Genomic DNA, 60,948 nt, shown 5'->3' with positions numbered 1-60,948 from the left:
CAGGACACACAGTCCCTCCCAGGACACCCGTCCGATCCCAGGATACATCCCATTCCTGCCCCAGGACACGCAGCCCATTCCGGGACACCCGTCCCATCCCGGGACACGTGTCCCGTCCCAGCACACATGTCCCATCCCGGGACACACGTCCCATCCTCATCCCGGGACACCCGGGCCCAGGCGGCGCCGGGCGCGGGGGGTGGGGCGGGGCCGTGGCCGGGCCCGGGGAGGGCGGAGCTCCGCGGGCCGCGCCTCCGGGCGAGCCGGGTCAGGCCGGGCCGGCGCCGCCGTCAGTGCGGGCAGCGGCGGCGGCGGCAGCGCCAGCGCCATGGCGGAGGCGCAGGAGGGACCCGGACGGCGCGGGAAGAGGGCCGGGGCCGGGGCGGAGGAGCCGGCGGAGGCGGAGGCAGAGCGGGCCGGGCGGCGGCGGCGGAGGTGGGCGGCAGAGCGGGCCGGGGCCGCGATCGGGGCCGGGGCTCGGCGGGACTCGGTGGGACTCGGTGAGCGCTGGCCGCGGTGCTGGCCCGGCCCGGCCCGGCCCGGCCCGGCCCGGCCCGGCGGCGGGGTCCAGCCAGCCCCGAGACCCGGCCCTCGGCCCTCAGCCCGCGCCCCTCACCCCTCTCCTCGGGCAGCTTCCAGCCGGCGGCGGAGGCCCAGGGAACCACCGTCCTGCACGACACCGTCAGCACCCTCCCGCAGCCCCTACCGGGTGAGGCACCGCGGGGAGCGGGGGTGGGGGGCGCCCGGTGCACCCCTGGGCCCCACAGAGCTGGGGCCGAGCCACAGGGGCAGCGCTCCCTGCTGACCCCGGCCCCCTTCTCCCCACCTGCCCCAGCGAGGAACTTCGACATCAAGACGACGGAGCCCATCAGCTTCTTCTTGTCCAGCCTGGAGGAGCTGCTGGCCTGGAAGCCCGACAGCAACGACGACTTCAACGTCTCGGCCGTGCCGCTGGCCAAGCGCCAGCCCCCACTCCGCACCGAGAGGCCCCGGACGCTGGTGTGCCATGACATGCGCGGCGGGTACCTGGAGGACAGGTACATGCTGGGCAGAGGGGAGGAGTGGCAGCGGGGCTCAGCACCTCAGACCCCAAACCTCTCCTGCCTCTGCTTGGTTTCCTGCCGGCTTGGCCGCAGGCAGGCGGGGATGGAGGGTTTGGCTCGCGGTGACCTTGCTCGGGCCAGCCCTAGCCGTGGTCGGCGGGGGTGGCTCGGTGCCGCAGCTCTGCCCAGCTCCCAGGGCATGAGTCAGGTTCCTGCCCAGCCTCGCAGCCATCTGCCGGCGTCCTTCCCTCATTGCCCAACCCTCTTCCCTCTCTGCCGTTGCAGGTTCATCCAGGGCTCAGCCACACGCAACCCCTACGTCTTCTACCACTGGCGGTACATCGACATCTTCGTCTACTTCACCCACCACACCGTCACCATCCCGCCCGTGTGCTGGACCAACGCGGCGCACAGGAACGGCGTCCCCGTGCTGGGTGAGGGCAGGCCCAGCTGCAGGGCTGGCAGTGGCAGAACCAGGCCGGGGGGAGCCCCAGGTGCGTGGTGGGTTTGCCGGGGCGTGTGGCCGACGCTGCTCTCGCCGCCTCCCCAGGCACGTTCATCACGGAGTGGACAGACGGGGAGAAGCTGTGCGAGGCGTTCCTGGCCGGCGGGGAGGAGGCGTACCGCGCCGTGAGCGAGCAGCTGGCCCGCATCGCCCAGCACTACCGCTTCGACGGCTGGCTGGTCAACATGGAGAACCCACTGAGCGTGAGCCGCGGCCACACCCTGCCCACCTCCCTGCCTCCCCCCCCGCCCCCTCGCTGCTCCCGCCCGGGGACCCTTGCCCGCCCCCATGCTGACCTGTCCCTGCTCTCTCCTGCCAGGCGGCAGCGGTGGGGAACCTACTCCCCTTCCTGCGGCACCTGACAGCGCAGGTGCACAGCGCCGTGCCGGGCGGGCTGGTGATCTGGTACGACAGCGTCCTGCAGAACGGCATGCTGAAATGGCAGAATGAGCTGAACGAGATGAATAAGTGAGACCAGGCCCTGCCCCACCACCTTGCCCAGGCAAAACCAGCCCTGGGTGGGAGGGCACGAGCCCAGCCCAAACCCAGCACTCGGGGGTGGTCAGGGCATGGCCTGCACAGCCCTCGGTGGGGTGGTCTGCGGGGGCAGCCGCAGCGTCCACCCTGCCACCCTGACCCTCGTCCCCAGGGCATTCTTTGACGCCTGTGATGGGCTGTTCACCAACTACAACTGGAAGGAGGAGAACCTGGAGCGCACGCGTGCGCTGGCCGGGCCACGCCACACCGACGTCTACGTTGGCATTGACGTCTTTGCCCGCGGGGATGTGATCGGTGGTGGCTTCGACACTGACAAGGTGGGTGTGCTGGGGCCAGGCCAGAGCAGGACCCTGGGCCTCTCCTTGGCGCAGGGCTCTGAGCTCCCGCCGATGGCTGTGCCGTGCTGTGCTGGGCTGCCAACCCGTGGTGAGGAGCGGGGGAATGTGGCGCCGCTGGGCTCCCAGCCGTGCATGGAGAGGGAGGTGGGGGATCCCAGTGCTGCAGTCCCTGGAGAGGGAGATGCCGCACCACGGGGTGTTGTCCTGCCCCACCACGGGGCCAGTGGGATCTGGGGGAGTGAGGACAAGGCAGGTGACAAGGTGACGCCCCTGGCCCGGCCCGTGCTGCTCACCGCTTGTCTCCGCAGTCCCTGCGCCTGATCCGCCAGCACGGCCTCTCCGCAGCCATCTTTGCCCCCGGCTGGGTCTACGAGCACCTGGGGGAGGAAAACTTCCTGAACAACGAGAACAAGTGAGGGCGGCTCAGCAGGGCAGGGGCTGTGGGGGGAGATGGGGCTGGGAGCGCCCCAGGCAGCGGAGCAGGGCTGCCGGGACACCTGCGCCAGGACCAGGCTGTCCCTGCTCTGCCCCAGCTGAGGTGGTGCCTGTGGCTGTGCCGGGGCAGCAGCAGTAGCAGGGGTCTCTGCTCTGACACCTGCCCTTTCCTCCAGGTTCTGGGGCTTGCTGGCCGAGTACCTGCCCACGCACAGCATCTGCACGCTGCCCCTCGCCACCTCCTTCAGCCTGGGCATGGGCACCAGCAGGTTCCTGGATGGGAAGGTGGGTGTGGGGTAACTGCTCGGCTCCAGCCGGGCAGGGGTGGGCTGGGCAGGGGGGTCTCTGCTCCCGGCTGCCCACCCGGCCCAACTCACCCTGTCCTGCAGGAGGAAGAGGCCGGGCCCTGGTATGACCTGAGCGTGCAGGAGATCCAGCCCTTCTACCCGGAGCACGAGGGCAGGCTGAGCACCGGCTGCTGCCTGCAGGACGCTTGGTGCGGGGGCAGCTCCCTGAGGGTGCAGGGGACCATCCCCCCTGGCGAGGAGCGTGTGGCCACCTGGTGAGTCGGGGGGGCGAAGCCCTCTTGCTACCTGGTCAGCGCTGGGCTGGAGCCGTGCCGGCATGGCATGGCCCACATGGCCCGGGCAGAGCTGTGCTGCCCCGGGGCCTCGTGGTGAGCGTGCCGCGGGGGTCTCTGCCCGCACTGCCCAGCAGACCTAACCCGATGCATCTTCTCTTTCTCTCCTCTCTCTCTCTCTCTCTCTCTGTCTCTCTCTGGGTGGATTTGGGGTCATCAGCCTTTTCTCTTTGCAGATGCCGGCACCCCCCAAGCTCTTCCTGACCCTGCTGTACAAGCTGGAGGGGCCACACCCCGATGAGTTCACGGTGTCACTGGAGCTCACCACCTGGGACTCGGGTACCTGCCACGAGGGCAACGTCACCTCGCTGCCTGGTGAGGACCCTGTCCCCCCTGCCATGCTCTCTGCAGTGAGCACCCACTGCGGGGCACGGGACCAGCACAGCCCCTTGCCCCCCCCGCCCTGACCCCACTCCCTCCGGCAGAACCCAATGGCCGGCACCACCCCCGGTTCCTCCCAACACCGCCACCCAGCCTCGCCAAGCTGCTCGCCGCCTGCAACCGTGACTCCAACGGCTGGACCAGGGGGTGAGTGCCCTGCTGGCACCCTGTGCCCGTGGGCAGGCATGGGCACCCCAGGGCTCCCCCCAGCACCGTGCCCGCTCTGCCCCATCACTCTCAGGTGCTACGAGCTGGACCTGCAGGACTGCAGCCTGCGAGACCTCTCCCTCCTCGTGTCCCGCCACCAGCCCAGCCCGCAGGAGACGCCGTTCACCTGCCTCCTCGGGGAGGTCCGGGTGAGTGCCTGCCGCTGCCGGCTGGGAGCTGCCTGCCCCGGTGCCGCCCCATGCCGCCTCGTGCTGGGAGGGTGGGTGGATGCCTGCTGCTCTCGGCCGCAGCCTCGACGGTCCGGTGGTTGCCTCCGCAGGTGCTGGATGCGGCCAACGTGGCGGCCTCCCCGCCACAGGTGCAGAGCCTGGCGGCCTCGCAGCTCTGGTGGCAGGAGGGCCCCGAGGCGGAGCAGCTCTCACTCAGCCTCACCCTCCGCTGGGCCTTCCCGCCCGGCCGGGCCACCTGCTTCCGTGTCCTCAGCCAGGGCGCTCGCTGCCGCCGGGGCCAGACGACGCCGCAGCTCCTGGGGCTGGCGTGCGCCTGCCTGTACCGCGCCGTGGGCCTGGTGGTGCCGCGGCCGGCGGCCGGGCAGTCCTGCCGGCTGGAGCTGCTGGTGGAGCCGGTGCTGCGTGACGAACTGCCCGTGGACCCCGACCGCTGGGGACGGCTGGTGCTGGTCTACTCCGAGCCGGCCAGCAGCACCACCCGAGATGGGCAGTAAAGGCGAGCGCAGTGCAGCCCAGCGTCTGTGTCCCCTCCGTGCCAGCGGGCGGGCTGCGGGTGGGGGGCTTAGGGGGTGGAGACTGCATTTTGTCACCCTGGTTCGGTGGGTCTCTCTTCTCCCATCCCTGTGGCTGGGCTCAGCCCTCACCTTGGGGGCCCACCGGGTGCTGGCCGGGGCCCTGCGAGGGGCTGCCCAGGGACCCCCCAGCTCCAGCAGCCCTCGCTGCCTGCGAGCTGTGTGCACCCAGGCGCCCCGAGAGCCCCCCAGCTCTGCATCTGCTCGCCTCGGGGACCAGCCTGGCGCGGGTGCGGAGCTGCCAGCACCGGCTCCGCTGCGGTGCTCGGGACCGAGGAGCAGCCCAGCGTGGGCGGCCGCTGCGCCCATCCACCACGGACCCATCCCAGCGCTGCCCACTCCCCAGGGCGGGCAGGCTGCGGCTGCGCCCCTGCTGCCTCCCCTGGATATCTGATACAGAGAAGGAGGGAAAATTTATAGCAGCAATTATTTTCTCACAGTCTGGTGAGCAAGCAATTAGCAGGCAGGGAGGCAGGCAAGCGCACCACGCAGCGGGGTCGCCCAGCCCCAGCTCCCTCCGAGCGCCGGCCCCGGTCCCACAAACAATGCTGGCTCCTGGTCAGGAAAATTAATATGTCAGCACTTAAGCTGCTGCTCCTCCGGTGAGGGACTCGCTCTGAAATGAATTATCTGACGGTTTGAAAAATGAAGGGCTCGGCGCAGCCAGGGGAGGGCTCGTGCCGTGCTGATGCCCCGCTCACTGCCTTGCTATGGTGAGGCCGTGGGCCCCAGCGGGTCCCACCCTTGCCTGCCACAGGCTGCAGCCCCCTGCCCCGAGGTGTGCCAGGACGGCCAGACCCACTGTGCCAGCCACAGCCCCGCGCCCCCACCCCAGTCAAATCCTGAGTCGCCCTGGTTGAAGAAAGAAATCTTTATTAATAATTTCAATAATAATAATAATAATCCTTGTAATAATAATAATAATAATAATAATAATAATAATAATAATAATAATACTGTTTATTAGAATGGTCACACCTTTGAAGCATACAGGACGGGCCGGTGCCAGCCTGCGCGCCGGTGGCCGGCGCAGGGGGTTGCTGTAAGGAAGAAGCCAGTACAGCGATGGAAGGAGCTTTGTACAGGGGTGGGGGCGCGGGGCCGGGGCGGCCGGGGCTATGTACACCGGGAATAGAAAAGGGGGAGCTCATCGCTGGAGCATCGGGGGCGTCTGCAGACTATAAAGTGAGGTTTGAGGAGTGGAGCCACGCGGGGCAGGGGGCCGAGCGCGAGGCCGGCCTGCGGGACGGGGATGCACCCCGGGGTGGGCTCCGCAGCGAAGGGCACCGGACCTGGCTCGCCGTCTGCTGCAGAGCGACCCCGGGGCTCAGGCTGGTTCCCATGGGCGATGCCAGCCCCCGGTCCTGGGCGATGCAATGGCCGAGACCACGCGCCGAGGGCTGGCGGGGTCCCGCTGTCTCGGGCAGGAGCAGGTGGCCGTGAGCGTGTCCCGCGCCGCGGAGCAGGCGGGAGCGGGGCAGTCCCCATCCCGGCTGGGCGCAGGGGGCCGTGAGCGGCGTCGGTCAGGGCTGCTCCCTGCGGGGTGGGAGCCCCGGGTGTGCCAGGGGAGGGAGGGAAGGGGAGAGGGAGGGGAAAGGGATGGCAAGCGAGTTGCAAGCTCCTCTTAACAAAAATTCCCTTTAAAAGGCAGAGGCTCGTTCCCCTGCAACGCCCAGTGCCTCAGCACAGTGGCTGCGCCGTCGCTCCAGCTCCACGCAGCAGCCGAGGCCTTGCACACTCGACGCACTGGCGGCCGGTAAGCGCCGGGGCTTGGGAAACACGAAGCCGGGTTCCCACCCTGGCGCCCAGTCCCCAGAGCCAGGGAAGGGGCGACGTGCCCAGCGCTCCGCTGGCACCCCCAGCGCCGCCACGCCGGGGCTCAAAGGAAGACGTGGTGCCCAGGCCCTGTGCCTGGGTGAGGCCCCTCCAGCCGCCCCGCGCTCGGCGTCGTGCCGGCTCTCCCTCCCTGCCACGGGCTGGGGGTCCAGGGTAGAGAGGGGACCCCTCTGGCGCGTCCGGCCGGTCCGTGCTTGCCGCGGCTCTCCTCCGGGACTCGCTCGCTCGGTGCGTGTGTGGACAGTATGGGACTTTCACTTGGCTGTTACCGCTTTGCTTTTTTTTTGTTTGTTTGTTGCTTTGCTTTTAGTTTTTTTATTTTTGATTGTGTGTGTGTGTGTGTGTGCGCGTGTGTGTGTGTGTATTTTTTTTTTTTTCCCTTCCTGGTCCCAAAAGGAAACGGCTGCGGTTTCACTACAACAGAAACAGAGAGGCAGGTCTGTCGCTGGGGCAGCGTGCGGGGCAGCCTGGCCCAGCTGCCGGACGCGGGGGGACACGGGCACCAGCCCGACCCCCCCAAGCCCCCCACCGCACCCCGGCTCCTCCGCGGTCGGCCCGCAGAAGCGCTACTGCCCGGGGGGGCGGGGAGCCGTCCCCGGGGGTGGGGGGGCTGTCCCCGGGGGTGGGGGCTGTCCCCGGCGTCCCGCACCCACCCCAGCTCGGCTGAGCTCCCGCCGGCTCCTCTCTCTCCTACGGGGGGGCAGAGGGGCTGCCGTCGGCGCCGTGCCCCCCGCTCCTGCGGGCAGAGCATCCCTCCTGCCTGGCGGGGGGGGACGGGACGGGACGGGACGGGGGAGGGGGACGAACCCTCTGCACCCCCAGCGAGGGCAGCGCCCGCCGGGGGCTCGGGCCGAGGTGGAGCTGCCCGGGGACCCCCGCGTCCCCCTGCTCCGGGACCCCCGCGGTGCCCGGGCTGCGCCGGGGCGGGCGGACGGTGCAGGAGCGGCGGGCGGGCGGCGGGCCGGAGCGGAGCCAGGTAACCCTATGGGCGGGTGGGGGCTGCCGCGGCTCGGGGGAGCCCGGCCTGAGCCCCAGCCCCAGCCCCAGCCCCAGCCCGGGCAGGGCCCGCGGTTCCTCCAGAGGCTCGGGCTCGGCTCTGTCTGCCTGGTTTGGTTTGGTGCTAGTGAGCAGCCAGAGTTAGTGGTGGGAGGGGCTGGGTCTGTCTTGCTAGTAGGGAGTGAAGCGGCTGTACCCTCCTCGGTATAGACTAGCCTGCAACATCAAAGATGAAAAAAAAGCCAATCAGTATTCGAGAGAGAGGCAAAGCCCAGTTCTTCCTTTTTTTTTTTTTTTCTTCCTTTTTTTTTTTTTTTTCCTTTTTTAATTATTATTTTTTCTCTTTAAAATGACACCAAATCGCCTCTGTCCTTGGGACGTGAGGGGCGGGCAAGGCCGAGGGTGCCCAGCGCTGCCTGGGGCTCTGGGACGGCCACGGGCGCTGCCTCGGGGCCGTGCGTGGGCCAGGGGCCGCAGCGTGCCCCCGGTGCCCCCAGCACCGCACGGCTGTGGCCAGGCCTCCTCCCGCCCGCAGTGACCACGGAGGAACCCGTCCCCATCCCCACTGCAGCGCTGGGCTGGTGCCCGCCTTGCCCATCCCTGCGGGACGGAGGGGCCATGGACCCCCGCTAGCGGCTGCCCGCGGGGTGCCGAGGGGCGCTTGGCAGCCCGGCCCCAGCCAGGGCTGGGGGAGGGTTTAAAAAAAGGGAAGAAAAAGAGGGGTTGGCTTTGAGATCCCCCCACGAGTGGGATTTTTCATCTTTGATGCTGGTTGTGAAGCTAGCCAAGAGCCACGGTGCGGGGGGCAGCCAGGCCCCCAGGGGAACGGAGTGCAGGGGCAGGACTGCGTGGGGCTGCCGCCGGCCGGGTGTAGGGGGGCACACGGGGTGGAGGCACGGGGGTGGGGGGGGGTCTCCTCTCTTGCCTGCCCGTGGACAGAGCCAGGCAGGGGCTCCGCTGCTCCTGCCACCACTGCCAGCTCCCGGCTCCCCCTCCCACAGCCGCCGCACCAGGGCCGCCCCGTGCCCCTTGCCTGCCCTGGCACCCCGCAGGCTCCCCGGGCTGCCGTGCTGGGCCCCCCTCCCCGGGGGGGGAAGCAAAGAAAGGCCGTGGGGACTGCTCTTACCATGGTGCCAATGCTGTACGTGGCGGCGGGGCCGATGGTGTGGTGGTACGGGTCTGCCGCTGCGTACACTCTGCCGTAACTAGGAGCAAAGACAGCGGTGGGCATTAGCGACCGAGGTCGGGGTCCCGCCTCCCCTCAGCAGCCCCCCTGCCACATCTGGGAGACCCCTGGGACCTCCCTGCTTCTCCCTGCCTGGGCGCCAGCTCTTTTCCAAACAAGCCCAAGGGGAGCGCAGGGGCCCTGGTTTGCAGGACACCCTCATCGCACCTGGATCTGTCCTCGTCCCGCGGGGCACAAAAGCCGGGGTGTGTCGGACCAGGGGGTGAAACAGGGCTTCCCCCCCGCCAGGAGCAACGCCCGTGGCGCAGCGGTGCTTACCTGTCGCTGTATGCTGCTGCTGCTGCCGCGGGCTGGGCGTATCTGTAGGCAGCATAGCCCCCCTGCAGCGGAGGAGAGACTGGCGTCAGGGTGGGGGCAGCACCCGCCGGCAGAAGCTTGGGGGGCCGGGGCAGCTGGGCACCCCCTGGGCACTGCCACGGAGCAGTGGTGGGACCCCATGGGGACCCAGTGCCCGTGCCACCAGGCGCACACCAGCCTCATTACCATTCTCCAGGGGCTTTCACAAACATTAACCTTAAAAAATTAAATTTCCAGAGGAGAGAATGTCACCTCCCTGATCACTTTAATGAGGTGTCACGTTAGATAAATCCTTCAGCCGCCCGCCTGAAATATTGCCAGTGGCTTCTTAAACATGGAGGTTAAACGCCGGTGTAAGGCAGCGCACCGGCACTCGCCGAGTCATGGTGCTGGCCCTGCGAGGGGCCTGGCTGGGGGCACAGGACCCTGCGTGGTGCCACCCCGCTCGCTCCGGAGGAGCCGCACTCCTGCCTGCACCCTGCCTGGGCTCCAGCCGCCTTCCCCAGGGGAAGGGGCTGGCAGGGGGCACAGCCCAATGGGAGCCGACTGCTGCTGCTCACCCCCCTACCCCGGCACAGGGTCCCCAGCGTGGCCCAGACCCGGGCACAGCGGCACTTACGTAGATCTCGGCGCCGTAGAACCCGTCCTGGTAGACGACCCTGCAAACGAGGTGGAGGCGTCAGAGCCTGGCTGGTGTCACCGGCCGAGAGGGATCAGGGTGAAGCCGGCGAACTGCAGGAGCAGCTTCCAGCAGTGCCATCCCGGCAGCCTGAGGGCACATCCCGGGCTGGGACTCCTGGGAGGGACGTGGGGATGGACAGAGGGCACGGCCAAGGGCAGCGGGTGCCATGGGGACAGAGGAGCGCAGGGCTTGATCACTGCTGGGGGCAACCGAGCGGCCAGAGATTGCCACGGCCATGCCCGACACCAGAGCGGCCGCGTGTGCCGGGAGAGAGAGTATTTCCATTAAACCAACCAACACAGCTGGAATAACGGTCCGTGCTTTGGTAAGCCTGTGGGTCAAGCTGAGGGGCAGCAGCCTGGGGGGTTTCACAGAGCCTGAGGCCAGGCTGGTGCTGGGGGAGCTGCAGCCCGTTCCCAAACCGCGAGAGCCCGGCGATGCCGACGCTGATGGCAGCAGAATTGGAGCGACGCGGCAGCAAACAGACCCCCCGCCCTGAGGCAGGCAGTGCCCCCCGCCGCCCGTTGCCCGCACACTCACGCGCCGTAGGTGGGGATGGGCGGTGGCGGCGGCGCAGCCCGGAAGGTGTTGTAGACGGCACGTCCTCGTCCCCGTAGGTGTGCCCCTCGGTAGGCCACAGCCGTCCCCGTGGCCGGGTACGGGAACCCTGTTACTGCAGGAGGGAGGGGACACAGGTGGGCTTTCTGCAGCAGCTCGCCACCGCGCACGCTGGGACCCCCGCAGCCCCCGCAGGGACGCTGGAGCGAGGGGACGGGGCAGGGGGAGCTGTGCACGTAGGGCTGCAGGAGGGGGAGAGGGGCTGGGGGCTGCTCGCTGCTCAGAGCAGCGGTGGGGTTGGACACGGTGTGGAGCCAATGTTTGGGGGAACCCGTGCGATGTTACCTGCGTAGAACTCGGGGCCGTAGACTGCTCCCACCACCGGGTTCAGCTTCCAGCCTGCAGGCAGGGAGAGCCGGTGAAGATGGGGGCACCATCCCCGCAGCACTCCCCCCACAGCTCCCATCCCCGGGTGGCTGCAGGGCATGGGGTGCCCAGGGGGGCTGCAGCCCCATACTGGGCAGGGAACAGGCGCTCTCCCGTCTGCCCAGGGGTGCAGAGGGTGTTTGCTGCAGGAGCTCAGCAGCAGCCTGGCAGCGAGGGAAGCCCCTGCCCGCTGCAGCTCTGGCCCTTACCGTTGGTGTAGGGGTTGGCAGCCTTCTTGTTCGTCATGACCCGGGCCGTGGCGTTGTTCACCTGCGGAGAGAGGGGACAGGAGCTCAGTGCCTGCGGGCAGCGGGGCTGGCGAGGCCGCGGTCCAGGGCCCGCTCGGCTGCGCTCGGCGTGCGTCGCTGCTGCTTCAGGTGCCGGGGCGAAGGATGCCAGCCGCACGGCGAGACGCGGGGGCAGCCTCTGCCCGCAGCTGCCCCGCCGCGATGCACTCCCGCCCCTGCCCCCGGCCAGCCAGGGCCTCCCAGCTCCAGCGACAAGCATCGCTCAGGCTGGTGGCCGGTGCCCTGACCGCTGCGGTGCCATGCTCCAGCCGAGCCCTGACGTGCTGACACCAGGCTCGGCTGCCTCCTGTCCCCACCCCACGCCCGAGCCGTGCTTGCGGCAGGAGCCTGGGTCACGCCTGCAAGTGCCCGTGAGCTCCTGCCTGGCTCTGTCGCACCATGTTCTCCGACAGCCATCGCTGTGCCCCGCCAGACCGCCCTTCCCTGCGCCCAGCACTGCCGGGGGTGTTTGCATCCCGCTCCCTCCACTGTATGCTGCCCCCCTTCCCACTGCTTGCTGGCGATCAGCGAGGTGCTGCCCACGAACGGGCAGAGCCTGATCCCTCCGCCTGGCTCGAAGAAATAAAAGCCTCGGAAGGGTGGGCAGCGCGGCAGCTGCCTGCACAGCGGGTGTGGGAGCCCTGCGCAGCACCCTTCCCTCCCGGGCGCAGGGGAGGTGGGGATGGCACGCGGGGCTTAGAGCCCCTCTCCTCCCTGCAGAGCTTGGGGCGGCTGCGCGGCGGGCACGGGGGCCTGTGGGCAGCTGGGGTCTGCCAGACCCCTCTGTAATCGGCAAAATGCAGCCAGAGCCCGGGCCAGCGCCCCAGCTCTCCCCGCAGGGGAGGTTCGTTTGAGCCGGACACTCCTTGTGCCAAGTGACGACCTTCCCGGCAGCGGGCACACATGCTCCCGTGCCGCATTCACGGACGCATGCACACGCAGGGCAAGCCTCCCCTGGGGCATGCAGGACCGCGGTGGGAGCTGCCCCAAAGCGTCCCCTGCCCCGGCTCTCCCCTGCCCGCAGCCCCCAGCAGGAGAGGGCCCCCAGGCAGGGCGGAGGGGACGCACGCACACACAGGCATGGCACTAGCAGACTTATCTGAGCACCTCAATCTTCCGGCCCTCTACGATGGTGCCATTCAGCTTCTCCCGTGCCCGGTCGGCATCTGTGCTAGTTTCAAAAGTTACAAACCCAAAACCCTGTGAGCAGAGGACAAAAGGAGAAAGAAAGAGACAGAGAGAGACAGAGAGAGGGTGCGGGGACAGAGAGAGAGAGGGGGTGAATCAGGAGAGCTGGCGCAGGAGATGAGGCTGCCGCAGTGCAGAGATGGAGAGCCCGAGCTGGGGCCCCCCGCTGGGTCTGAGGGTCCCGGCTGAGACCCCAGCATCGTCCGCGAGCTGGGAAAAGAGTCTGGGAGAGGGGCACAGAAAGCAGGGAAGATACAACAGAGACATCCACACACAGAGGGACATGAACTGCCTGTGCGGGGGGGGGGGGGGGGCAGAGCGAGCCCTCCCCTCCCTCCAGTGCTCGGGGTGCAGGGACCCGCATGGCCCCCCCAGCCGGTGCAGAGCAGCAGGATGGGGTTGCCCCAAGATGGGGTGGCCCCCACATGGGGCACCCCGTGCCTGGGTCCCGCAGGGCAGGAGAGGAGGGGAGAGCGGGCAGAGGATCTGCTGGGCACCCCGGCTCTGCCTGGCCCCCTCCCCGGGGCTCACCGTAACGGTGCCGGCCATGGGCAGCACCCACCTTGGAGCCCCGCTCGTTGAAAATGATCTCCACGTCCAGGATCTTCCCGAATTGCTGCAAACAGAGAAAGCAGAGGGGTGAGCGCCCACAGAGCCCCTGGCCCCACACCCGCACCCGGGGCTGCTGGCACGGGGCTCTGTGCCCGGCTGGGCCAGGGACGGGCAGGGGGCTGCTTTGGGGGGCCAGACCAGGGGACCCTTGGTGCCACACAGGGGAGAGCCCCCGTCCCTCTCATGGCACTAGCTCTTCCAGGACTTGAGGAGTTATCATCCTAAAAACTCATTAGCCTGCACTGCTCTGAACCCTAATGAGGGCTGGGAAGGGGACAAGGCGCGGGGGAGAAGGGCTCTGTGTCACTCGCCCACCAGGCATGGCCTCGGTCCAGCAGCCTGGCTGCTGACTAGGGTGCAACTCCGGCAAACCACGGCTCCCGGCCAGCAGCAGCACAGCGGCGCCCAGGCACACCCCAGGCTGGGCAGGACAGGCCCTCGGGACGGGCCACTGCCAGGGTCCCTGTGGTGCCACGGGGCAGCACCCGAGCGGAGAGCAGGGGACGTGGGTGGCTGGACGGGGCTGGACTCACCCCAAACATTTGCCGCAGGTCGGGGTCCCGGAATCGGAAGGGGATGTTGGAGACGTGTAACCTCTTGGGCTGCTGCTTATCTGTGTTGTCTGAGGAGTGTTGCTGCTGGCTGTCTGTCTGTGCCGCCTCGTCTGTCTGCTGCGGAAAGCATTGCCGGCTGTCAGCCCCCGGTCTTGCCAGCCCCGTGTTCCCCCTTGGGGGTCTGGGCTCAGGGGCTGTCCCACTCCCCTGTGTCTTGCCCTGCCACCCCCAGGGACACTCTGGACCCTGATGTCCCCAAGCTCCAGGCAGCACCCCATGCTTCTCCCTCCAGCCTGGCAAGTCGGGGGGATGCCAGAGGGGATCTCTGCCTGGGGGGAGTCAGGGGATGCCAGTGGGGTCAGGGCATCACCGTTGTGGTGGTGCCAGGGACCTGGGGGGCTGAGCGCTGGGAGCACACCCTGGAGAGGGGGAGGCCTGGGAGAGGGCAGGGGGTGACCCAATGCCGAGAGCCAGCCAGCATCGGGTGGCCTCGCACTGGCCTCTCTCTTCGCCATCAGCCCAGTGGCCCGGTGCCCAGGGGCCGTGACAGCAGCACACGGGTGTGCTCGGGGCGGGGGGCGGCAGACCCGGCACACGGGGCTCTGCAGCCAGGCTGGGAAGTGCTCAGCTCAGCACTTTCCCCAGCGCCGCATTACAACCCCATAATTGAAGCTATCTGGTGGGAAGGCAGCCAAGCAGGTAGATTACAAGTGATTAGAAATGACGGGGGTGCTGCGAGGGAGGGAGCTGGCGGCCGTGGCACCCAGCTCAGCGCCCCAAGGGACGGCAGCCAGGCAAGCGCTGCTGCCCCGGCACCCCTTCCGGCAGCTCCGGTACTGCCGTCGGACCCCCTCCCGCTCCCCCGGGCGCTGCTCCCTTACCGGTACTGTCTGCGTCCCTGCTATGGACTGTGTGCTGGCGTCGGTGCCTGGCTGCTCGGCGTGGCTCTGTGCTGGTGTGTAGAGGGTCATGGCGTGCTCCGGTACTGTGCTTTGCCCCGAGTAGTCCTGCGTGGGGTGGGGGTGCGGCGGCGCATACTCTGCGGGGATGCCGTTCTGGGGGGGTGGGGGGTACTGGGCCGGGGGGTAGGGCTGAGCCATCGCGTCCGGTGGAGCCGTGGCGTCCTGGTTACCCTGCCGAGACAGCGGCACCACCCCCCTTACCCACTGACGTCCCTGGGGTGCCTGGGCTGCAACCTGCCCTGGGGAGGGGTCCTGGTGTCCACAGCCAGCCCCAGCCCCCCCAGCCCCACTGCACCCCAGCCTTTGGTGTCATCCCCCCAGCCTTCGGTGTCGTCCCCCTAATCCCTGGGCTGTCTCTGTGCTGTGGCGGCTCTTGGGTCACGCTGCCCACAGCTGAGCCCCCATCCTTTCTTGCTCTGGGGCCCCCTCTCTGCCTGGCGCGCTGGGGCTTGGGCAGCAGGAGGATGGAGATCCCCACTGCGCATCGCCCGCTCCTCGGAGACGGGAACCAGGGCAGCCCAACACGGGGCAAAGCACAGCCAGGCCGGCAACGTTGCTCCACGGGGGCTGCCCAGCATCAGCGCCCGCCAGCAGCAAACTTGGTATCCTGGGGATGGAGGTGGCAGCAAGGGGGAGTGGGGCTGAGGAGGCAGCGAGGGGTGGCCGGGAAGGGATGGCAATGGCCCCTTGGCCAACACCAGCTGGGGATCGATTAACTGCTCAATATTTGATCATGTCCCTAATGCAGCCTGCCCGTCCGCCCCGGTCAAACGGGCTAAGCTGCACTGGTGCCACGGGCTGAGGACTGCCCATTGTCTGGTGGGGGGCGGCGTGGGACTGCCAGCCTGCACCTCTCCTGCACACCCACCCCCCGCCAATCCTCACAGCCCTGCATGCACCCGCGGGCTCTCCCTCATTGCACACGCGTGTGCTGCACAAGGTGCCCACAGCAGCAGCCCCTCGGATGCTTTACAACCCGCCGCAGCAGCCTCTCGCCCATGAAATACATCCGTGGCTCAGCCTGTGGAGACAAGCTCCTTAATTGTGTGTGTGGCCGATTTATGGCGCGGAGGGATGGCGGGGGGGGGGGGGGGGGGCCGCGCTGCCAGCCGCCATCCCCCAGCCAGCAGGGCCGTCGTGCCTGCGAGGGAGGCAGCGGAGCCCTCGCCGGGGGCACGGCGGGGACCACATGCAAACCCAGCGTGAATAATCCGGCTACAGATCTGCAAGTCATTGGCAGGTTCGCCAGCGCCTTCCCGTGCTGACTCAGCTGCTCGGGGACGCGCCAGCCAGATGCACCTGCCAGCGCGGCCCAGGGCTGCCGGTGCTGCAGGACGGCGGAGCCCCAACCCTGGCGCTGCCCCCGAGCCGGGCAGCTGGGGCGACGCTCCTGCCTGCACTGCGGGGGCAAAGCCCACCTGGCGGGCAGGAGGGTTTCCATCCTGCGCCCAGCCCAGCCCCGGCGCCTGAGCCTGTGCCAGGGAGCGGGCAGACGCCGAGCAGCCTCCGTGGTCACGCTTGCAGTGCCCGAACCTCCCTGCCCCCATCCCCGGTGCCCAGTGCCCGACCCTCCCTGCCCATGTGCACGGAGCCAGCAGCAGCCGCTGCCGCCGCCTGCAGCACTCCCACACGCTCCGCGCTGTATGCTCGTTCTTGCTGCCACCATAGCCAGGATCAGCCACCGTCACAGCGGGGATGGGCAGCGCTGCCCAGGCTGGAAGAGGCCGCAGGAGGGGGACTCAGAAGGGTGCCAGGGTGGGGACCAGCCCCACCTGCCCAGGTCTGGGGTCCCGCTGGCTCCTTGCCAGCCCGTCCCGACAGCCACGTTCATATCTGTTATTAATTAGGGCTGTCGCAGTGCTTGTCAGCCCAAGTATTATTTCGTTCAGGGACCATTAGGTTCCCCTGTTTTGCTGCTCGCCGTCGCTGGGGCTGCTGGTGCTGCAGAGGTGCAGATCTACGGCTCCCAGCACCTCTCTCCCACCAGCGCTGCCCGTACATCCCCGTGCAGGGACGGGGCTTCTCGGGTCGATGGTGGGGGGCTGCCGGGGGCGAGGGCCCCACGGGGAGGGGGATGGTGACGGTTTTGGCTCTGTGATGCCTGTCGATGTCACGGGGAAACGGCTGCTGCTCAGCGCCGCACCCCGCGCTGCCTGTGTCCTCCCCTGCCAGCAGCTCCGGGCTACCTGCAGAGTGGGAAAAGCCCCATCCCCAGGCAGCGAGGGGTCCCCTCTGCTCCTCCCGGGAGGGTTAGTGGGGCCCTGGCCCCATGGCAGCCCCTGAGCCTGCACCAGGAACAGCCCCTTCCCTGAGTCCCTCCCTGCATCGAGTGCCTGGAGGGTCGTGGGGACCCACCCCTGCACCCCATGGGGGGCAGCCAGGCAGCACCGACTGCAGCCCCATCTCCCAGCTCAGGGTGCCCAGCCCTGCGGGGAGCCCAAGGTGCAGTGCCGCGGGTGCCCGGGACAGGGGGCTCCGACAGGCGTCCCTTGCTCACGCATTGCGTATCCCTCCTGGGGGCGTGGGCGATGCTCCCCCACAGCGCTGCGTGGGGCGGCTTCTGCCGTTGCATCAACAGAAATGCTGGTTATTAACGGCCCGTGGTCCTCACTTCGTGAACGAGACGGGTGATCAGTGCGGTACCTGAGACTGAGCACAGAGCAATGCTCGTGGTATTTAACATGGCACGGTGGGGCCAAAGCTGCCCCCCACCACCCGTGCAGCCTGTCTGCCAGGGCAGGATGCTGGCAAGGCTGTGGCACGGCCCTGCGCCGAAACACCATGGCCCTGGGGACGGCAGCAGAGGGGCTGGGACGGGGAGCTGAGGCCTTTGCCATCAAGGTGAGAAGCGGCTCTGGGAAGTGTGGCACACGCTGTGGCGTGCCGCAGGCTGGTGGGGGTCCTGCTGCCTCCTGGCTCCTTGGCAGAGCACCGCAGTGAGGAGTCCAGGGCCAGGGGAGCCCCCGGGGCCAGGGGACCCCCCCCAAGAGTGGCTCCATCCAGCTGGCAGGACCCCGAGGTCCCCTCCGTGGTGTCCTCTCTGTGGCGTCTCCTGCCCTGCCCACGGCTCAGCCTCAGGCCACCAGTCCTGTGCAGCGGCTGCCGCAGAAGGCAGGGGGTGGATATCATCTTTAGCTGATTAAATGTCCCTCATTAACGAGTTTCTTTAATTAATGAAGTTTTTTTTTTGTTTGCTCCACTTGCTTTCTCCCCACCGCACTCTGCCTCCTCAGCACAATCCAGGCCGTTTCCTTTCAAGTCATTTAGCGCGTGGGGCCGGTTCCTGCCGACGCCGCACTTTGGTGATTGTGCCTGTCAGCTCGGGGCTGACGACGCCATTTTTAACATTTGCTCCTTTTTAAGAAAATAATGCACCAGGAGCCCCCGAACGCAGAGGACGCATCTGAGCAATTAGCTGGGCACAGATCGCCTGCGCTAACGATGGGGCACCTGCTGGCCCCGCGCGCCCCGCAGCGTGCCGCCACACCTCACCCGCCACGGGCGTCCTGCCGGCACGGCACGAAGGCGCAGCCTGTGAGCTCCCTTGGGTCATCGGCCGCTCACGAGCAGCCGTCACCTGCTGCCACCCCCTCTGGCTGCGGACGGGCAGCGCGGTGGCCTCATGGTGGCCCAGCAAGGCCAGCCAGCGAGCCATTCCCGCGCCCAGCCAGAGCCTCTGCTGGGGCTGCTCCCCTCGCCCGCAGCCGCCACAAACGTGCCCAGAGTTTCCTCCAAAAGCCTCGTGGCCATCCCACCGCCTCGGCCCTGCCAGCCCAGCCCTGCTCTCCGCTCCAGCCCGGGGCAACCTGCCCGGCCAGCTCTGCCTGTGGATGTCCCCGTCCTGCACTTGGGCCGGTGCTGCTGTGCAGGGGTGACATGGCACTGCCTGGTCACGGTACACGTGCCGGCTGCTGGAAGCAGCATGCAGAGCCCTGGCACGGGTGGGGAGGGGGCACAGTCCCGTCACCACGCACCTCCCCACCGCCAGCAAGAAGGGAGTCCCGAGAGCAGCACGCACCGAGGAACCTGCAGCCGCTGGTGCCCAGGAAGCAAGGGCATCACAGACCCACAGGAAGCCCAGCTCCGGTCCCCGACGCCTGCAGCTGTCCCGCTCCTTCCACTGGGAACCTACCAGGGTGTGCAGCGCGGGGCTGGGGTCCTAACCCCACCACAGCACCCAAGGAGGCCACCAAGATGTTCCTGCAAGGGGCAAAGCCTCAGCAGGCAGCACATCCTGCAGGGAGTGCAGGCAGCAAGCACTTTGCCCTGACCCACACTGGCTCCTGCTGGCTCGCTCGCTGTCAGGGCGTCCCCTCGCCGCACGGCGAGACAGCCCGAGGTCCGAGCCAGCCCGGGGAAGGGCGCTGAGCAATGCCCCGAGGGTGCCCGAGCCCGCCTGCGCCAGGGCAGCTGCTCACAGCTGCAACAGGTCTGCGGCGCATCGCCACGGCAGGACATGCCGTGCCTGCTGGGAGGACACGGAGCTGGGGACGGACCAGGGCAGGGGACAGGGAGGCTGAGGGGAGCATCTGTCCTTGCACCCGCTGCCTTGGAGCAGAGCGGTGCAGCAGCACCGTGCCGTGCCGGGTGGCGGAGACGGGCTCAGCAAATGCCCTGTTAGCTGCAGGAGGGTCCTTGCGTGGCCCCATGTGCCCCCCCAGGCACCCAGGGGCCACGCTGCCGTGCCGTCACCGCGGGCTGCCACGAGGCCATGCCCAGCACGGCTCATCTGCGTGACAGCCACAACGTCCCCGCTTCGATCCAGCCGCTCGCTCATGCTAATGACTGTCAACATGAAACAGAGGCCGTGAAGGGGAAGAAAATTACTCCCTGAAAAGGAATTGACTGATCCCCGTCATTTCTCAAGGAATCACTGACCTGTGAATATTTCATTACCCAAAATGCTGCGCCATCCATACAAAGCAGTGTGCCCGGCCCCGAGCAGGCACCAGCCACAGAGCCCTTGGCTGCAGCGGGGCACCGGGGTCAGGGCGCTCACCACCAGGATGCCCCTGACCCCAGAAGGGACAAGTCCTGCCCGCCATGGGGGCTGGTGGGAGATGGCAGCGGGTCACTTCTCCTCTCCTCCCCAGAATGGGGGACATTGCAGCCCCATAGAGCACTGGCGGGGGCACTACAGGGGAATCTCCTCCCTGGGAAGGAGCCGTGAAAGGAGGTGAGGAGCTGCGGAGGCCGGAGGTAGCAGCCGCCACGCTTAATGTCTTCATTAAGGAGGAGGCAGGGGAGGGGTGGGAGCCTGCTAATGGCATCTGCCAGCGATGCTCAAGTGGGAAGCTCTGCGGAGAGCAGTGGGGCTGGGGAGAACAGGCAGGACCCAAGGGACAGGGGCGACGGCGCGAGAGGAGGAAGACGAGGAGGAGGAGCGGGGAGAAGGCAGAGTAGCCTGCTGGCATGGGAAAACGGCCATGTTTCTGGGCTGCCACACGCTGTCCTGGCACCTTCTGCTCCCCTGTGACAGGAGCAGAGCCTGGCTGCCACGGCACGGCCAGCGCCGAAGGCTGCCGCCCCTCTGCCCGCGGAGGAAGGACCCGGTGACCATGCAATCCCCAGCAGGAGGGGGACAAGACGCCAGCCCGGATGCAGACCAGCCCACGCGTCCCCGTCACCTCCTGCGTGGGGCAGGGGGGGCGCAGGGTCCGGCCCCAGCTCCCAGCTCCGCCAGCCCGAAACTTCGGAGCCGAGGCTGTATGAAATATTCATGAAGTAAATGGTGCAATTTCATCTGCATTCAGCCAACTTCATGTATATTTCAGAGTATTATGAAATGATAATGTTGTGTAACCGAGGCGAGGCGGGGGTTCTTGGGGGGGCTCCCGGCCGCCCCCCGCCTCTGCGCGGCTGACACCTCCCAAGCTCGCACGTACCTGGGCCGCTGCACTGGGGAGGCACCGGGCTGCATCGCTGCCAGAGACACGCCAGGATCAGGCCCGCAGTGAGCGGGAGGACCGCGGCTCCAGGACGCACAGCACTCTCCTCCCTCCCGAGCAGAGCCCGGCATCACCGGCCGTGCCAGGGCTCACTCACAGCAGCTCCCGGCATCGCCAGCGGTGCCAGAGCTCACTTGCAGCAGCTCCTGGCATCGCCGGCGGTGCTGGGGCTCACCCGCAGGTCCCAGCCCCGAGCAGACACTGCTGGAGGGCAGCAGCCAGGCCAGCCCCCCCCGGCACAGCCCTTCTTACTGGAGCCACACAGACCGACCGTACACAGCGTTGGCCGGGATTCCCAACAGCGCTTGGTCCCCGATGGCCACCAAAGGGTTTGGGACAGGCGGGCAGGCGAGGCACGAGCTTGGCTGCGGAGCCTGGGGACGGGGATGGGCTGGAGAGGACCCGAGTCCTCGGCAGCGTCCACCCGAGCTACCTGCTCCACCTCCAGAGCGTCGGATGTGGGTGCCCATGTACCGCACGGCTCTGCGCACCGGGGTGACCAAGCCACACCGGAGGCTGGCCCGTCTGCTGCTGCCAAAGGTCCTGGGGGGCAGCCACTGCCTTGCCAGCTGCTGCCGAGAGGCTGCTCCTGCCCGGGGACCAGCGCTCCCCGCCGCCGGCTGCCCCCGTCGCCCCTGCCCTTGCGCGGTGCTGCCGAAGCTACCGGCAGCCGCCTCCAGCCTGGTCGGGTCCAGACAGCTCAGGACACAGCGAGGATGAACGTCCACGTCCACCGGCCTCACGCCTCCCCTGCGAGCACCACGCCGGCTCCCGCCGCTGCCCCCGCACCCTGCCCCACAGCTCCCAGCTCCCCGAGGAGCATCGACAGTGCTGCCCGGACCCTGGCCCTGCTCCCGCAAAGGCCTTCGCACTCAGGAGCCCACCCGTGGCCCCCCATCACTGTCACCCCACCGCCACGCCGGGGCTCTGGCACAGCCGCACGTGGTGCTCGCTCGTCCGCAGCCTCGCCAGCGCACGCATGCTCGCACCGGCCGGCATGGGCGCAACCGCGGACCCGCGTGTGTGTCCGGACAAGCTCTCTCACACAGCCCTCTCTAATAGGCAGTCAGGAGCATAATTTTGCCTCTAATTACATATTCAGCACTTCTGAGAAAATGAGATTTTGGTAATTCAATTGGACTGAGAAGCAGGGCTATAATAAAATGAAATTTGTAACAATCGTGCAGTTAAATTAGTTAAATGGAGAGGAAGGAGCTGTGGAAAATTGACCCCTCGATCTCCTAAAGACTAATCAGACATTTGAACCGAGTTGTGCTAACAAAGCCTCTGGGGTGTTGCGGCAGCAGAGCGAGGGGGAAACCAGAGACGCCGCAAGGGAAGAGCTGGAAAACATCCGGGACGGCGTGGTGCCATGGAAGGGACCCCTCCTGCTCCGGTCCTATAGTGGGGTGGGGTGAGTTTGGTGGGGTACGATGCTGATGCCATGTCCTCTGCGGCACTGGCCATCACCAGGACCCGGTGGCCAAGGCCCAACGCTGTCCCGGTGTTGGGCCTTGGCCACCGGGTTGTGGCGACGGCCAGTGCCGTGGAGACCGCTGTCCCCACCGGCTCCTGGACACACGCTGCATCCTTGCCAGGCACCAGGACACAAGGGTGCATAGAGGATGGCCCTTCTCCTCCACTGGGGACCACAGGGACCTGGGCAGCCGTGCCCTGCTGTGGGGACAGCCACCGCAAGGACACCCGTACAGGGACAGGCACGGCATGCTACAGCACACGGCATCGGGAGAGGGACATCCCGTGAGCTGGAGGGGCTCTGCAGCAGGTACAGGGTAATTAGCCTCAATATTTATCTTGTTGTTCGTCTTTTTTGTTTTTTTTTTCTTCTTGTGAAAGAAAAGGAGAAAAAGACGAGTTTCTCATTTGCAAGTTAATTAGTCTAATTAGCTCTAATTAAGAGCTCCCCACACAATGCAGATCACAAATAAGCTGCCACTGTCGCCTGCTCCCGCTCTCCTCTCCCCATCTTTGATTTTGTACAAGAGCTGTTTGAAGGCTGCGGCCAGCGCCGTGGTGGGGAGAAGCCGAGTGGGCACAGCCGGGGGGGGGATGTAGGATCCCCCCAGGTTGGGGGCTGCTCCCCTCCGTAGCCGGTGCCAGGGCTCCTGCGGACACGCTCAGAGACAGCCCCGCTGCTGCCCCCCTGGGCGACCCTGTCCTGGAGCCAGAGCTCAGCTCACCTCAGGCGCTCCAACCCTCCACACCCAAGCAGGACCCGCATCCCTGTTTCCCTCCCCGGGCAGCTCCTGCCCGCACGAGGGGCTTTGCCCGCACGCCCCGACCAGCCAGGGGACAAGCTGGCCGCACCCCTGGTACGCACAGGTCCCGCCGGGCAGCCGGAGGGGGGATTACAGCCGGCACGGCCCCCGCTTGCAGCCCAGAATCCAAGGCTCGAGCTCTGGCCTGGCCAGCACAGCGCGTCCCCAGCCAGCCTGGGTGAAAGGATGGGCACAGGAATCTGCTGGCAAACACCGGCCTCAGCCAGGCCCGAGAGTCGCTGAAGGGGTGCTGACAGCCCCGAAGAGCTGCAGGAGGCTGCGGGGACACAGCGTAGCCCCTGGCACGGAGCAGAGGGGGAGGCGAGCGGCCAGGGCAGGGCACACGGGCAGCTGGTCACCGTGCTCTGCCGTTCGGCTTCGCCAACGCGCCACCTCGGCACCGCCGGTTCCCTCCTCGGCTCTGCCACAGCTCAGCTGGAGAGGGATGTGAGGGCAGGGGGGAGCATGGGGTGAGGAGCCAGGGGCCAGGCAGCGTGCCACCCGCCCTGCCCGCTGGGGAAGAGCTGCCGCGGGGCGCTGGGAGCCGCAGCAATAATGTCAGCTTATGTGTCATTTTCTACTCGGGTAACGTGAGCGGTGAGGGATCGCGGCGTGGAGATGAGGGGAAAATCATGACAAAGTGCTGCCAGCCCGGCACTCCGGTGAGGGGGAGAGGGAGCAGCCAGACCTGCCTCGTCCCCTCACCACAGGGCATGCCAACTGCCACCCCCACCCGCACCGAGCCCCACCACTGGCACAGAACCACAGAACTGCAGAATGACAGGGGTTGGAAGGGACCCGCTGCCGTGCCTGGGTGCCGGCCACAGGGACCCAGTGAGGGCACAGCCACCCTGGCTCTGCAGACACGCTCCAGTGCCCATTTTGTGCTGGTGGGAGCCCTCCTGGGACCAGGGCACAGCAGTCCTCTGGCTCTTTGATGGCAGGGGAATGGCTGAGATCCCCGAGGGTGGGAGTGGGACCCAGCTCTGCAGGCACTGACCCCGACAGGCCCACAAAGCACCCTGCCTTCCCTGGCAGCACCGGCCGGTCCCACTGACCAAACCCCTGGCAGTACCAGTAGGGAGGTGGGGGCTGCCCGAGTGCTGCTCCGGGCACCATCCCCACAACCCGCCTCCTCCAGCTGGGTCTCCTTCCAGCGCTCGTCTCACTCTGTTTAACAGGCTGCTGCTGCCAGGGATCCCATCTCAGCAGGGCTGCTCACACAGGGGCTGGACCGAATCCTGCTGATGCTGTGCAAACCCTGGTTGTAAGAGCCGTACAGCGCAGCTGGGGTGTGAAGGCTGCTGGGGAGGGGGCCCTGCCCCAGGGGGTCACCTGAGCTGGCCACCTCCAGAGTTGGCTGGATGCTCAGGAAGGTGCCAGGGTGGGGACATTGGGGCTTGTAGGGGATTAGGGAACAGCACCCAACCCCCCTGCAGGCAACGTCTGCAGCCCTGGTGGATGCCTGTCCTGCGGCAGCCACCACAAACCCTGTCACCTGCTGGGACGTGGCCTTTCACCCCTCCCTGGCCAGACTCTGTGCCCAGGCCAGCACCTCCCCTAACCCACAGCCCACCGAGCTCAGGTCGGGGGGGGAGGGGCTGTTCCCCAAGCATGGGGCTGCAGTGCCAGAGGTGCCACCGCTGCCACGGCCCTTGCCCCACGGCGGCTGCCCCTGCCTGCCCGGCTGAATGCTGAGAAAGGGGGCACAGGTCAAAGCCCTTACGGCTGCCCATGGTACGGCACAGGAGCTGCGGAGCCTTGTGTGCAGCCTGGAGCTCTGTGCCTGCTTGACGGCAGTGGCGTTTCACCAAGCCAGTAGTCACAGCACGGCCGGGATTGCCGAACCCCCTGGTCACACACTGCCGGCCTCACACCAGGGCTCACCAGCCGATAGCTGTGGCTGCAGGGAGCAGCCTCAGCGTGCGGAGGCTCTGGCATGAGCCGGGATGTTCCGGCACTGCCTCGAAGCCCTGCCCAGCACGGGGGGCTCGTGACCACACTCGCTCTGCACCCCTCGGCTCTCGCTGGGGGCTGCCATTTACCCACAGCGCTCCCACCTTGGTCCGGCTCCTGACCCGCACACCCCGCTGCCCAGCTGGATGCGGTGGGGTGTCCCAGCTGCCGTGGCCCCCCAGGAACGTCGAGGCCGCAGCTTTCCATGGGCCTAGAGCCTCCTCTGCCCCACCGCCCCAGCCGGGGCAGCCCCGCACTGGGAAATCCCAGCTCCTTCCCCAGACATTTGGTTCCCTCCTGAGCCGAGGCACCTGCCCAGCATTCCCCAGTGCCGGCACTTGCCCAGGCCCCCCCGCACCCTCCCAGCAGCCCAGCCCCATGCCTGCCCGGTGTCCCTGCTTGCCGACGGCAGCTGCACCTAAGGGACTAATGCCCTTTCTGGAAGGGCTGCCCCTCGGTGCCCCAGCCGCTCCCCAGCTCCACCACTGAAGCCTGTTATTTGGAAGACACAAGCCCTGGGAATGGGGCGGCATCGCTCTTGCTGCCCGCAGAGCCACCACGCTCACGCCGGTGTCAGAGCCGGCAGGACCCCGCTGCCAAGGTCTCTCCAGCACGGCAGTCGCAATGTGCCCATGTGCGGGGGTCCCGTCTGGGGCCGGCAGCAGGACCTGGGCAAGAGCTGGCGGCAGTGCTCGCCCCGCGGGGAGAGCAGCCGGGGACACGAGTCACCGCTGTGACTCTGCAGATCCTCGGCAGAGCTCGGGGTGCTCGGCCCCAGCGACCAGCACCAGCATCCCGCCCAGCCCCGGCTGCAGAGCCTGGAGCCGTCCCGGCCCTGGGGCAGCACAGGAAAACCTGGGTTCAAAGGCACTTTCCCCTTTGGACGCTGGGCCCCGAGCAAGGGCGGCTGCGGGCCGGGGGCTGGCAGGGGCCAGGGGCGGTGGGAGCCAGCGTGGGCAGCCCATGCCTGCTCTCCTAATTAGCCTTTCTTCTTTGTTAAGCCATACCCCTCCACCGACTGCCTGTAATGCTTTAAAGAATGATAGATACTAAATCTAATTTAATCTACTCATTCACCCATCACTACAGTACTAAAATAGGAATATACCTATAAAAAGAGCATCGCCAGGCAGTGTAGGCCTGAATTACAGCTATTGTGGGAAAACCAGCTTTGCAAAGCTAAAATTAATGTCAGTGTTTTCAATATACTTAAAAAAAAAAAAAAAAAAGGAAAACGTGTTTTTTTGCAGCTTTAAAGCCTGTCCTCTGTCGTGCAAGCAGAGGCGGCCGCTGCAGTGCGGACACTCGGCCGGCACCGGGAGCTGCCGTGCCGGGTCTCACACCCGTGCGACGCGCAAGCACGGGGAGAAACCGGGTTTGAAACGAACCCGCTGCTGCAACACACGATGATATTGCTCGGAATAGACTTGCTCCCTAAAAATACAATGTGCTAAACTTGGCAGCAGCCCTTTTGGAAAGGAATTTTCCAAGCAGCCTTTTGCAGAGGCTGTTTCCCAGCAGGCCGGGTGCTGCTCAGCCGTCTCCCGCACCGCAGGCTGGGCAGCGCGGTGCGACCGCGGGCACCGGGGATGCCCCCAGCGAGCGGCACCTCAGGGGCAGCTCTGCGGCAGGTCTCAGCCCACCTGTACCTCAACCTGAGCCCGTGCCCAGCCCCGCAGCACCTCACTGCCTGCGCCCAGCTCTGCTCCGTGCTCCAACGCCGATGCTGAGCCTCAGAGCCCGGGTTTGTTCTGGGTCAGCACCGTCCCTCGTCCTCTTTAGCTGCTCGTTCACAATTACAGCACAGACACTTTTTAAGCATCGACTGATTCCTCTGCTAATGAAATGCAGCCACCGAAGTGTCCCCCTGCACCCAGGTCCTCGCTGAGCAAGAGCTGAGCTTTGGCTAAACCAAGCTTGGCTTGGTGTTACCGCCAAGCTCCACCGAAGGACGCAGTGTTCCCGCCTGCCCCACCAGCACGGGTTGCTCTGCCATGGGCGCTCACCCACCCTCCCGCTGCTGCCCTGCAGCCCCCTCCCCTCCCGGCCCACCAGGAGCCCCACTCCTGCCCCAGTGCTGGAGCACAGCAGAGCCAGGGGGGATTCCTGCTCACAGCGTGGCTGCACCACGCAGAGCACTGTGAACCGCAGCTGGGACCGGGGCAGCCGTGCTGAGCTGAGCAAGCTGCAAGGGGCCCGCAGCCGCTTGGATGAGCCGTTCGCGCTGCCAGAGCCCACCGGCAGCTGGATTCTCCCTGGCGCTGGCCTAACTGAAGTTCTGCAGACAACTTCATTTCTTGGTCATTCCTTCAAATACTGGCACTGTCGAAAATCCCGGGGCTGGGGAGCTGCGAAACACAAGTGGCCTCCTCGGGAACAAACACAGCAAACGCCAAGGGGCTCCCCATGTGTGCCCAAAGGGGACAAGGCCGGTTACTGCACGCAGACCCCGTGGCCCCCCGGCCAGCCCAGTCCGGTGCAGCCGGATGCGCATGCTGGCGCAGGAGGAGCCGGTGGCCAGCACGAGCCCCTGCAGCCTGATGGCTCAGGCACCAGCCATGCCTATTTGCCCACTCCAGCCCTGATGCAGGGACATCTGCCTCCCGGCGGACACACACCCCGCCCCCAGGCAGGGAACCGTACTCAGGGGGTCTAAACTGAGCGCCCCCCCAGACCCCACGCCATGACACCTCGGGAAGAGTTGATGAGACCCTTCTGGGCATCTCTGGCCACACACAGGTGAGTTGAGCCGGCTGGCCAGAGGCGAGCTACGCAGCAGGCATGTGCCCATGGGCAGAGGCAGCATCGCTCCCTGCGCAGGTGAGCGTCTCCGAAATCTGGAGCAAACTCAGGGCTAAACCACCAGGCGCCAGGCAGGCCCGTCGCTCAGCCCCCCATGCCCCTTCCCCACGTGACAGCTGCCGGCGATGTCCCTCTGTCTGACGCCTTGTTGCGACACGCACCAGGAACACCCCGTCCCCAAGCGCCGGGCGCAGAACGTCAGCAAGGGACAAGCCCCAGGAAGGGGACGGAGATTTTGGCCCCCATCGCACTCATTAGCTGGGTGAAAATCCAACTCCAAATCTGCTAATAAAACCCTCCTTCCTGGCTCGTGAGTCCGGACCTGCTGCCAAGGAGCAGGAGGCTTCTGGGAGAGCTGGGAGGCAGAGATGCGAAACACGACGGTCAAATTAAAACAAACAGGGTGACGGGGGAACGCAGAGAGACGCACCTCGGGGCAAAGCTTCTCCTTCCCAGGGACCCCAAACTCCACCTGTGCCCAGCCCAGCTGGGTGCTGGCAGCGGCAGCCCACGCCTGCCTGCAACACTGCCGTCCCCCGCTGCCTCCAGCCGCAGCCCCGGGAGCCGGCAGGCAGCACAGCTGGTCAGTGCCGGAGCGCTCCGCAGGGTGAGCGGCACAGCCGAGCCCCTGGCAGGCGGCTGGGAGATGAGGGGATGCCGGGGGACGAGGGGATGCCGGGGGATGAGGGGATGCCGGGGGGGATGAGGGGATCCCAGACGGAGAAGGCATCTCCCACGCTGCTGCCTGCTCCCCACAGAGGCTCCAGGCCCCGTGCCGGTTCAAAGCATCCATGCGCTCCCTTCAGAGGGAAGGAAAACCTCTCTGGGGACGGGCTGGGGCTCGGGGACGGTTTCTGCTCGGCGTCAGACACGCAGGCACCTCGGAGCAGCCTGGGGAAGCCGAGACCAAAATCCAGCCCAGCCCCAGCTCTCCCCAGCCTCTGCCTGCAGGAGGGTGCAACAAATCACGCACCGCCTTGGCCGGCCTCTGCAGCAGCCCCGGCGTGAGCCCCGGCCCCCTGCGCACCCCGCGGCCGCCGCTGCTCTTGTATCACCAATGGTAGCACCAGCCTGGCCAGCCCCATCTCCGGCGTGCTGGATGGAGCGACCCTGGGCCTCGCTGTCCCCATCACCAGCGTGGCCATGCTCTGGATGCAAGCCCGCTCGGATACAGGCTGTGGACATCCTGAGGGACCAAAACGCTCCCCAGCCCTTCCCCGCTGGGGCGGGAGGGTTTGCACCCGCGCCGCCTGTCCTCGGCTGCCGGGTGAGCCGTGCAGGCCATGCTGAGCGCGGTGAGGATGCTATGAATTTTTAAACTCCTGAAAGCACAAATGGAGCAGCTCGCCTGGCTGGGAGACGGGATTTCCGACGCAGCAAAGAGGCTTTTGAAGAAAACGCTGTCTCTCCCGAGCTGCACTTCCCCCAGGATGATGAGCCCGGAAACCCGGTGCGCTGGGTCCGGCGTGGGACTCGTGGGCAGCCCCGTGGGACAGCAAACCCTGGCCAGAAGTTAAGGACCAAACCGACGGCCCAGGCACCCTCTGGCCAGGCTGTCCGGCCCTCGGGTTCACCTACACCCACCGCCCCCCGGGTGCCTCTGCAGCACCTGCCTGTCGACAGCGAGACAAACCCACGCACGCTCGACCCCGCGGCCCGGCTGCAGACACGCACGACGTGATGGCACACGCACACAGACACACACATACGTGCACACGCATGTGCATGCACAAGCTCATCACCTTCCCTTCTCCCCAGAGGCTACTCAGGCCACACAGGAGCCTCATTCCTTTATCGGAGCATCCGTCATCACCCCTCGCCTCTGCCGAGCGGCAGCAGAGCCAAGGCAGGGAAAGCGCTGGACCCATGCCGGTGGCTCTGCCTGCCGCACTGCCCGCGTCTCAGCCCGCTCTCCGGCCCCGCTTGCGCTCCCGGCCGCCTCGGCAGAGAAACCGGAGAAACCCCAAGGGAATCGCGGCCGAGGACCACCAGCCACCACCGCAACACAACTCGCCGGTGCCGCGGGGCTGGTGCTGGAGAGGCCCTGCGGCCAGGGAGGAAGCAGTTAAGCTCTGACCCTCCACCGAGAGGGAATCGGCCAGAAACACGTGTGAACCGGAAAGCAAAAAAATCCCCCGGAGAGGGTGACTTACCTGTTGGAGGTAGAGGAAGGCTGGAGGACAGGGGAGAGAGTGAGGAAGCATGCCTGAGTTGGAGACAAGGAGGCAGCCCGAGTTAGCCATGGAGCACAGCATGTGTCGACAGGTAGCCGTGAAGCTGCTCGCGGGTCCGTCCTCTTCCGCACACCGCTATCCTCGTCTTCCCAGCTCGCCCCTCGGGCTCTCCCCTCCTCGGCCGTCCCTCCCGACCCCTCGGCGCTAGTTAGGAGGGATTCATCTGCGGCAGGCCGGCTGCGCCCCGGGAGCAGCGCTCGCCTGTTCACTTCGGTGCCATTAGACACTGGCACTGAGCGCACGGTCTGCAAAGGGTGTGTGTGAGCCAGAGCGGGAGCGGGGAGAGAGAAAGGAAGGGGAGGAGGAAGGGAGAGAGGGCGAGGGAGCGAAATAAAAGGGGTGGGAGTTGGAGGAGGAGGGGGAGTCCCCTGTGCATTCAGACATCAAACAGAGCTCTGTATAAAATGAAGAGAATCCGTAATGACATGAGAACAGCTGATCCCGCACTTAACCCCTCCGCCGCCGCCGCCGCCGCTCGCAGATGGCTTCCCCGCCACCCGGGCAGCCCCTCGCAGCCCCCGGCCACACGCCGCTGTGCCGGGGAAGCAGGTGGGCAGGATGGGGCCAAGCGGGCAGGAACATCTCCCTTCCCGGCGCTGGCTCCCAAGGGAAGAAGGGTCTTACCGGGACTTTTGGTGATGCAACGTGGGCAACCCAGGAAGCCGTGCCGAGCAGCCGGCGCTTCCACCCGTGCAGCCCCCGCGATGGCAGCGCCTCGCCGGGCGGCCGCGGGACTCCCCCGCGCACACACAGCCGGACACGTGCACACGCACCACGCTCTCCTCGGGAGACACACACGCAGACAGGGACGGCCGCGCTGGCAGCGGCACGCAGGGAGCCATGCAGCAGACCCAGCTCCGCCTCCCCGGAGAGGCACGTACCTGCTCACGCCTGCAGCCCCGCAGCATGCACGGCCCCGGCAGCCACGCGCTGCACCGCCACGGGCTCACGCCATGGCTGGCGCGACCCACCGGCCTTCCCCGCGAGAGGAGCTGTGGCCTCGGCGCTGCCCGCATCCCCCGAGCGCCGGCAGCTCGGCCCCGCCAAGTGCAAAGGTGTGGGAGCCCAGGCGGGGCCTGTGAGCCCCCCCACCTGCCTGCCAGCCCCCCTGGGCAAGGGGCAACCCGGCACCCCGGGGTGACATGGAGCGGCCCTGCCTGCAGGCGCCATCTTCCCTGTGCTCCAGAGAGATGGGGACCCCCTGCCCCGAGAACCTCCAGACGGCGGCAGGCAGGGGGCTGGCCTCGGCAGAGCTCAAGAGGCTTTTTGGCATTTCAGACTGGCCTGCCGGTGCTGCCAGGAGCCCTGACGCATCACCACCACGCACACCTCTGTCACAGCTGCCATGGCAATAGCCTACGTGCCGGTGCCCATGAGGGGTAGCTGGTGTGGGCACACACGTGTGCTCATTCAGGTCCCTGGTCCCACCTTGTGCCTCCTCCTGTGGCAGCCCTGGGGCAGCCCCAGCACCCTATGGTGCTGCAGAGCCCAGCGCTGGCATGGGGGTCCCTGCCCTGGCACCACCGGCGCTGCATCGCGCCCGACTTCAGAGCCGCGGCCAGCACCGAAGCAGCCGGGACAGCGCTGTGCTTGGGCATGTGGGAAAGGAAACCTGGGCTCAGTTCAGTTTCCATCTTGGCCAAATGTGATGCACAAAGGCAGGTCTGTGCCAGCAGCTGCTGATGCTCCGTCTCCGCCGGAGCCTCCAGCACACGACCAGCCCTATTCGGAGGCTGGGATTTTCCACAGTATCCCCAGACATAGCGACATGCTGCAGTGTCCTGGTACACTCGCAGCGGTTCCCGCTTCTGCTGCAGACACTCAACAGCAGCAGCGTGTGGCACGGCCGGCCAGGAGACACCGGGCAACCCTGGTGGAAACAAACAGCTCTAGGAAAAGCTGTCCTGAAGAAGTGGTGTCTGGCACCAAGGGGGTGCCAGCCCCACTGCGGGGTCCTGCTGCTGAGGTGACCCTGTTCCAAAGGGACCGCAAGGTGCCAGATCGGGGAGGGGACGCCAAGCCAGGGGGAGGGCTCCTTATTGCCACCTCCCCGCGGTACTGAGAGCCAAAAGGAGTTTGGCAGCAACATCTGCCACCAACAGCATCCTCCACCCACTGCCCCCCATGAGGAGTGCGGGCTGCACCGAGCTCCCCTGTCCCACCACAACTGCTCGCCCTCCAGCACCCAAGGGACCACGACAGACCCCAAGGCAGTGGCCCGTCCTGCACCCCTCAGTGCTCTGACCCCACGCTCCCCGCTTGCCTTCAGCTCCCCTTCCCCCGGGACTGCCGTGGCCCCAGTGCCCGGGGCAGGACGTGGGGCAGCGGTGCAAGGGCTGGGGGTCAAGCCCGTCCTCCCACAGCCCCTCGGGCAGCTGGGGGGAGAGGGGCCACACCAGGCACCCACGAGCACCGCACAACACCCTGGCGCAGGGCGAGGGATGCCCTGGGCAAGGTGATGGGCAACTCCAAAGGCCCCTGGGCTGGTCTGGCTCCACTGCGGCTCTGGCACTGCTCTCAGGCAGAGGTGACAAGGGAAGGGCACGGCCCGACGCTCTAGACTGGCGGTGCCCAACCAAGCAAACCACGTGAGGCAGGAGCCGGCTCCAGGATGAGGTAATCTGCCCGTCCTCCCCCGCGCTGGAGCCTGGCTCCGGGCAGGGTGACTCAAAGGCTCTCCTGGCCGGTGGCAGCGCCACAAGCCCTGGCACTGCCCGGAGCCAGCAGCCCGTGTCGCGGGAAGGTCCGGGCTGGCAGCCGCAGGGCAAGGAGAGAGACGCTGCTCTCCTGCAGGGAGAGCGCACGGAGCGACGCACTGGGCAGATACCCCAGCCCCGACCCTGCTGGCGCAGACCCTCTGCACTGCTGGCAGCGGCAGGAACCGGCTGTGTTTCCCCAGGATAAACACCTCGACCACGGGCGAACCGGGCACGGCTCCAGGAGCTGAGGAGCATTCGAGTCTCTCTCCCTCCTCCAGCCATCACCAACATCTGCCTGGCTGCAGAGATGCTCCTACAGCAGCGGGGAGCCCCGGCGGGACATCAGTACGGCAGGGCTGTACCAACCCACCAGCTGGCTCCAGCGTGGGGAACACGTCCCTGGCCACCACCGGCTGGTTTCCCTCACCCTGCTGCTCCAAGCCGCCCCAGCGGTGACGCCGTGCTGCAGCCCCGGCCAACGGCACCAGGGCTGTGCCAGGGCAGCCCCACGGTGCCTGGGCCCAAGAAGCCCCGGCCGGGGCCGCCCAGCCCTGCGGAGCCGCAGCCCCGGCAGAACCCCTCCGAAACTGAAGTCTCCTGGAATGAAAGTTTATTTATCTGTTTAATTAAGATGTGTTCACCAGGCGCACAGACCCCGTTCCATCTGTCTCACTTACAGCCGCGTCCCAGTAAAATTAAACCTAATAAATATCAGACGAGGGAAAGCAAAGGGCACATGTAAGATATATGATCAAAGGCAGAAGTTGCACAGGGCTGCAGTTCTAAGCACATCTTTCTCTCTGCCCTTCGGGGATGGGTTGGCGATGCGCTCCCATGCACAGGATGGGGCTGGCTTTCCTTCAAATCAGCACTATTTTCATTTTTTATTTATTTTAAATGAACCCTTGAGGGCTCCTTGGTTTTGTTTTCTGGAAGAGGGAGAACAACATGGCACTGGGACAGGAGCGGCCTTGGCCGCTGGTCCAGAGTCCAGCGAGACGCTGGGGCTGAGGGGCAGAGCCTGCGCTGCGGGGGCTGATGGGTGCAGGCGGTTCCTGCTGGGGAAAACGTGTTGCTTCGGGCAGCTCCCAGGCAGCCGGGATGTACTGGCCACGTGTGGTTGGGAGCTGGCCTGGTAGCAGAGAGCTACTGGGAGGTGCCTGAGGTGGCTGGTGCGGCGCTGCCAGCTCCTGCTGCCAGGGCAATGCCAGAACCGTTGGGCGCTCAGCTCCCCTCCGAGGCGTGCTCGCCTCCGCCGTTTGGAAACCTCACCCGACAGCAGCGAGGGCTCCAAGGTCTGCCCGGAGCCTGGGCCAGGGCGACAAGCGACGTGGCACGGCTGTGCCATGTCCCACGCATCCAAGTGCTGAGGGGCCCCTGCAGACATTGCACCGAGCCCCTGAGTGCACGTCAGACCTGCTGCCCCCAACGCCACATCCAGACCCCCGACCCATCCCCAACACAGGATGCCACGGGAAACTGCAGCCCCCAGCGCTGCAGCCCTCGCCGGGACGCTATCCCGCACCCACTCCCGGCAGAGGGTGATGGCGCAGTGGCCCACAGACCTGTTGTGGGGACACAAGGCACAAGCACGGGTGGGCTGCAAGCGTCTGGTGTCCAATGGGACCCTCGTGGCACCCCCCAGCATGCTCCTGTAGTGCAAAGCCGGGGCACGAGCCCGGACGCTGCCGCTCGGGAGAGCTGCCAAGAGGGGATGCGGGTCAGGCCGAGGTGCAGCCGCTGCAGCGAGGGCCGGCGAGCTCGGGTGCTCCCAGCCTCCACGGGGTCAGCCTGGGAGCGCAGCGCCAGCACCCCCACAGCACCCAGGGAGCGGGGCACCCGTCTAGTCCTCTCCTTCCACCCGCTCCAGAATGCCCCCAGGCCACGGCATTCATTAATTAGAAGCTCATTAGTAGTTAATCATAGATATAAAGCAATTAGATGGAGGCACTGATGGATCGGAGCTGCTGTGGAGCGAGGGGAAGGTCCCGCACCCCTGTTGCAGGGAGTGCCCTAATGCTGGACATGGACCAGGACAGCGAGAAGGGATCCACGGAGGTGACAGGCAAGAGCACCATGTGCCAGCGGGCTCTGCCCCACGGCAGAGAGGTTCCTCCCCACCGCCCTGGCCACCTCCACACCATCACTGTGCCGCTGCTCCCTCTGCCCGAGCTCGCCCCGGGCTCTCCCAGCCCCTCTGTGCAGGGGAAGCATCAGGATTTACTGGGACTGGATTGGGATGGGGATGCCTCTCCCAGAGCGTGACGGGCACCATGGAGCATGGGGCCAGAGGGGCTGCACAGGCGGGGCGTTCCCAGGCAGGGGTCCCCCAGCTGCGGGACCTGCCGGCATACAGCAGCCGGCACCAGTAACAGCACAAATCAAAGCGCTCCGTCCCGCTGCCGGCATCGCCAGCCCTGGCCGTGGTGCAGCTCCCGGCCTGGCCGGCTTGGCTCGCACCATCCCAGCATCCTGTGCTGCCCCGAGTCCCCACAGGCTCTCCCATCTCCGGAGAGCTGCGCAGCCGCCTACAGATTCCTGGTGCCTTGCTCCATCTCTCAAAGCCAGACGTGATTCAAACTAACGGCAGCCGTACCGGGACCTGATAGGGCTGTTACAGAGCAGCCCTGCCAGGGTGCAGGGACCCCCATGGAGTGCAGGTGGGATGTTGGGGAGGATGCCTCCGCTCCCTGGGGACGCCTGACCGAGCTTCCTCTGCACCCAGTTAAAATTCCTTTCCATCTTCCCCTCCTCCTTCCTCCTCCTCTGCCGGTGGCTCTTGGGGGTCACTGGAGCCCCCGCCTGCTCTGAACTCCCGAAGAAACTGAAGATGGCACTGAAAACCTCCGCTCAGCGCCTTCCCAGCACCCTGGCTGCTGCTGACCCAGATCCTGCCTCTGCCCCCGGCCGCCGCCTCCCTGCCTGCCGCAGCGGCCATGGGGTCACAGATCCCAGACAGGGGTGGTGACGTCAGCGCCCGGGTATGACCTCACCAGGTGAGGAGGGGACCGCGACCAACACACAGCAAGTATCTGAAACAGCAGCTGTGGCAGCCGGCAGGGGAGCAGAAACGCAGAGAAAGCCCATGAGAGTTTACTGGGATCCAGGGAAAAACCCCACCGCGCTGAAACCTCCCTCGCCCGCTGCGGGGGGACGGGACGGGGGCCTGGAGACGCTTCGACCTCCAGCCAGAGCTGCCAGCGCCGTGCAGAGCAGGAGAGCAGGTGGTCCTGCTGCCCCTCATGCCATCCCTCCTCTGCCCCTCAGCCAACACGGGAAGCACCTCAGGACCTTTGATGCCCTGCACAACACGAAGCCTGGGCTGCAGCTGCCCCGCGGGACATGCGAGCGGGGAAGCTGGTGTCCCCCCATCATCCGGCAGAAGCAAATGGTGCACAGGCACCTCCCAGCAGCCAGCCACGTCTGAGCTCTGGGCTCACGGCAGGACACGTGGCAGCTCCCGCAGGGACACGGTTTACACCCGAGTTTGGGTGAGACAAGCAGAAGATTGTCACCACAGCGGCGAGAGAGCCTGGCTTCTCGCCTTCCGTCAGCGCGGCCCTTCCTAAAGCCCTTTCGCTTGACAAAATATTTACATGAAATGGCAATTAGGCTCCCTAGATTTAATGAGAATTAACGTGCAGGCAGCAGAAGCGTGGCAGAACAGATGCTGCCGAGCACCTCAGGCTCACGGGCCGGGTGGGTAGCGCTGGCAGGGCCACGGCAGGTAAAATGGCTGCACCGTACTCGGCATGTTTCACTGGCGCTGCCGGGGCCAGAGCCACGGCCAGCCACGGCCACCGCAGGGCCCGGTGCAGGATGGAGGGAGACGCAGGAATGATGGAGGGTGATGCAACGAAGGAGCAACTGCAGACCTGGGGACCCAGAATGCAGCATTCCCAGAGCCCCCCCTTCCCCAAGATCAGACCCACTGCCCCACAAGGGGTTCCCAAGAAAACGCACCCCCCCGAGCTGGCACGATGCTGCATGCTGGCCTTACAGGGGGGCTTCGGCAGCTCCTCGTGGGGCATCAGCGCAAGGGGCAGGATGGGACGTTCAAGGCTGCCCCAGGGGGCTTAGGGCACCCCTAAGCAGGGGCAGGAGCTGGGGCATGCCTGGCACTGGGCACAGGGCGGCCCAGGCTGGGACACCACCAGGAGCAGCAGACAGGTGATGGGGGCAGAGGGGGAGCACCAGGCAGGAGGTGCCCTGGAAGCAGACACTCGGTCCTCATTATAAGGCTTTTTAAATGCACAGACAGGATATTAGCGTTTAAACAGGCTCTAGGACCCCAGGGCAAACTTTAAAAATCATAATATTTATAGAACCCTCCTTCCACTCGCCCCACATGCTCTTTATTTTGCCTGCAATTACTGCTAATTTGAAGACATTTTGCTTTGGCATCTCAGCCTGTTGCGGTGTCGATTACCAAGCCACCCGCTGCTGCCTGCCACTGCAGCGCTCCCCGCAGCGCTCCCGCCGGTGGCCGCGCTCCCGCCACACACGGAAACCAAAATCCCTCCGTTTCCTCCCACGCTCGCGACGGAGAGACGCCCGCGATGCCAAGAAACGATGCTCAGCCGCTCTGCCGGGAGCAAAGCTCTCGCCTGGCCTCTCTCCTGGCAGGGCTGGGGATGCCACTGTGCCCCGCACCATGCCGAGACTCAGCTGTCCCGGGCTTGCTGGCTACGTGCACCCCGCAGGATGGCGAAGGGAGACCCTCGAGCACCACCGCCCTGCCCACTGCCCCGGCCAGCAAACGCATTGCGGGGAGCTGCGCTTGGAGCTCCCACGGGGACAGGCACCCCGGCGCTGCCACCCTGTGCCCTGCACTGGCTGGAGCTCTGCAAAGCCACACGGCGCCTATGGAGCTGCAAGTGGAAACTCCAGAGCAGTTTGCTTGCATGGCCGTGGTGGCTCATTAAGTCCCTGGGCAGAATTAACGCCCTCCTGGCAGAGGAAGGCTCTGCGAGCCCCGATGGGCTCCTGACCGGCGGGGATCAGCGGCTGCACCAAGATCTCTCATGACAAAGCACCTTACGCCTGAAAGCTGCTTCCCTGAGAAACAATGAATTCGCATTATCCTCCTCCTCTTCCCCGTAAGCTCCTTTCCCCATATCCCCCTTCACCCGGCTCTGTTCGCTTTGCTGCTTGCTCCCAAATCCAGGGGAGTGCAGCTCCCCAGAGCATGTAATCCCCCAGGGGCTGCTGCGCACCCCCGGCAGCTCGGCCAGCTCCGGGGGAGCAGGAGGAGGAAGGAATGGGTGGAAGGAGCTGGTGCCACTGGCTTAAGACCCAGTTGGTGAGCTGGGATGCCATAGGGAGCCCCCCAGGACAGTGCGGAGCCTGATGCTTAGCACAGCTTCTGCACCTTTAGGGAGGATGTGCAGCCCTGCAGGAGGCTGCTGGCCCCCGTCCCCTTCCCCTCTGCTCACTGACCCAGGAGGGGAGCTCACACCCTCAGCATCCCGTCCCCGAGCAAAGTGCCTGGACTGACCCCATCACGTCCCCCTCCACCCTGCCCCTGCTCACAGCCCTTGGGATGGCTGGGGGAGTCCCAGCCGGTCCCCCGCCAGCCGGCCCCTGGGTGGCTCGACAGCTCTGCCAGCACAGGGAGAGCCTGAGCCCCTCACCTGGCTGTGCCCCCTGGCTCTGGGCTCCGTGGGGGACAAGCAGACAGAACTGCGCAGCCCTGTGGGCTCCAAACCGCTTGAACAGGGACTGCGGTGCTGCGGAGGGGCCTCAGGATCCCCAGGGGGATCTCGGCAGCCTTGGCCACCAACTTCAAGCTTGGGATACAAGCGCGGGGGCTGCCCTGCCAGTGGCCTCTAGAACCTGCACCCGTGTGGGACAGACCCCCAGGCGAGCGGGGCTGGCTGCTGCCCCGCACAGACCCACTGCCTGAATGCCCTGCTGCCACCATGGACCCACGTCCCCTCCTAGCACAGCCCCCTAGGCAGGCTCCGGAGCACACTGCTCACCAACCCAGCACAGTCGAGAGGGGATGAGGTGGGGGGGGTGTGGTTTTGGGTGGCCTCCAGCCACCCTGGGCACACGAGGGGGCTGCTGCCTGCGGCCAGCACCGTGTGGAGCTCAGAGGGAGCAGAGGGGAGGCAGGACGGCGGTTGGGGGTGTCCCCAGGCAGGGATGAGCCTGCAGTGCCCAGGCAGGGACCACCGCCTGCCTTCACTGCTGCCCCGTCCCTCCCCGATGCCAGGCCTGCCTCCAGCATCACAGTCCGTCCCTGCAAGCCGTAGGGCAGCGAGCACCTCGCCGGCGGAGGAAAAATCTCCGTGGCCAGCGGCTCAGTCGGGAAGCAACAACGGCAAGAAATGACCCCGACCCCGAGAAAAACCCCGGCAGAGAGGGAGGGGAAATGCCCACCCTTGGTGGCAGTACCTACCCAAAAATACATCATCATGTCGGCAGCGGAGTGCTGAGGAGCTCCACAGGATCGGCGGGAGGGTGGTGGGCTGCTCACCGATGCCGGCTGGGCTGGGCACCGCTCCTCCTCGGTGGGCTCCTTCCCCCTGGGTGCTCGCTGCCCGGCTCCAGTGCCAAGGGCCGGCGTGGCCGGGGGCCCTATGTGCTCACCTCCCTTCCCGGCGTGGTGGGATCGCTCGCCGCGGGCCGCTGCACGCTTCAGAGCCAGCTGCCAGCACCCAACATGCTGCTGCTGGGTGGGCTGGAGAGCAGGGGCTGGAGGACGGAGGCAGGGGCAGCCCCGGGGGTGCAGCAGGGCAGGGGCTTATTCACCCCGGGGAAAAAAAAAACGGGAGAGGGAGGAATAAAAATGAAATCCTCTCTGGCGTCTTTCAGAGCGAAGGGAAGGGCGAGCGCGCCAGGGGAGCTGACCGGCTCCCAGCCGGGGTGCCCATGCGGGGGTCCAGGGCCAGGCGGCCGGGGTGGGTGTTGGGGGCAGTGGCCGCGGCGGCGTGTGCGCTCGCCGGTGCAGCGTGGGCTCCCGCGCTGACACTCGGAGGAGCCGATGTCCTGCCTCAGCATTTTTCAAGCTACCCTGTCAATAAGGGAATCGGCCGCTCTCGCAGTTAACCTGCGCGGTGCCAGTCGGCTCCCGGCACCCCCCGGCACGGCCGCCCGCTCCCCATCTCTGCTCCCGGCAGGCAGGGCTGCTCGGCTGGGGTCCGGCAGGCCCTGCTGGGACGGGCTGTCTTGGGGGGCCCAGCATCGCCCGCTTTGCAGGATGCGGCCGACCTGTGGCCCAAGGTAGGGGGCAGAGCCAAGCTGTGGCCTGGCAGGGGGGGGCAGAGCCAGCAGCCCCCAGTCCCCATGGGCGGGAGCAATGGGCTCGGTCCATGCACAAGCCAGCTGCCCTGCAGCCCGGGATGTGGCCACCACGGTCTGCACCAGAAGTCCCCACCGACACCGGCGCAGCAGCCGTCCCTCGAGCCCCAGCATCGCACCCCAGCAGACCCCGGGGACAGAGGCTGGACAGAGACCCCGTCCCACACGGGAGAGCTGCGGGACCTGCCAGGATCCCACACGGGAGGCAGAGGAGAGCTGGCGGCAGGGTGGACCACAGGGACAAGTCCTGCTGGGGCTCTTGGGGCAAGCTGGACTTTGCCCACGACTCCCAGCCACCTCCGGCACGTGCCATGGGCACAGCGGCTCGGCTCAGGGCAGTGCTGCTCGTCAGGCACTAAATCTCCCGTCCTCGCGGGGCACCGCTCGGCACAGGAGAGCGAGGGGACCGTGTGCGCTGAACCAGGCGCGGGAGCAAGGGAATAAATAAGAATAAGGGAAGGCACAGGAGCGAGAGGGGTGGCAGATCGGTCTCTGGGGCCCAGCTGGCTCTGACATCTCCAGCCCCATAATCATATTCAAAGCAGAGCCGGGCTGAGGCATTTCTCCTCCAGCACAGCAATAAAAGAAAGCAACACTCTCAATAATTCAGCACGGGGAGAGGGTGATAAAGCAGAGGAGCCACCACTGCAGGCAGCTGGGGTGGGGGCTTCCCACTTGCTCTTATATCTTGCTGATCAAAACCCTCTCCTCTTTCTCTGTGCCCTGCAAACAGCCCCAGCCATGGACTGGTGCCCCAAGCCTGCTGGACCCCCATGCTGCTGCATGGGATGGAGACCTGGGGCAGAGGGGCCCAATGCAGCAGAATAAAACCCCTCCATCACCACACAAGCCGAAACCTGGGAGGGGGGGTGTCATTGCGCAGGGGGGCAGCACCATCCTGGAGCCAGGGCAGGGTCGGCAGCAGTAGCGCTTCCTCAGCTCAGCTCCCTGGCCCAGGTCTCTTCCCAGCGCTGTTTCACCTTCTCCCACTTCAGCATCCCCAGCCCCCCCCCGACACCTCCACGCACGCCCCGAGGCACCTTAGCAAACACTGCCCGGTCCCCTGCAGCCACGTCCCAACTCTCCCATCCAGACTGGGTGCCAGGGCGGCTCAGCCGCAGGACACTGACCCTGCTGCTGCCTCCCCTCCGCTGCGGGGCACGTCCCCTCTCCAGACACAACCGTGTGGCCATGGACCGACCCAAGTGCCACCCGTCCCCTGCACGCAGCTGGACACCAGGATGGAGCGAAGCCCTCGCTTCGGCACAGGGAGCGAGTTGCAAAGACGTCGGTACAGCCATGAACGCCAAGCCTGGGCCCAGAGGGAGCTCCCTGCCCGCCCTGTTGCCCAGCCCCAGCCACCAGCCATACCCTGCCCGTGCTGCACCAGGGCTGCTGGGTTTCACCGAACAGCCCGGCACGGAGCCAGCTGAAGCTCAGACTCTCACTCCCACACAGAAGCAGATCCCCTGTGCCACAGCAGTCCTGGCACCCTGTGCCCTGGCCCCGCAGCCTACGCCGCTGCTGCTGACCGGCTCGTGTTCCCCCCAGGCTCACACCCGCAGCCCAGCCTTTGTCCTGTTAATCCTGGATCCCGCCTCATGCTGCCTGCGAGCCCAGCTCCCACCCCAGCCTTCCCACTCCTTCTAGCAGCTCCTTTTCCACATTTCTCGTGGCACCTTGGGACCCTTCTGGTCCACAACCCCCTCCCAGTGGGTCACATTTGCCCTTGTTCTGCCGATGACAGAGATGAGAGTGCTCCCCCCTGCCTCTTTCCTCCATCCTTGCACGGTGACAGCTCCCCAGTGCCCAACACCGCTGCCTCGGCCACCGCCAGTCCCATTGCTGCACAGGCACCTCTGGACCAGCACCGGGGCATGGAAGGATGGACGCATCAGCCTCCCCAGCCCCTTGTCTCATCCTTGCTCCTCTGCTTTACTGGCTCAGACTGGAGGAGAGCACAGGTTTGTGCTGTACTCAGCAGGACGGACCTTCAGGGGGACCTGGTCCCCCCACCCTGAGATGGGACCAGTCTGCTGCTGTGAAGCCCAGCAACGTAAGGTTATGATGGGAAGGAGCCAACCCCGTCTGCCCAGTGGGCACTGGGCTGGCAGGGGGCACCCGGCTTGGTGTCCCCTCCTTTCGCATGCACGAGACATAGCCTGCTCAAGCTGGGTCTCACTGCAGGGGACACCGTGCGCTGGTGTGACACCTCACGGCACAGCCTGCAGGACCTCGGCGGCAAACACCCCCTGCGGTGTGGGCCAGGACCCAGGGCTGGGGGCTGGTGCCACCCTGGTTAAGGGCAGGGTCCCCTCAACAGGCTTCCCCAGGGACTGCTCCCGGGAGCCGCACAGAGCACAGACAGACAGACAGCAACGCCAGCACACACGGACAGCTCACAGACACCGCGGCCCTCAGCCCTCCTCACCCGGGACTCACACCACTCACGTCACGCCTGCGCGGGGGCTCAGCGCCCAGTGGGTGCCGGGGGCTGCTGGCGGAGAGGAGTGGGCAGCCTTCCTCCCGGCCCTCCCTGCGCATGGCTCTGCGCTTGCCTGCCCGTCCCTGCTGGACCCCGGAGCCACGGGCAGAGGGTGCTGCCCCGTCCCACCCAGCCCCGTGCAGCAGCACCCATCGCCTGCCCCTCAACATGCAGCTTTTCACATGCAGCTTTTAGCGTGGAGCCGAGGGGGCCCAGGAGCCGCCGCCCCAGCCCCAGAGCAGCCCCTCGCCTGTCAGAAACCAACGCCTCCTTACCTTTTATTCAGCCCAGCTCCTCCGGCGGTGCTCGCGCTGGGCTCTCTAAGAAAAGACAAGAAAGAGGAGGAAGAATTAAAATCAATGATCATCATCGCTAACCTGCTTACAGTCAATGCCATTTGCTCATTGACTGGCAAAACGTTCGAACACGAGCATGAACGGGAGCGTTATCTCCCCGGGCGCGCTGGGAAACCTGCCCTGGTTAGGAGGTGGCAGCCAGGATGGGGGCTCAGCCTGGGGCGGCCGAGCCCCAGCACCCAGCAGCAGCAGCGCCTGCCTGCACTTTGCACGGGGCAACGGGAGTGAGACCCCTGCCTGCAGCTCTGCCAGCGCACCCCCAACCCAACCTAGCTCCTACGGACCACGGGCCCCTTCCTCACCTTCCCCAGGACTCTGCAAGCACAGCCCCAGCCCCATGCACAGCCCGCGGCTCAGGGGCTTGGATCGGACACAGCCGTTGCCAAAGCGCTGGACACACAGCCAGTTCGGCGTGCCCCAAGCCCTCGGCCCACCCCGGCTCCCTGCAGACACCCAAGGATGCTCCTGTGTTTCTGCCCCCCGCTCCACGGCGCGGTGCCACGCTCCTGCAAGGAGCAAGCCCTGCAGCACACGGCTCTCTCACTGCCATGCGGGCTCCGGGCACTTCTTGGAGAATATCGCCAAATTTCAAAGAAAACTTCCTGAAAGCTGCACTTCAACTAATTGGCTTTTGCAACATTGCCAACGCAAATGTTCATAAATCATGTCAGACCCTCAAAAATAATGAGAACAGCTTATACATCACGAGAGTTTTTTAAAAGGAGTAAATGAGGGCTGTTCCTGTTTGTTAGCTGCTTCTTTGGGGACCTGGAGGTGTCAAGTCCCGCAGCCTCTCCCCACCTGCCCAGGCGGGCAGCGGCAGCTCTCCTTTGGAACGCCGGAGCTGCGATGCTCCTCTGATCCTCCTCCAATTCCCTGCCCCAGAAGGCAGCACCCTAAGATGAGGCAGCCCTGGGTGCAGGAACCCTGCGCCCGGGGCCGGGCGAGCTGATGCTGCTCCAAACCCACAGCCGGATCCCTGCGAGAGCGTGGCCCACGGCCGGGCTGGAGGCGCAGCCGCACGCGGCGATGGCTCCGGAAGAGCGGAGCCGGTTCCCAGGCACTTCTGTTAGCAAACACCGCTCTCAGCCGCGCAGCAGGATAATCAATTATGGTAATTCCTGCCTCAATGAATCAGATTCATGGAGGAGCACAGCTCATTAGGCTGGTGCTGACTTCCATTAGCGCTCTTATGATAAAAACCCTCCAGAAAGCTCTCGCCCAGCCAGACATGCTTTCCAGGCTCGGGGGTCTCCCCTCCCCGGCCCCCCAGGCCAGGGCAGACTCCACTGTGGGACACAGATGCCCTAAAAAGTTGGTTGGAAACTCCCTGGTCGCCAGCAGCAAGGGGACACCCTGGCACAGCCATGGGCCTGGCAGAGCCTCCTGCCTCGCAGCAACCGCTCCCGAGGTCTTCCTCAGCTTCGCCACAAAGGCGCTCCCCAGGATCCCCGGCTGGGGAAGGCAGGAGGCTGTGAAGCGGGGGCAGTGAGAGCTCCAGTGTGTGCTGCAGCAGGTTTGGGCGTGCTGGGAACCCAGACAGCCTGTTTGGCGATGAATAATTGAAGGATGCTCGCTCTCCTCGGGGAGGTACAGCGATGGGTAAAATCTCATTTCCCAAACACATTTCCCAAGGAAGGCGCCTTCTGAGAAACTCCTCACTGCAGCTTGGGACCCCGGCAGCCGGGATGCGCCACGCTCGCCTGCGCGGCCGGGGAGCTCGCCGAGCCCAGCATCAGCCCAGGCAAAAGTCTCAGGTGGTCCTGGGCGCCACAGGGACTGGGTTGCTCAGCCAAAACCTCCCTGTCCTGCCCACCAAAGGAGGAGAAGCCCTGGCAGAGCATTGATGGGAGGCAGCCTAGGAGCAGCTCAGAGCTCTGGGCAACCAGGGTCCGCATTACTGGGCGGGATCTTGCCCCGTCCCTGCTTTTCTGGCAAAGCTCCGGGCTGACTGGCTCCGGCTGGAGCCCCGCGCAGCCTCGCAGGCAGCTGTATCCCGAAGAGGCGAGCCCGGCGCAGGCCAGCTCACGAGCAACACCCAACCCAGCTAAAACCACCCGGATCTGAAGCAGAGTGTCCGCACGGGGCCCCCTGGAAATGCAACCCATGTCGCCCAGCCAGGCAGCTGCACGGGGCCCCTCGGATGCTGCACCCCAACAACCCCCATCCCCCCCCGGCAGCTGCACGGGGCCCCTCGGATGCTGCACCCCAACAACCCCCATCCCCACCTTGCACCCCTGGGGCAAACCCTGTGGCAGGCCTGGGCCAGCCGCCCTGCTCCGCTTGCTGGGAAACTTCTCAGTAGTTTCTCAAAGTACGTTTTGACCCTCCTTCCCTCTACCAAAAATCCTAAATTAATTTTGCTTTTAATTAAATTCATTAGCAAAGATTATCTGGCTGAGGAAAAATAATATCCTGCCCCTCCCCCAGCAGCCCTCTCTATTTATATCCCCTATATACATAAGCAGCAGCGAATATTTCTTTATGGGCCATTAAAGGTTTAATGTTTAATTTATAACCACGTTCTCTGGCGGGCGGGATGGCCAGGCACAATGTCAACACTTTTAATTAAATGAGAAGGGTTTTTTTTTTTTTTTAAACTAAGACAGATAAAACGCCCCGTTCCCAGCAGCTCCTGGAGGTGCATGGCAGCAGCGGGCAGGAGGCTGGGGCGCGGGGCCGGCTCCCCCAGTGCAGCTCTCGGGTGGGTTTCACCACCGTTGGGCTCTGCCCCGCTGACTGCTGCAGAGCTGGGGCTGCGCCGCACCGCCAGCCAGGAGCTGGGGCGGGAGATGCCCAGGCAGCGCCCAGAGGAGCCCCGGCTCTGGCAGCGGGGCTGGGCGAGGGGTCGTCCCCAGGACGGCTTTAGGGCTGAGGAACTGTTCAGGAGAGTCCTCGAACCAGCGGCTCCGGTCCAGAAAGCGCCATCACTTCTTGGGGACGGTGACAACACACGGCACTGCCCTCTCTTTGGTAACCCCCTGCCAAATACGGCAACCGGCCGGCTCCTGCCTGCCCAGGGGACCCGCTCCGCCAGGCAGGGTGTGCGGGTGGAGCGGCACACGCGCTGCTCGCTCACCACCAGCCCCAGCTGCTGGTTCCTCAGTGGCAGAGGCGAGTGCATGTCACACCGCGGGGCGTGAGGGACGCTCTGCTCCCACCCAGGGCGAACCGTCTCCTTTGGCAAGGGACAACCTGAGCCTGTCAGCCCACAGCAAGGGGACGGCGTGACCCAGGGAGCACGCCCGCTTGGCACGGCCCCTGCCAGCATCACCAGCCCTAACTCCGGTTACCGAAACAGCAGCCTGAGTAACTGCTGGGAACCTTTCAACCAAAATTCTTGCTGCCACTTCTCATTCCCCGGCACTTCCTCCTGCCTGATGACTGCAGCTCTTGCAACATCACCACCTCCTCCCTCCCAGCGCGTCGCACTACCGAGGATAACATATCTCCGACATGCGCGTCACCCCTGAAACCCACCCATGTGGCACCTGCTCGCCCGGCAGGCACTGCCACAAGAGCGTGGCAATCCTGGCTCATCCTGCTGGCCACCCTCCCACAGCCCCTCGTCCCGCCCCACATCAGACGCGATGGCACAGGAGGGAAGGGGGAGCGTGTCCAGCTGCACAGCTGGACTGGGCACCTCCCGGGCCCCAGTGCCGTTCTCGGTGCTCTCCCAGCAGCAGCCTCAGCTCTTGGCAGCCGGAGAGCACGGCCCTTCCTGCCTGGAACCCAGAGAGGGGCGGCTCTGAGTAGGCAGGTTCCCATTAATGGAGTATTTTATCTTACAGGAGAGATTAAATCTCTGTACAGAGGCGCAAAAGAGCTGAATCAGCAGCTGGCTGGGGGGCGGCAGGTTCAGCCACAAGCGTTTGGCTCCAGCACAGCACTTCAGTGCTTCACCCTCCTGCGGCCACGCTGCGCCGGGCAGCGCCCAGCCCCGAGTGCCCGGCGGGCGCCCCTCTCCCTGCCCTGGCAAGTGCGGGGCCGGCCGGAGGAGCCGCAGGCAGCATAGAGGGTGGATAGGACCAGCCCCGACCCCCTTGTACCGCTTGGCAGCCCCACGCCAGCCCTCTGCCATGCTGCTGGGCACCAAGCAAGCTGAGCGCCCCGTCGCACCAGTGGGCTGCCTTCCTCCCTCCCTCCCTCGTCATCCTTGGCACAGCAAGGACAGGTTGGCAGTAGTGTCCCGGCGTGGCCACTGTGCCCACAGGAGCGTGCCAGAGCACCGGGGTCCGGGCCTCACCCTGGGCAGGCAGCGCGGGTCCCCAGCCCATCCCTCCCCGGAGGGCTTTGCTGCACGCTGCCTGCCCGCACCGCGATGGGTGCCCCTGGCAAAGCCATGCCCACGCTCTCGTGGACACAACCCTCAGGTCCAGCGTGGGTCTGCGTCACCTACAAAGCCAAGGAAGAGGCAGAGCGGCCGCTCGCCGCCCACGCACACGCGTGCACACAAGGAGCAGGCGTGCGAGGGCTGGCCACCACCGTCGTGAGCCAGGGAACAGAGTGGTGATGGCACTGTGCCGCTCACTAAAAGCATGAGTGTCACTAAATCAATAATTCATTTACTTTAATGAGATAAGTACTTTGAAAACTAATTGCAAACCTGCTCCATTTACTCCAACCCGTTACAGCCTTTAATGTAAATGGCAGAAATGCTGCTGCAGGAAGGGGAAGGGCTGTTGGTGGAAGACAGCGTGTTGTCCTTCCCCCTTCTTCTAAGAAAGAGAAATACCAGTCATAAGCAGGGACGGTGGAAACCGAAGCATCCGGCCAAACCACCGCATGGAAGCGCTGACGGCAGAGCGAGGGGAGCACCCAGCCCGCCCTCCCGGGGCCACCGCTGTCCCTCTGCACATGCTGCCACCATGGAGGGGTCCGCCAAGCAACCACCCCCAAAGGACGGTCACCAGCGCTGGGGAGACAACAGAGGGGCAGAAAACACACCCGACACGCGGGAGGTGCCGCGCTGCAGCAAGCTGCTGAGGGCACGCACCGCGGCCGGGAGCTGCCGTGCCGGGGCTGCCGTCAGCCTGTGTGTGACCAGCAGAGCCGACAGGCCACCAGGCGAAGAGAGAAACCGCATTTGGAGCCCCCCAACTCGGGTGCAGCGGAGAGCGCTTCCCCAGCCTCTGGCCATCGCCGCCGTCCCGGCAGGGCCAGGGCTCACAGCTCTGCCTTCAGCAAGACCCGCCGGCCTCCCCTGGCGCTGCCCGCTGGCATCGGGGCGGCAGAGGGGAAGGGGCATCACTCTTCCCCCGTCAGCAGACCCCCCCAGCCGGACCACAAGCTGGCTGCCGCATGCCCTGCAGGTGGTCGCTATAATGATTCACGGCTCGTTATAAAAACCACGGCCGTATCGCTGGCACAGCATCCTCCAACGCCAGCCGGCAGCTGCCAGCTCCTCCTGTCTCAGCAGGAGCTGCCCCTTCCCACCTCTCCAGCACCCGCCAGCCAGGGTGGGCAGAGCCCTGGCTGCGCGGGCGGGGGGGAGAGGCTCAGCCCCCATGTGCCTGGCTTGGGCTCAGCTGGGGCGCGGGGTGGGCAGGGGTGTCCTGCCAGGCCCCGGCACCGTTCCTGAAAAGGAGCGAGCGGCTCCCAGCAGCGACACCGACGTGTTCCTGAACGGCAGCCGGAGCAGGAGCTGGACGCCAAGGGCTCTCTTCTCGCTTGCTGGAGCAAATGGCAGGTCATAAAAAGGAACCGTGACAGAAGAGAAAATGTTCCAGAGTCCACAAGGACCAGTCCAGGGTAAATCCATCTGCTCAGCAATTTAGCTAGAAAATCCTTTCCAATCATCCGTGCTGTAGGTCCTTCACCCCCAACGCATGGCTCTGGGCAAAGCGCTGCCCACGCCAGCAGCTCACGCGGGGTCCCGGCACTGGGTGATCCCACAGCACCTCCAGCGGGGACACTTGGGGAGGGGGTCATGCCACCCCTTGAAGTGCACCCAGGCCAAGCCCACAGTCCAGGGACCCTCCTGCGGGCACTGCTGAAGCCAGTGACAAGCGGGGACCCAAACCGTGTGCCTGTGGTCAGTAGGGACAGTGTCCGGGCAAGCAGCAGGCAGAGACCCCGGGCAGAGGGCAGGCAAGTCGGGACGGAGGGACCGACAATGGCATCGGCTGCATGGGCTCTTCCCAGAGCTGCTGGCTCGCTCGGGATGAAGTGTGCACCATCCCTCCCGGGGTCCCGGATCCGCTGCACCATTTGCGGGATGCAGGAGCACTCCCGGGAAGCCCAAAGCCCACCCAGGCCTCCATGAGCAGCCCCCACAGCGCCCGGCCCTTGCCCCCTCCTGCAGATGGAGGCGGGAGGGACCCCGTAGTAGCCTCCAGCCGCCGGCCCCAGGAGCCGCGGCCGAGCAGAGACGGGATAATCCCTGCCTGGCAGAGGACTCGGCACGGCTCAGCCTCTTGCTGCCGCCACAGCATGAACAAACCCGGCGATCTCCCCGCAGGCATCCCTGTGAATCCCACCTCAGCTGCTCCTGCCTCACGGAAAATCAATGGCAAGCATCTCAATTAATCACACCGGGGGCAAATTGATTAGGAGCCTAAATAAGGTCAACATGGTTGTCTGCTTATAGGGTAGGACCCCTTAATCATCATTTTATCTGCAATAGGCTGCGGAACCTGCAATCACACCGTCTTTGGGAGCACGGAGGGATTTTTCCACTTATCTCCTGCAATTGCTAGGGCCAGCAGAACAGGAGCCATGGCTCTGCTGTGAGGGAGCTAAATTCCAGCATGCAGCAACCTCCCTGCCACACGCAGCTGCGAGACCCGAGCATGAGACCCCGTGGCCCACCAAGCCCGCCTGTCTCCTCTGATTCAGAGGAAGACAAAAGCAATTAAGCACTGCTGCTCTAGGTGCAGTACATTCCCTCCTGACCCCAAAACCAACAGCTTATGCTGGAGATTTGATTAGCCCTGTCATTATCTGAGATTGCATACCTGAAAATATCGTTAGTGGTCACAATGGCATTGAACCTTTGCAGAAACCCAGCCACAGGTCACCTCTCAGCTGCCCTTGGCATCTGGAAACCCCCCGGGCTGCTCCTCCGCTCCTCAAGGTGCCACGCTCTTGTCTCTCCAAAACCTGCCGCTCCCGGTGCACAGAGCAGCCCACTGCTCTGGAGACAAGGAGTTTTGCAGCCTGACTGTGCCCTCTGTCACGGGACAGGGTATTTTACGTGTTCCCATGTGCCCCACAACCACAGGCTCTCTGCACGATGAGCAGCGCCGAGGGCTGGATCTGGGACCCCCCCATGTTGCCCCAGGGGGAAGTACTCCAGGGGTACAGCTCCGTGGGGCAGCGCGGCGGGCACAGCAGTCTGCCAGGCAGCCCGCGGGGGGACCCACTGCCTCCCCATCGCCTGCCGTGGCTCTTGTCCTGCCCAGACCCCGCTCGGCCCGAGGGCTGGAGGGGGCTGACCAGCCCCGGCGGGGGGGTTACGGGGCTCTCCGGCCCCGCCACCAGGGCTGCTGGCGGTTTGATGGTGGAGCATGGGATGGAAAACAATTCAGGGCCGGCAGAGCTCGTCCTCCCTGCAGGTCACTGGGCAGCCGGGTGCTGCACCACCGAACACAGCAGATGATTCCCTCCCACTCTGGTTCTGAGACCAAAACGCCCCCCGAAGCAGCGCCAGCAGGGTCCTCGCAGCGGAGCCGCCCCCTGGTGCACTCTCCAGAGGAGCACACGCTCAGCTCGCTGCAGGCTGATCCCACCGTTTGCTTCACCAACAGACCTTCCAACGGCAAGTCAAACCAATTCAACCGGGCGTTTTGCTCAGCCGGGACTCTGCTAACAGCAGCCCATTTCCCTGCCCGTCTCCCTCGGAGTCAATCGTGCCCTGCCAGGGCAAACGGGGCTTTTCCTGTGGGGCGGTGGGAACACAGACCCCCTTCACCGGGATGCTGGGCCTGCCCACGGGAAGGCAGGGCCCGCAGAAGGCAAACGGCTTGAGCATCGTCCATGGATGGGAGCCTGGCAGGGGGCTGCCGGGGAAGCTCCGCGGCACCCACAGGCAGAGGTTGTGCCCAGCAGAGTCCCCCTGTCCTGGCTCAGTGCTGGGAGGGACCCCCACCCTTGTGCTGGGGCAGGGTGGGCTCCCCTGCTCCGCGGGGATGCTCCAGACAAACCTGCAAGCCACGGGCCGGTGGAGGACAGAGCTGAGACCATTTCTCCCGTCCCCACAAGCCACCGTGCGCTGCCCACAGCCCCTCCGACACCGGTGCGTCCCTCACCTCACCCGCACACCACAGCCCCAGCAACATGCCGCTCCCTTTTGTTGTAAATACAGTTATAAATATTATAATTTGGTTTAATATTTAATATAGGCAGGTTAAATAAGCATTCCCAGCCCCATAAATAATCATTAACGGAAGATTCTAATTGTGCTGTTGGGATCCTGCTTCATGACTTATTTAGAGGGCAGACGCTATTCCCGTCCTCGGCTCCCCCGTACACCATAAATTAACCTGCGGCTCAACCTCTTTAGCGAGAACCTGATGGGACATGACAAGAGGAGACAGCTCTGCTCCAGGGGTGACCACCGCCGAGATCACTTGATGCAGAGCAAGGCAGGGACGCGGCGGCCAGTGGGACGGCTAGGACGGAGCTGGTGGGGATGGGGGGACCAGAGGTGCCGGAGGAGCCCATGGGAACGCCGAGTAGCCTGCGAGCGGGGTGAGAGCGTGGAAGAAGAGCCGTGCATATCGAGGTGTCCTCGGCTGTGGGGGCAGGCACGGGGCAAGCCCCGGAGCGGAGGTAGGTGACCCGTGGGCGAGGGGCAGCCACCCGGGGTGGGGGCTCCGCTCGGCCCCCGCTGCTCCCGGGCTGCGTCAGCAGAGGCGCAGGGGCACAAAACGCAGCAGGGCGAGCGGAGGACGGGGGAGGCTTTTATCCTAAATGCAAACGTACTGTAAAATTGATTGGAAACAATAGCAAAAAAAAAGAAACAAAAAAATGAAGCACCGAAACCCCAGAATGCACGGGGAATTGGCCAAGGGCGAGCGTTTTGAAAGCGCAGGAGAACTGAGACACGGAGGACAACTAAAGTGCAGGAAAACCTCCATGTAAGAGTGTTTTCCCCTCAAGGGATGCGTTGATGCATTGCTTTAAAAAAAGGTTTGTTTTTTGCTTTCTGTAGCTTAATTTCATCTTGAAATGAAAAACTACAAAAGTAAATGGAAAGAGCCCTCTCCACTGAGCCTGGACGCCTGCCTCGCCTCCGCTGGAAACGCCGGGGCCTCTGCTCTGTGCCTGGGTAGGGACGAGCCCCCAGCCTGGGGAGGAGGGCACCAGGGGAGCGGCTCTGTGCGCTCAGCTCCGGACGGACACGCTGCCACAACCCGGGAGGAGCGGAGACACCGACCCGAGGGAAACACGGACATTTTCCTGCTCCCCAGAGCTGGGCTGCTCCTGCTCACCTGCCCAGGGCTCCCCACTGATGCGGTCAGGACGGCCACGTTCAGGGGTCTGTCCCTGAAGGTCTGTCCCCACAGGGCATCCCACACCCTCCCGCCAAGCGGGTGGCTGTCTAGGGCAGCCCCGCACTGAGGTGCAGCCCCCCAGGGTGGGCACGCTGGCGGCATCCCTCCCGTCCCACAAAGAGCAGCGCGGGGGCGGTGAGCAGGTTAGCATCGATCCCTCTGGCCGGGATTGAGTTTCCATCGAGTGAGCGGGCTGGGGCAGGGACCGAGCCGGGAGGAAGCCTGGGGTTTCCATTTCATCTCCGCACTAGTTTCTCCTGCTCGAGCCAGTGCATTAATCAAAGAGATTGGCCGAGTATTAATGCTAATGAAGCAGCAGCAGCAGCACGGCTCTCGCAGGGTGGGGGAGCCCCCCCGCAGCACCGAGTGCCAGGGCCAAGGGCAGAGGCAAGGGGGAGCTCAGCCCCTCCGAGGGGCTTCCACCTGACTGGGGAGGGGGCCCGGAGGCTGGGACGGTGTTTTAGCCCAGCGTCACTGCTGGCCGTGCACGAAAGGCTGAGTCCCTCCCGCAGGCAGCCGGCCGGAGACCTCCAGCCCGCAGCGAGCATCGCCCAGTGCAGCCCAAGGGGCGCTCGGGACCCCGCAGCAGCATCTCCAGGGGGTCACGCAGACCCCACACACTGTGAGCAACACGGATGTCAGACGGGCAGGACGCTTGCAGGTGTCGCACTGATCAACAGGGCACTTTTTCCAACCTGCCCCATGTTCGTTACCGCCAGCAGCTCAAACCCTCACGAAGTTGGCTGCAAGGAGAGGAGCGTCCTGGGCCATGAAGCACGGAGAGATCCCCAGGAGGTTTCCCAGCCCCAGGGAGGGACGCAGCAGAGGGGACACATGGGACCCTGAGGTGACAGCCCCTCCCGAGCAGTTTTCAGCATCTCTCTCCAGGCCCTGGTCAGTCCAAGACATTCCTCCCAGCCAGAGCCAGGGGACCCTCCCCAAGCCACGTGTGCGCAGGGTGGCCCCAGCCAGTGCCAGCCCCGACCCTGGGCTGCAGCTCTATGGAAAATGGTGTATTTTATCTTTATGTGTCAGGATTTATATAAAAAGGGGATAGTTCAGCTCTAAATGTAATGAGATGGAAGAACAGCCCTCCAGCGGCTTCCTCCAGCTAGCACGGCATCAATAACATCGATTGCTAAAAATAACTAATAACCCTGGCCCAGGAGCGCTCCTCCCTGCACAGGGTCCCGAAACCACCCCCGTGCACACGGCGAGCCCGGGGCTGGCCAGCAGGAGCCCTGCCAGGGTGAGGATGAGGATGGGCACAGTCCCCCCAGCGCAGGCGGGTGACGGCTCCCAGCACTGCTGGAGGGACAGGACGAGCGGAGGTGATGGCGGGGCACAAGCCCTGGGCTCAGGGCTGGTAGGAGGGAACAGCCAGGAGAGGAGTCGTAGGAGCCGCCGCTGGGAGAGGACTGAGGCAGACAGATGGGGAGGGAGGCAGAAACTTCCTGCTCGGATCCAGAAAACGCCTCCTGCACCCACAGCCACCGACTCGGCCTCAGCGGGGCTGGTGCAGTCCCAGCACTGCCGGGTCACCCCGCCCTGCCCAGACCCCCCAGAACAAAGGCAGAGGCTCTCGCCCGCAGGAGATGGTGACCGATGGGAGCAGAGAACCGGCACATGTGCATCTGTCGTCCCTCTCTGCACACACAGACCTGCTGGGCCACGGACTGTCCCCACACACAGCCATCACTCGGGGCTTTAAATCCTGGGAAGCCACCACAAGACACAATCCCTCCAGGCTCTGGAAACAGATGAGAGGGGACTGGTACAGTCCCCGTCTCCAGTTTCTCCAGTCCCTGTCTTTTCTATCATTACACATTTCTAAAAAGCACAGGGACGCGCCCCAGAGGAGAGAAGGAGAGAGCTGCCCATCCATGGGGATGCCCTGGGATCACCTGGACAGGTAACTCCGGCATGGCACGGCACGGTGCTCTTCTCCTTCCATCTTGCTGAGCTTCCCAGAAAGGGTACAAAAACCAAAGAGGGAAGGAAACGGTAAAACACCAGCCCGCAGCTAGGGAAAGAGAGTTATTTAGACTGTTGGAAATGAGTCTAACTTAATAGAGAAGAAATAAAGTGTTTTAAAATTAACGACATAAATGTCAGCCCTGATCGTGGGGATATTAAACTATACGGTTATTTGACTGCCTTCTGCAAAGTTACCTCTCGCACACGCCTGGAGCCAGAGCAAGCACGAACACCGCTGTGCATCGGGGCGGCACCAAAAACCACTGCCCCTACCCAAGGGCAGCACCGGCACGTCTCCGAGCTGCTTCCCCAGCTGGCACCGGCCTCCCCGCTGCGTTGCTCGACTGCTCGGCGCACCGGCCACCCACGGGTGCAGGGTACCTGGCAGCTGCTTCGTGGGGCACCGGGCAGCTGCTTCGTGGGGCACCGCCCACCCGCCATCGCCCGCCGGTGCTCCCCCGGGGAAGAAGACAAAACCCCTCCTTGCAGCCTGCCAGGTGAGGGAGGGGCTGCAGGGTCCTGGGTCCTCCCCAGGCACATGTCCCCCTTGGCCAGGTGAGCAAAGGGCACTGGGCACAAGCCTGGCTGGCTCCAGCGGCTGAGCAGCAGCACCCAGCCCCTCCTGCACTGAAAAAGCCCGTAAAAGCATCCAGGAATGGAGAAACACACGCTGTTCCTGTAAAAGTAATTTTAAACCCCAAAAGACTCTTGTCCTGATGTTGGCAGGGACTCTGCCAGAAACTGCCATCGAAAACAAATTAGTCGGTGGAGCACGGTCCTCCGCAAGCGAGGTCACTGCGGCGAGTGAATCGCTCTGCTGCCACAGCGAGCACCACGGCGAGCATCATGGCGAGCACCACAGCTCCTCTGACCCTCTGCCCCAGCAAAACCACCTCCCGAAGCCCCGCGGGAGCTGGAGTGATGTGCGGGTGCCCGGGGAGCACGTGTGTACACATGTGTGCCAGGAGGGGTGGGCAGCGGGAGGGAGCGCACACGTATGGACGGGGCAGCGCGTGTGGCACGTCGAGAGCACAGTTATTTGTAAATAATCCTTAATTAATGAGATTCTCAGTAAGAGATGGCTCGGTGTTATTCCAGGCAGGGACGCTGGCAATCTCCATTCTTCCACTTTTCAATTACGTCTTCAGGGAGGGAAGCAGAAACTGGCCAGGGTGAATTAGAGAGACTTTTGTCACGTTTAATATCAATTCATTTTGCAGACTGCTGACGCAGCGGGATTTCACAGCTCGGAATTTATGGTTCTTTTGAGAAACATGCGCAACAAAGGGGGGAAAAAACCACCCTGCCATCAGCACAAACACACAAACTCTACTGGGAAGGAGCGGGCGTCGGGGGGGACCCCTCTGGGACCGCTCGGGGCAGCAGCGCTCGGCACAGCTGGGTCCGCAGCACCCGGTTCCTCCCCTGCAGGAGGAGCACACCAAAGGCTCCCAGGAGACACAGAGCTGCCCCTTGGCCAGGGTGCAGGTGTCCCAGAGCCACCAGCACCCGGGTCCCTGCCTGCAGCACTCCTGCCCTCGAGCAGAGGCATCGGCAACAACGGAGCCGTTATTACACAGTGCTCTTCGGCCCCAAGGGGGTTTTATGCAAAATGACACACAATATAAACGACTGTTGTAAACAGAGAGTTTAATAAAGGGCTGTGTGCGAATTTACAGCCTCCCCAAGGATAATTAAAATTATTTATCTACTTACCTAGCTAGCCGCCGGAGCAGTCTATTAATTATTATCTATTATACACGGCCTGCTTTGCATGCTGCCAGTGCCTCGCCTACCACCGCCACCCCACACGGACGCACTGCAGCACGGGGAGAGCTGCGGGCAGCGGTGCCCGCCGGCGGGGCTGTGCTCCCGGGAGGCTGCCCGGGCCCCTCGCAGACCCTCACGGGGCGTTCGTGCCTCGGGACCGGGTGTTGCTGCACCAGCCCGCAGCCAGGGAGACCCTCCCTGGTTTTACAAGGTGACAGCTCGGTGCCGCCTGCACAGCCCAGCCGCGGCGCTGGGAGCAGTGGCAGAGCCCCAGGTGTGATGCAAGGTGATGCTCTCCCAGCCCGGCTCCGGTGCCGGGCAGCCACACGCACCAGGGGACGGGTGGAGGGAGATGTCACCAGCATCCCCAAGCCCTGCAGCCCCTTGGGGGCCCGGCAGTCTCCATCGCTCCGCTCCCTGCCTGCCGAGAACGCAGAGGGGACCGCGAGGTGCTTCGTGGGGCGCCCAAGCACCAGTGTGGTGGGCTTATCAGGAGCGGCGAAGGCAGAGCCGCCTGTGCCCAGTGCCGGCGGCTGGAGCGGCGGCCGCCCCGCAGCCTGGCGCAGTGCTACCTGCTCCTCTCTATTTATTAGCGTGACAGAGCAATCATCAGTGCGGAGGCACTGGGATCCCCCGGCTCCTCTCTGCACATAAAGAGACCTCAGGGGGCTCCAGTGTGCGGATACTTAACATTGTTTTATTAGCTTAATAAACCCAGCCGATGCTGCCAGAATCTCCAAACCAGCCGCGAGCCCTCCTCGCCGCAGCAGCGGGCAGGAGCACAGAGAGCTGCCACGGCACAGGCTGTCGGCCCAGCTCCCGCAGCCTGGCTGGCACTGAGACCCCGCGCAGGGTTGCCCTCGGTGGGTCACGGCCCCGCTGGCCCGGGGGGACCCGGAACAGCTTGTCGGGAGCAGAGGATCCAGCTGCTCATCGCCACCGCAGGCAGCGCGAGCTGTCAGCTCCCGCCAGCACGCCATTAATCACCGCTGCAATTGCTCTCCCGGCCCCATCCTGCCCGGCTCCCAGCGCTGCCCTCGGCAGCCCCGACGCCGGCAAGCACGGGGCTGCAGTGGCTGCTGCCAGCACCGGTGCTGCCGGGGGTCCCCCGCAGTCCCCAGGGACATGCTGGGACAAGCTGTAACCTCAGGCACTGCACGGTCGATGGGACCTTTCCCCCTCGGCTGACCGAACTTCGGCGGGTCCGACCCCTGGCACAGAGGGGCTGGCTGGTGGCAGGGGGCAGGACGGCTCCGGGGGTCGGTGGCAGCTCGGCAGAGGAGCGCGTCGTCTTCCAGCATGCGCCCACTGCAGCGGCTCCGTCATTAGGAGCTCGAAGCCTTCAGCTGGCTGCTGGCTTGTTTTCATCCGCCGGGGTGGCTGGCAGCGAGGGGCTCCTCTCCCTCAGCCCTGCGGTGCCCGGCTCACGGCGGTCCCTGCTTTGCTTTGATCCCATACACTTACACTTCCAGTCTCGCAATCTAATAAAAGCCGCGTGATCAAATTCCAGGTCATTACTCAAGGAAAGAGACCCCTCCACAGCCGGCAGCAAGAGCTTCAAACCAATTAAAGTGAGCCTAGTGCTCCTGCCTGCTGCCTGCCACGCGCGGGTCTCGGCGGACCCGGGCTTGCAATAAGCAAGATGCAAAAATGTTAATGGAAGCGCTTAAAGGCCATGCCAGGGGGATTCTTGTAAATAAGGGCACTCGGCGAGGCGAAGGCAGCTTCTCAGGCTCGGCTGCAAGGCAGCACCGATAAAAGGCAGCTCTGAGCTCTGAATCAGTCTAGGACAGGCTTCTGGGAGAAAAGCTCAAGTGTTTCCTCCCAAAACCCTGGGTGAGCACCCCTGCCTGCAGGCAGCCCAAGGTGGAGGACGAGGAGGGGAGCAAGGGGCCAGGCTGCTAGGATCCTTAGCTCTGGGTGTGCTCTCCTGCCCACTCCCAGGACCGCTGGCGTGGGGACAAGTGTCCCCACAGGAGAAGGCTCAGTGACCATCACCACTCAAGGGGCAAGGTCCTCAGCACAGGGAATCTCAGCCCAGCTCCAAGCGAGCATACTGCAGTCCACTGGCCACCTGCATCCCCCGGCACTCGCAGGCGCAGACACACACGTTTCAGATGTTAAATAGCAAATAAAATCACCGTAACCAAGCTGGAATCGACCCTTGTGGGAGGGTCGATACAGACATTTAGCACCACGGCTGGGTATCGCCGGCTCCCTGCACCGCGGCCATCAGCGTCGATATGTCGATGCAGGTCTCCCGCAGGGAGGGGGCAGAGCCCGGGCAGCGTGGCGGGGAGGGAGGCGGCATCGACAGGCGGGGGCTGGAGCCAACAAGGAGTCCCACGGACCTGGGGACAGAGAGCTGGGGGTCCAGGCAAGGCAGCCCGTGCTCGTGGGCAGCAACGGGCGAAGGGAGGAGGTGCTGGGGACCTGCTCCGACACGGGCAGCACAGGCAGGTCCCCAATGGCTGCTGAGCAGCTGCTGGCACAGCGGGTGCCAGCCAGGGCTGCCAGAGAAACCAAATCCCACCAGGGTCCTGCCCGCATGGCACCGCTGCCGAGGCCCTGCAGGAGCTGCATGTGGCTCGGCCACCAGCACACGGGTGCAGGGTGGGGGCTCAGACACAGCAGCACCAAGGGCCCATCGAACCACACGGGCAAGGACGTCACCAGGCACCCGTAAGGTGCCCCAGGCTGTGCTACCCGCGGAGGAGGCAGGGGCAATGCCTGCCCTGCCCAGCCCATGCACAGGCTGTCAGCAGCTTTTTGCTCAGCTCAGCTGGTCCCAGGCAGAGAGGGAACCCCAGCACCCCAGGGCTGGCACTGCCACGAGGAAGAGCCCAGCACGGTGCGCTGCACCTCACAGCAGCCAAGCGCCAAGACCTGCCATGGGAGGAGCGGGGACGATGGGCAGAAAGGCAGCTCCCTGCTGCGGGGCCCAGGCTCCTGCCCGCAGCAGGGCTGTGCCAGCACACGGGTCCCCTCCTCCCTGTCAGGGCTGCTGTGGGGAGCTGGCGTTATTCCCAGGTGGAGTCACAGAGCACCCAGAGCCACAGGCACCGTGCGGCTGGGATTTCCAACGCTGCTCCTGCCCCATGTGCCGGCGCAGAGAGCAGAGCGGGGCAAGCAGCCTTTGGAAAGCCCCCACCTCACCGGGGGTCACACCATGCTTGCCAGAGCCAGAGCCAACAGGGCTGGGTGTGAATACACCCTTGTCCCTGCTGCCTTCCCCTCCCGTGGCTGCTCGCACCCCAACCTCCAGGATATTTATTGTTCATTCTCTCCTAAATCACGGCTGACGGCGGGGCTGCTCGCACTCCATTACGGAGAGAGCTTGCGCCGCGTCGCAGTTCCGTTTAGCTTGCAGAAAAAGGAGCCTCAGAGGAGAAACCCACCCCGGTGCTGCCCGGCGCTCGGCTCGGGATGATGGACGATTATGGACCATCTGCACTTTCAGGAGGGGATAGATTTATGAGCGGCACAGACAGCTAGAAGAGTGTCCATTACTATAACTCACTGGCCTCTTCAGAGATATTGTAATCAGGCCCTCTGCTGCCGCAGCGGGAAAGTCCAGGTTAAGCACTGGCAGGAAGGAAAATCAATTATGTTTTTTTAATACAGTGCTGGCAGCAGGCAGGGGAGGGCAGCCCGGGGACCCCCGTGAGGGGCGGGGGGCTCTGCCAGCAGAGCAGGGCCGCATTGCCAGAGTGTGGCACCAAGGACCAGGGGCCCCCGCTGCCCTAGCTGAGCTGACACGTGCATGGGTGGCCACAGGCAAACTGCCGGGGCTCCTCATGGCCCCACTCACCCACCCGTGACGGGGACAGCGGCGTCGACTTTGCTTTGTCCGAAAGCACTATGCAACCCCCGCGCTGCTCTGCGGGCGGCGAGCACCGGCCAGGCTGATCCGTCCCGCCGAGGTGCCAACGAGCAGGAGCCAGCAGCGCACGGAGCACGGCACCAGTGGCTCAGCCCCGCTGCCTGAGCCTGGCCAGCACAGCACCCTGCTCCCCGTGGCAGAGGCAGGGCAGAAGAGCAGCTCCCACCTCCTCGTCCTGCGCGCACCGGCCCGTCGGAGCTGGGACCAGCATCAGCAGGGTGACCAGGACCAGGCTATGGGAGCCGAGTGGAGACACAGGTACGACGCAATGTCCCTGGCACTCCCCTTGTCTCAAGGGGTCTCGGTTGTGACACACCGAGGGCCTGGGGCCACCCGTCTCCCCACCCCTGGCAGCAGCACCCATGGTCACCTTCCGCTTTAACTGGGGACAGCACAAGGAAGGGCACTGGGGAACCAGCCCCTGGACTTGAACAGGGAGGAGTCGCCGAGGAAAACAAACCAGCAGTTTCCGACAACGCAGTCACACCGTCCGCAGGGCTTTGGGCTCTCGCCCTCCAGGGTCTGCTCCCTCCCACAATGGGTCTGTTGGGGGGCTCCTGCCACGGCTGGGGGACACAGGAGTTGCACCTCCCTCATGTCCCCTTGGCAGCCAAGAGCTTCCCGATCAATGCATCCTGCCACAGCAGCCAGCATCAGTATTTTTTACACAACAGAAATAAAAAAAAAATACAAATCGTTACTCAGGAGAGAGCGAGCAAGAACGGCTCGGAGAAGCGGCCGAGCCCGTCTCTTCTGCACAGCCCCCTCCACTGCAGGCGGGGAAGGCAGCAGGGTGCCATGGAGGGAGGGGTGCTCCGCTCCTGCTCCTGCTGACCAGCGAACAGGAGGTCTGGAGCGCACGGTCAGGTCCTGCACCCTTTCGGAGGATCCAGTCCCAGCGAGGAGGATGCAGACGTGATATGTGAGCACGTGCCTCCTCTGCACCCCTGCGCCCACCTGGGCACGCAGCCCTGCACAGAGAGCTGCAGCTCAGAAGAAAAGAAGCTTTGCAAAACCTACACCCGACCTGAAAAGCCATTTCCCAAACTGGTTCTTGCATCAGCGGAGCAGCTCTGCACCGGCAGCCGTGGGCAGCCCAGGACAGGGGGATGGCTCGCCACCGTTCGGGTTGCTTCCAGCTCCTGTTCCAAAACGCAGCAAGAAAGGCCGAGCCTCTCATTCTGGAGGAGCTGGCGACCACCAAGTCAGCGCCATCCCCGGGACCACCGAGGAGAGCTGCCCACAGCCCCGCTCGGCAGAAACCCAAGGCCTGGGAACGCCCGCCCTGCAGCTCGCGGCGGGC

General features: G+C 65.1%; 2 protein-coding genes across 4 annotated transcripts; one reads left to right on the top strand and one right to left on the bottom strand.

The window, feature by feature from the left end:
• Positions 1-328: 328 nt before the first annotated feature.
• On the top strand, positions 329-4,732 carry ENGASE (endo-beta-N-acetylglucosaminidase). Its single transcript, XM_086473843.1, has 14 exons — positions 329-435; positions 633-709; positions 836-1,037; positions 1,329-1,477; positions 1,594-1,751; positions 1,868-2,016; positions 2,198-2,363; positions 2,693-2,796; positions 2,996-3,104; positions 3,209-3,381; positions 3,620-3,774; positions 3,885-3,987; positions 4,082-4,196; positions 4,328-4,732. The coding sequence occupies exons 1-14, from the start codon at positions 329-331 to the stop codon at positions 4,730-4,732; spliced, it is 2,172 nt and encodes a 723-aa protein (XP_086329969.1).
• Positions 4,733-7,813: 3,081 nt separating this feature from the next.
• On the bottom strand, positions 7,814-29,694 carry RBFOX3 (RNA binding fox-1 homolog 3). Of its 3 annotated transcripts, XM_086473663.1 has the most exons (12): positions 29,593-29,694; positions 14,374-14,625; positions 13,472-13,609; positions 12,889-12,942; positions 12,246-12,338; positions 11,061-11,121; positions 10,771-10,824; positions 10,408-10,540; positions 9,805-9,844; positions 9,147-9,208; positions 8,769-8,847; positions 7,814-7,858 (listed from the first exon to the last, which is right to left on the bottom strand). In XM_086473663.1, exons 1-12 carry the CDS (start codon positions 29,692-29,694, stop codon positions 7,814-7,816), a joined length of 1,113 nt encoding a protein of 370 aa, XP_086329789.1. The 3 variants fall into 3 exon arrangements, with proteins under 3 accessions (XP_086329789.1, XP_086329792.1, XP_086329790.1); XM_086473666.1 differs by lacking the exon at positions 29,593-29,694 and having other exon boundaries at positions 9,147-9,225; positions 9,801-9,844; positions 10,408-10,567; positions 10,729-10,824; positions 14,380-14,622; XM_086473664.1 differs by lacking the exon at positions 29,593-29,694 and having other exon boundaries at positions 13,472-13,606; positions 14,374-14,592.
• Between the last annotated feature and the right edge of the window lie 31,254 nt (positions 29,695-60,948).

The sequence above is a fragment of the Leptosomus discolor genome, chromosome 15 (genome assembly GCF_034619465.1).
Source record: "Leptosomus discolor isolate bLepDis1 chromosome 15, bLepDis1.hap2, whole genome shotgun sequence".
In the NCBI taxonomy this organism is placed as follows: Eukaryota; Metazoa; Chordata; class Aves; order Leptosomiformes; family Leptosomidae; genus Leptosomus; species Leptosomus discolor.
Note: the sequence above shows the minus strand (reverse complement) of the source record. Positions and strands in the feature narration are given on the sequence as shown.

Excerpts from the sequence above, each read along its gene's own strand:
- ENGASE (XM_086473843.1), top strand. The coding sequence starts at position 329 with ATGGCGGAGGCGCAGGAGGGACCCGGACGGCGCGGGAAGAGGGCCGGG. Across the intron at positions 1,038-1,328 it reads GGCGGGTACCTGGAGGACAG|GTTCATCCAGGGCTCAGCCA; the intron begins GTACATGCTGGG and ends CTGCCGTTGCAG. Across the intron at positions 2,364-2,692 it reads GTGGCTTCGACACTGACAAG|TCCCTGCGCCTGATCCGCCA; the intron begins GTGGGTGTGCTG and ends TTGTCTCCGCAG.
- RBFOX3 (XM_086473663.1), bottom strand. The coding sequence starts at position 29,694 with ATGCTGTGCTCCATGGCTAACTCGGGCTGCCTCCTTGTCTCCAACTCA. Across the intron at positions 13,610-14,373 it reads CAGGGACGCAGACAGTACCG|CAGACAGACGAGGCGGCACA; the intron begins GTAAGGGAGCAG and ends TGCTTTCCGCAG. Across the intron at positions 11,122-12,245 it reads TAGAGGGCCGGAAGATTGAG|GTGAACAACGCCACGGCCCG; the intron begins GTGCTCAGATAA and ends CTCTCTCCGCAG.